This window comes from Chiroxiphia lanceolata, chromosome 1 (genome assembly GCF_009829145.1).
Source record: "Chiroxiphia lanceolata isolate bChiLan1 chromosome 1, bChiLan1.pri, whole genome shotgun sequence".
Lineage (NCBI taxonomy): Eukaryota > Metazoa > Chordata > Aves > Passeriformes > Pipridae > Chiroxiphia > Chiroxiphia lanceolata.
Window position 1 is genome coordinate 35,997,353 of NC_045637.1, and position 63,238 is coordinate 36,060,590.

Below are 63,238 nucleotides of genomic sequence, written 5' to 3' on the forward strand. Positions count from 1 at the left end.
GGTGCAGCTGGTAGGCGAGGCTCATAATGGAAGTGGGGACTGGTCTCTGCTTAGTGGGCATCGCAAATCAAGCATGGCATGCTGCATTAAAACTAAATATGTGCTAACAAACAGACATGTTCATACAGCACAGTGTTCGTGAGAAAGCACCTGGGCCCATGCCCAGGAAGCACCAGCCAGAGCTGTACCCCAGTTTATAGGTGAGGAAGGACCGGTGCAGGCACATCTGGGCAGGAGGCAGGGAGTTCTTGGGCCACAGACTGAGTCACCAACAGGTTCCCGTCTGCCCAGTCTGGCTATTATGGGCTTTGCAGTTTTATAAAGCCAAGTTACAGAGTCAAGAAAGGTTAAATCCCAAGTGAAATACATTCACTCATTTTCAGAAGTACATCAGGCTTCGTGGACAGCACTCCCTCCCAGACTCTTATTTCAGTTTGTTCCCTGCTCCTATCTATATTCAGAAGAAAGTGGAAGCTAGTTCTTTAAAATATTTATAAAGCATTTTGTGCAACTAGTCTAAGTTCTAAATTTAACTTTCCCCCTAAAGCCACAAAACACTTTTGGTAATAAATTCTCTCTTTTTTTCCTATTTGGGAAGGAAAAGAAATTGTTTATTTTTAACAATTCAGTTCAGAGGAAAAATTATAGCATAGTGAATAGCAAGTAAATTAGCAATTCTCTCTATTATCCAAACCAGCAGGTCTTCTATTAACAAGGGCAGTTTGTGGCCTCTGGATTACAAGATCAATCAGGCAGCTCATTTTTCTTTAATTTCAGGGAATTAAGTAATTATAAATCAGTCAAAAGCTGCATGTAGGACTTGTAAGTACCTGTGCTGAGTTGATTTAACTGATTTAATACCACTTTCTTACTCTTTCTGATTTATTTTCTGAAGCTGAGGTTGCTGAATGTATGTAATTTATCCTGGATGAAGGACAATTAATAAAAACCCTCTCCAGCAAATCTGACGCAGACAACACCTTCATTCTTGCTTTAAGAAATGTGCTTAGACAGTTTGACACAGCCAAATATGGAACACAGGCTGGGAAAGTGGAACTATTACATCTACTGTGTTTTGTCTGCAAGTTTAATGGAAGACTTTTGATTTTTTTAATCAGGCATGTACATTGACACAAGGAGCAGCTGGTGGATTAGCTGGTCAAGGCAGCTCAAATGAAAGTTAGTACATAGCAGGGGCTACCATTGTGCACTGGTATTGAGGAGGAAACATCCATCTCCATATTTTGCCTTTCTAAATAAAGATAGATGAGACCTAATTGACTTCTTTACTGGTAGGTTTTTACCGTCTGATGGCCATACGTAGGAAGCAGGAAACCTTGCATTTGATTTCTTCTAAGTCTCTTGGCTGCCCATAAACTTCTTCTGCATGTCAGCCTCCAACTTTATGGTCCAAAGACAGAAACAGCTGCATATATGCATGCATCTCGAGCTCTTGTTCTGAGTTGGTGCTACTAAGTAGAGTCAGATTCAAACTGGTCAAGGCTGGGCAGCCAAGAGCCTGAGCTGGGGAAAAGAGGAGAATGGACAGATGATGCTACAGCCATTGTCTTCACCAGCTCCAGTAGGCCTAGACGGATATGGAGCCCAGCAGAATTCAAGACTGGCCTGAAATATGCCATGGTCTAAACCAATTTCTTGGAGCCAGAGGAGAACTGAAGTAGTGTGAAGACATGCTAGCAAGCTCTAGTGTAATTGAAGGTCTGTTTTATGACATAGATGCAGGAGTAGAAATATTCCTCAAACAGCAGTCAACTGCACTGCTGGATTGTTTCATTCTGCCTTTGAAGATTAAAAGAAATGGGCTGCTGAGATTAAAGTACACTTATGAAGGCATACAATCCACCTACTTAAAGAATTAGATGAGTCATTCAAAAATTCAGTGCATCAATACATTAGTTTTTAAACACAAACAAAATCTGAATTAACAATGGCAGTCAGTTCAAAAAGACTGTGAATGGGGACATACTTGCTGCGAGCCTTTGGTAGAAAACATTTATGGTGAAGAGGATGTCAGTTTAAAAAAATCAAATGGTTTCCAGAAAGGCCGACATTAGAAGAGAGATAGTAGATGTATTTCTCCAGACTGGTCCCTGCTGCTGGTTCTGTACCATCAAGCACAAAAAAGTATGAAGACAGGTATGAAAACGGAGAATGAAGATGGGTTAATGAAGATGGTATGAAAATAGGTATGAAGATTAAAAGCCAGAAAAGCCAGAAAGCATCTTCAGATCATTTAGCCTGAAATCTTTAGTCATCACATGCAGGTGCATGACATGCAAGTTGTTGTCATCTCTAAGTTGAATTCAGCATGTTTGATGAAAGACCTCCCAGAAATACACTGAATCCAGTTCTGAAAACACTTGAGAACTGGAGAGTCTTTCTCTTGACTAGTCAATCTGGGACAATGGATACCCTGTTTCACAATAAAAGCAGTGTGTCTCTGCTCTGACTTGGACTTGTGTGGCCTGTGTTTACCACCAGTGCCCACATCTTCTGGTGTGTTTCCCCACTGGGTTAGAGAACTCAGTGTATCAGAGAGGTAGACACCACTTTTCAGTGGAACAGACATCTTAATTAAAAAGCCAGCCCAAAGGTGATCCAGGAGAGGAGCTTTGCTGGAGCACCAAGGGTTGTGCCATAGGCTAGGACTGCTCAGCTGTTCCCTGGGAGGCTGCGTAACCCTCCACAGCTGTAAAACCAAAATTATGCAGAGGTGATTCAGTTTTTTAGTGTCTGGTATCTCAAAGAGAGCAGTTTCTATCCTGCCCACATTCTTCCATGGGCTACAGACTGCTTTCCACCCTCACTGCCCAGTGACTAGGGCCAGGGTTCAGCCACAACTTAATGGCAACTGTAAAATGAGTGTAGGTTCAGAATGTACAGTCAAACTGTCTCTTTTTAGTAGCATAAAGGTTCTTCAGTGCTGCTGTGGCAATGCAGAGATACCTTACAGTGAGTAACACTTTATTTCGCGTCCACTTAAATGGATATTTCCATTGTCAAAGTAGCAAAAGGATAACTGAAATGCAAGCTGACAATTTTGGAGGATACATCTAAGCTATGAAAAGGAGAAAAATGCAGAAATTCATGGATCAAGTTCCCTGACTATCTAGCACCTACACAACGTACAGGACAGTCCTGTGATACAGTAGTAGCTTGTGTCCTCTGCAGGAGCTAAGAAGTGACACTTCTCACCAAGGTTAGCAGATGTGGGTATAGTGTGTAGCCAGCGTAGACTGCTGTTGACTTCTGAATGAGCTCAGTAAACACCACCACAGTGATCTACATATCCTCAAAGAAGCATTTCAATCAGTATGTTCAAAACCCTGTGCTCAAGCTTTTGGTCTTGTAAATGTTAGTAGTTAGTAGTTTCTGTGATGAGGTATGGGTGGGTTGATTTTAGAGACTTTTATTACCCTGTTCTCTTTAAGAGACTGTATACATGGACTATACTGCTTGGGCCTCATTTGGAAAAGAAGAAATCCAGCTGTACATGTTCCAGTACTCCTTCAGCTCTGCTACCTCATCCTTGAGATGATACACATCGCAGGTGATATAATGTTTTCTTCCAGACCTCAGGAGCAGACTTGTTAGTCACTGGAGAACTCAGCACAGCTCAATTAAACTTCTTCCACTACTTAATTGAAATTTAGTCAGCTGGGAAGCAAACAACACCAGCAGAAAAGAGTCCTTCCCTTCAGCTAAGATGTTATGAAACTTCATAATATTCCAACTGGCCAAATGTGAGGAAGAAGTGAGGAAAATCTAATTAGACATTGCATGGCCTCTCCTTCAAGATTAAATGTAATATATTTGTAGTTACAGCTTCCCTTGAGGATCTTCCTACTCCTGTCAGGCATGTAGAAGTGTTAAAACATCTGTGACAGTGTGGTGCATAACATAATATGTAATCTGTGGTCACAATATTGGGGTTAACTCTTCCAGACAAAGAAGGCAATATGTTTGCTGAAGGCCTGAGACTCTGAGCATCTGTGACAAACTTAATCTCTGAAAGGAAGGTGGACGTGCACAACCACTGCCACAGTAATGGAAGGCATGCCTCAGCTTTGGATGTTGTAGGAAATTGGTCTTGAAAGCAAAGCAGGACAGTGTGCCCATCTTTGGAAACACCTTCTTATGGTTTCCAGCACTAAGCAATATCTAACACCATTCTTTGACCTACTGTGGTTTATTCCTAAAAATCTCTGAAATCATCCAGATTAAGAAAGCATATAGTTGTCAGGATCCTACTGCCTTTTAGCCAAAGTATTGCAACATTGGACCATAAAAATGTATGAAATCTCCCTTTCCTCCAGATCCTGGAGAGGGGGGTCAATGAAGAAGCAATAGATAAAACTTGACTCCAACAGATTTTAATACTGTCTCAGAGGTGTTTGTCTTAATCAGCATAGAGGAACCTGGTATAGTTCAAGTTTCTTTCTGGTAGTTTATGGACTGATCTCTAGTCTTTTGTAATAAATCAGAAGTGAGTTGCAAAATGGATACTAACAACAGTTAAAAAGAAATACGTGCACACTCCTATACATGTTGGTAATGCAATACAAGGAGGGAGGACAAAAGAGCTTTCACCTAGTTTTCACCACACCTAAATCTCATGTGGTATCATTGCACAAGATGGTCCATGGATTTTTTTTTTTTTTTCAAAAGTGTTGACTGGTTCTTTGTGAATAAGGTTGAAGAAGATTGCCGTAGATGAAAATTCAACACAGACAGTGCACATCTGGTTTTGAAAATCTTGTTCAGAGACTAGTTATGACTACCTTTCCAACTGAGGAGATGTATCCAAGGACTTATAACCTGGGCTTGATATTAAATGCTTCATTAGTGGTTTGGTTGATGGAATAGAGAATATACCTGTTAAACCTGCATATGACTCCCATCTGGGAGGGGCAGCATGAACGACAAAGGACTTAAGTGTTTCTTAATGAAAGAAACACCCACTGGGCTAAAAAGCTGCAGCCCAATAAGCAAAATTTTAGTATTAGGAAGCAAAAGGCACAAACCAAAAATAAGAGTCTTCGGTAGACTTAGATCTACCGAAAGAAGTCTAGGAATTACAGCAGATCCCAACCAAACTTTGTGACTTTGTTTGGATAAAAAAGCAGGTATCACACCATGATGTGTGACAAGAACTGTTTTACTTACTCCCAATAAAGCATCACTTTAGTCTTGTGTCCAGTCTTGTGTCCAGTCTCATCTTGTGTCTATGTCCCTGTGACATAGACATAGAGTCTAGAGGAGAATAGTATGGGTGATGCAGTCCTAGGAAACAAAGTGTATGTGGGTAGAGAAAAGCAGATGAGGGGTTGATACAAAGAAGACTGAATGAAACACAGTCATAGTCTGCAAACAATGTTTTGATAGGATGGAAACGCATGGGCTGTGTTGATATTGTGGTTAAGTCTTAGGAAAACTTGATGATGGTAAGGAAAGGTTGATGTAGAGGCTGTGAAGCCTCTGAGATCTTACCTTGATGCAAGACGATGGTCTGGTGTTTCTCAACCAGGACCATCAGACAGATGAAGCTGTCTGGATGCACAGCTGCCAGCAGCTCAGGTGTTCTGTGCACCTTCTTCTCCACCACAGTCAACAAGGAATAATCTGTGGTGTATTTCATATATTCTACCCTCTGCTTTCATCTGATTTGAGCTTCCTATATCCAAAGTGCTGGGTTTTCCATCTCACACTTTCACTGGTTACTTCTATTTTAACTGCTAATAATCTGTTTGAGAACACTTTTCTGTACAAGTTCTTTATGGTTTCCTACCATCTAGGAGTTTTTAACTCAGCTTCTGAGACTGAGTTAGCAGCAGCAGCAAAATAATAATCTATATTTTACCACATGGTTCAGAAACCACAGAAGGAGAAGACCTCTACCATTCAGATATTAGACAGCATAGTAAGGGTTACTGACAAAACTAAAGTGCACAGTGTCTGTAAAGCAGGCAGGGGTTCTGAGTATGTAGGAAACAATAATGGAGCCAAGTTGCACTACACAGAAAGTAGCAGTTAAGAGTAGTCTCCTGAAGCAAGTACATTTGTGGTGTTGTAAGCCAGGTCTGGCTGAGGGGAAAAACAGGCTTCAGGAAACTTGACTCATGTTACACTACCATAAGATCAGCTTCAGCCCTAATGGTCTTAAGCTTCTCACATTGATATTGATTAAACTCTTGTCACATGAAATATTGATTTCAACTGAATTATTTCTGTTCAGACAATGTGAAGGAGGTGATCTGTCCCTATGAGTGTAGAAGGTTTGTGTGTCCTTTGGAAAATATATAGAAATAGCCTACCCTTCCAGCATCGATTATTGTTTCAATACATGCAGGAACAGGAAAGCATTATGCATGTGCATTTCCCAGTGGCTAGTTTCAACACTAAAGGGAGAAGTAACATTTGCATTCCTTAAAGAACTGATTGAGATTCTAAAAACAGATTGGAAACTTAATGGTAAGAAAGGCACAGCTTGAAAGTCTTTACTTTTTGGCATGAAAGTGTGGACCAGATTGACACAATCTGTGACGTAGTTTCTAATGAAGCATTTGTAATGAGACATTTAAAGCAACTCAAGAGGCCTCTCTATCCTGTTAGGAAAAGAACACAAGGAGCACATATTTGAAATTCATTCAGCAGTGAATACATAAGCTGATCTTGACATGAATTTAGAGTAGGATTCAATTGTAGATAGGTGCTTGGGGAAGAAGTTGCTTGTAGGAAAAAAAAAAGAGAGAGAGAGATAAATTAAGAGCTAAAACAGTTGGAGGAAACTCTTGGGAAAATTACCAAGAAGAGAGAGAGAGAGGTTTCTGCTTATTGAACTGTTGAATCATGGAACTGATTTCAGCTGGAAAACTTTGTGCTGAAATTTCATGCAGAGGCAAATTTGGTTTTCTCAGTAGGTAAGTGAGAAAGGTGAGATCTTCTGATCTCTGCTTCTCATTCACATCTTGTTTACCCCAAGCAGGGAGGTGTCTTTGGCGCTCACTAACACAATGTAATGAGACCTTTTTAAACCTCTGCTGTAGCTGGGATGAGTATGATCTACAGATTTTTTTCCTTATTGTTTAAATGTTTATTAATTAGGCAACTCAAAGCATCCCACTAGGTCCGACCTTGACCCACTAACATCTGTTAAAATCATAGTTTACCTTATTTCCCTGCTGAAAAACACCTGTTTCCCTACAGAACGCCACAACAAATGAATGGCTGTGCTCTAATGATCTGACCTTGATACTGTAGTTCTCTTTTCTGATCCTAAAATATTGTTATTGCTTGCTTTCTTTGCTAATTAGTTAGGGATTAATTTCCCACCTAATCTACTTGTCTAGCTTTTTGAATATAAAGTGTTTTTAAGTGCCAAATATTGCTGTTACTGCTGATTAGGTTATTAGGTAATAATCAGCAGCTGAAATAAGACTTCCCAGAATGAGAAGCAATCATGGTACTCTTCCATCCTCTTTCCTGTCTGTGGAATGACTGACCTGCTCTGAAGCACCTGTACAGCATACTTGTAAACACCTTGCTGGAGTGTATATGGCTACATATATAAGGCTATATGACATAGCCAAATTCACAGGTGCATTTTATACCCGACTGCAAAATTTACTTTTGGATGCAACAGCAGCTATGGCTTTCGGTGACATGAGTTGCATGTGCCACTCTGCAGCCGTCCTTCAGGACTGTAATCCAGAGATGTGAAAACCCAAAAAGACTAATGCCTTGTTTCACATGGCCTGACTTTTGACCCAGTTTCTGAGCCTAATATTTCCTCTTGGCTGGTTGTAGACCTTCAGAGGTGATAATTGAAAACACTAGGCAGGAGGAATTAGGTGGAAGTTGGGCTGAGCGAACCTGTGCACAGGCTGTCTCCTGTAGCATGTGAACGTCAGAGAAATGTCTAATTACAAAAGCTGTCATCTTCCTCAGTAGTGATTGGCTGACATCTAGCATGGGCACAAGGGAAGTTCTTGTCCTGGACAAGAACTTTTTGATTGATTTTGCTGTCAGGATGCAAGTCAGGAAGGCATTCCCAACTGTAGCCTTCAAAACTAGGTCTGCAGCATCTTTTAGGTCTGGGCTGATGTTGTGCTGCTGAGCTGTCAGGGAAGAAGCTGGCTTTATGTTGTCAAGTGTAATAAACACAAATGTTAGTATGAATTTGCTAACAAATGAAGGTAATTGGGCTCTTTAGGAGGGAATGAGATGACAGCTTTTACTGTACTTCAAATATCAGTCCCAATTACTGTAAATACGATCACGATGCAAAACATTAATTAGGAAAATCTGAACTGTTTGAAATGTAGAGTCCCATATGAATGATTAACTACATGCAAAATATTGTGCCTGATTAGAGGCATTCTACTGAGACATCCATCTGTGAGCTCAGAAAAACCTGGTAGAAAGAGAGGAGAGATCACAGCACTGAGGGAATAGCACAGTTGAGAAGACCTAGGAGGAGACTGGACCATGCATATCTCACGTAGGGCTTCTGGACAGTGACATCTATGTATCCTGTATTCTTCGCTGTAAGCATCTTCAGAAATAAAATTTCAGGTGTAAGGAAGTCAGGCCCTGAAACAGTACCTGGCTTGCTCACAGTCACCTGGGATGACAGTACCAGAGAAAGGAAATGAATATCAGTCTTCTAGGCCTTACCCCAAAATCTAGTTCTTATTCCTTCCATCACTGCAGCCTTGTGGAAGTGGATGTTCACAAAAAGGTGGGAAATAAAACTTCTCAAAAAAGACAAAGGTGAACATGCAATTATAGAAAGCCCAGGAACTACCAAATTACCTGTAGATCACCCCAAGCGCTCTTTCTGATGCTGGTGGTTCTTGTAATCCTGCATTAGCAAGAATGCTTCAACTGCTAATGAAAGAACCCACCCAGAAATACCAGCTCCAGATATTTCTGATAGGATAAACATATCCACCAGTTGTCTCCACTGAGTCATGGGCAAACCCTAAAGTGAAGGGCATTCTACTGAAATAATATCTGTATAAGGCCTTCAGGATGTAACTTGGTAAAAAAATTGATCTAGGGAAAAAAAAGGAAAGAAGTAATCTTCAATCTTGTGACTTAGTTGTATTCATGTGTTCTTTGGCAGAGAGAGGGACCATGAGAGCTCAAAACATTTTATCTGCTGGTTTGTGTCTTATTTGAAATGCATTGGTCTTCCCAGTTAATTAAAAATACTAAATAACTATGCTATTGCTGTTTTATTATGAAATGTGGGTATATGTTGCCAAATGGGCTATTTTAAGTAAAATATTCAGTTGTAGTCTAAATGTACTATTGTTCCCCATTTGGACATAAGTCCATAGCCAATGAAACATAAAAGCTGACAAAATGGTGGTTTTTGTCAAAACTTTGGTGAAAGAATAAAGCAACAAAGGATAATTGTTTGTACTTTGGACTCCTTTTTCAGTCAGTTGTCAGCATGAAAGTCCCCTCTCTTTTTTTGGTGGTGGTGCCACATTCATTGCTGGTAGAACTGCTCACCACCAGATCACCCACCGATCCAGCTGGAGCATGAATATATGCTCCCATTTCTGTCAAATTACTCGCATCACGTGCTGTGGTATTTATACTGCCTCCATCTTCTGTGCCAGTTTTTGGGGGAACAGATGATACCCAGAGCAGCACAAAATTTGCTGGTACAAAATTAACTTGCTTTTGAAGAATTTTGATCCAGCAGCACTTTGCACCAGGTGGCTGCAGCACTTTTGATCCAATACTAGCAGGCGCCAGGTCAGATTTGCAATACTCAGTACTTGGAGCTGTGTGCCCAGAGCTTGCTCTGATCATGGCATGAGCTTTTCTGCTTTTCTTTCGGAGCAGCTTTAGTCTTCTCAGCCCTCTTTCAGATGGGTAGCATTCCAAAAATAATGTCCCTGCTTGTTATACCGATGTATGGCTTTATTGGTGATGTGCGTGCATTTTGGGGACAGAGAATAGTATCGCCTATTGTCTGATTCCCTAGAGTACTATAATTGATGCTTACATTTATCCCAAAATGGAAGGTGGCCGTTACATTCATTTGTTCCAAAGAAAATTGATCTAGTGCATAACAAGGTAATACAAAATATATAAGAATATAATAAAGATAAATTATGTAATGTCCTAGCATTTGAATTTTTTATCTCAGGCTCTTTTTATGATGAAATAAAACCAGGTTTATTCATGAGCAGCTTAGGAAAATTTCACTTCAACTGTTCTATCAGCTAATTGTTTAGGAGCTCTTCAAGAAATTCCCTAACCATTGTCCATGAAGCTACATTTTGTTAGCTACCTCTTGTTGATTCTGAAGTAACAGCCTTCAGTGGTCTATTTTCACAGATTAAAGTTGATGAAGGAGACATAATTGCCCAGATTTTAGTGGAGACAAATATAGAAAACACTGGGAGCTATAAGAGGAGGGTTCTTTTGGGAGCCTTTTAAAATCAGTTGCTAAAGAGTGGTGCAGGTAACAAGTGATAAGTAGTTAGCTGATAATAAAAATGGTTATTCACTACTCTTGTGGTCTTGATTTGATTTGTCTGTGCACACTGTGCTGCAAAACTGTCACTGAAACCTCACCGTGTGATTGTCTCAGCAGAAATGTACCTGCTCTTCCTAATGTTGCTCAAATTTCCACTGCAGCACAAAAATTTCCTTTTGAGGATGGCTGCATGGAGGGAACAATTCCCTGGGGATTGATTTCTCATTTCAGCCATTCACCAGCAGGGCAAGAAAAGCCTCAGCTATTGCAGGTGCTCCTGTCAGTACTGCTGTAAGTAACTCCAGTGTTGTTTTTGCTGTCTTACTCTGGGTCCTTAACCTGAAATATAGTGCAATTCACTGTCACTAAAAGAGCTTCTGGTAATTCATCCCTAAAGTAGGATATTTGTCACTGATGAAAGGCCTGGTGTTAGTTTTAAGCATTATTTAACTCACACATCTTTGGTAGTGTGTGGCTCTAGTGCTCAGCTTAGGAACAATGAGATGAGATTAACTCATGAATATTTGCATTTGAGGTAGTTGTTCTCATTATACTAATGAGTGCTTTTGTGTGTACAGTTTCAAGAACTCTAGGAAATGAGCAGGAAGAATTGAGCATGATTGCTTTCCAGAACAGCTAGCCCCTAAAACTACAAAACAGGTTATACTCTTCCTAACAGCATAGACAGCTGGGGGAGACTAAACAATATAGCCTGGAAATATTATAAAGCACAGAGAGTCCAGCCATCTTTTATAGTCTTTCCATTTGAAAATCAGATGGAATAGATGTTTGCTGGGTACAAGATAGCTGAGTTCTAGCACCACCTCTTGGCTCCCACCTGTAGCTATGGGACGATTCCAGATAAATAAATGAATAATGGGTAATCAGGAAGCTTAACCTTTTTGGATAAAGGTAATTCCACTCTTCTCTTCTTCTCAGAGAGATATTATTTCCATAGTTAGAAGCACAAAGCAAGTAACCCACCAGCCGTACAAAGGACTGCTGGATTTCTGGTATTTCCACTAGAAATCTGAGCTGTGGGTGATGGTCTATGTTGTTTATATTGTGGAAGAATCAGAGCTTCTACAATCGATCATATAATCAATTACTTCCTTTTTCAGTGTAAGGGCAGTGATGCCAGATGCAAAGATATCTTCCCTAGGAAAAGAAGGATCTTGCCAGTTTTACAGATGGGCTGTATAGCTGCAGTTCTCTTTTTCCTATCACAGTCATGTACATGTTAGGACCTGTTATGGGGCTTGCTTATTTTTAATGCAGATATCATTCGCAGAGCACTCCTCAATCAATCTTTGTTCAGACAGATTCATGAAATAAAATTCTATGCTATCCTATTAAAATTCCATTTGATTAAACACAAAGCCTGTCTCTGGATCACCAAGTCCCTAAGCTGCAGACTGCTCCCCATTAGAGCCCCTAAGCAGAAGATGCATGATAAGGCCCTTGGACGTGGAGTAGGAGGCAGAGAGCAATGTTTGACTGAAGGCTCTGGCAAGAGAATGACAGACCTGTGCTATATTTGTGAAGTATTGTAAGCACTGTAATACTTGCTACTTCCTCAGCACTCAGAAGGATAGTACAGTTGAAGACACACCTAGTTTATGGCTAGTAAACGAAGCATCTGTTAGTTCCTGAGGGAAAATGAGTTGGGAGATACAATCTGAGACGGGCTGGCATAATGCTGATGCTGTGTTTGGCAAATTGGAGAAGGCCAGGTTATTATTGGGGCATATAACCTGTATATGCCCCATCTGAAACTGTGCTATCAAAGTATTTCTTTATTTCTCCAAAACCACTAGGAATTATACAAGCATTCTCTGTCAGAAGTGAGAAGCCACTGGAAGATTTATTTCAGTTTAGATTTTTGAAAACATCTTAGTCTATCTCAAGCTACACCCTAGCCATAACTGAAGGCTGAAGGGTAAGTAGACAAGTTGGTTTTGTTATTGAACAGAGACAGGTTATCGGTAGGTGTCAATGGGTGTGAAGAGATTAACCAGACTGTTGTCTGCAACTCCTCTGCAGTTGGCATCATTCATGTCCAAATCTTACAAAATTGAAATCAAGCTGAACAGGACCTCTGAGATGCTGTGGTGGAAATACATGCAGATGGAAAACTTATTCTTTGTAGCTCCAGTCATAATGACAGATAGTGTGTAAAGATATTTAAGCTATGGCATTCATTTTTTGGAACATGAGGCAGCTCTGCCTCAAGCTCCGTGTGTTATCTCAAGTAGACTCATGCAGAGAGACAGGGTTGCACTTCAGGGTGGTGTTCAAGATTTAAAATCTGGCCTTGATCCTAAACTGGGACTTTGTTTTCATTCTCTACAAAGAAAGGGTCAAATAACACCTTGTTTTCCATCAGCAGATTTGACTCTGTTTGGTGTTGACTGTAGTGGATTTTTTAAGGTATTATCACATAGCTCATTTTTTGAAATGAGGACCTGTTGTGAGGGCCCAAAACTGGGATATTTACCCCTTAGCTAGGTATATAGGCCATGTTTACTGGAGGTTTTGCCTCACATCTCTCTAAGAAGCTGAAGGAGAGAGGATAGTCCTGTGCCTGCGGCAAGAGACGTAGTACCTAGCTACAACAAAAAAACCCCAAACAAGTGGCACAATTGCTTTTATCTCAGAGTGGATAAATACTTCCTTTTCTTCGTCCCTGGAGGATCCACTCAAGTGTTTCCTGGATCTAGATAAAACTATGCTGGAAATGTTGGTTGGTTGTGATATGCACAATATTCCTTCTTGCTCATTTCTTTAATTTGAGATTTATTTGTTAAAAGAAATAGCAAATGCACTCAGAGAAAAATCCTACCTCATATGCACAGCCACTCTAGTGGTGAAATTGGAGGGTGTCTTGAGTCACACGTATGTGCCTACTGCATTGTTCTTGCTGACACGATAAAGACGTGATGAGACAGTTCAATCACCTGTTGCCATTTAGAAGCCAGTTCATTTACCATTGCCCTTATTTTCCAGTTCACCAGTTTCTTGTTATTGGCATCTCCTTCCCATTCCTGTTCCATAGCGCGCAGCCAGCCTCCATCACACAGCTCTGCCAAGAGCTCTGCCAAGACAAATAGGAGGAAAGTGTGTGCTTTTTGCTTTGGGGCCAAAAAAAGTTTAATTACAGTCAGTGTCAAAACCCTAGATTTCAAGATGCACAATTTCATTCCCTCTAAGTCAAAACCAGTACCTTTTCCCCTTCAGGATCATTCATACAGGTAGGACAAGCAAGGGACTGAGATGTACTTCCCACACTATACCCAGCATTCCTCTTCCTTCTCCTACTAGCAAAGAGAGAGACCCTTCTCACTTTCAAGCCTATGAGGAATCCTGACTACATTCTAAGTGCTTTTGTGTCAACCAAAACCATCTTTTACTAGATGTGTTTCCAGGTTCCTTTGAATCTGTCTCTCATGGCAGAGGCATTGTTGAACCCACTTCCTGGGGTGGCATCCCTTGGAGGTTCAGATGAGCTGTCTGGTTGAGCCAAGAATTTTTAAAATCTTCTCTGGGGACATGATACTCATAGAAAACTGATGAGAGACAACCTCAGGGAGCTTATTATTATTCACGCTGCTGTCTTAACAGTAACACTCAAAGGTCAATGGCACTCACTGTTAACACCTTAAATTTGGCTGCTCTAAAATTATTTTTCACACAGCTTTCACTAAGAGAATTGAAAAAGCCTTATAGGGACATTCCCAACCTTTGTATGCCCATATATGTGGCTGACTCAAAAGAGACATTATCAACTCAAGTATTGCCTAAAATTAGACTTTATTTACTGATTACAGTTCTGATGCTATTTTTTAAGTTTAAAAAATTCTTTGGCCCCTCTGCTGACAGATATCTGCTCCCATTTGAAAGCATCCTTGGAGGACCTATGAACTTGTAGCTCCTAATGTCTTTGAGGCCAACCTATGGCTCTCTACTGTAGTAACTAACTCCTAACATTTCATCCTTTCTCTGTCCTTTGGTATGAGCTGGGTTACATTGGAGACGGGTGCTGAAGAGCTGTTGGCACTTACTCTGACAGTTTTAACCCAGTTTCAGTTCAACTGGTGATACCAGGGCACGTACAGCAGCACACAGTGAGAAAGTGCTGAGCCACTGCTATTTCAAAACCATGTGCTCGCTCTTGCAAAGAAAAGTGAGGAGCCACCAGCCTTCAGCAAGACTCCTACATGAGATGCAGTATTGCATTGCCAGAGCAGTGTGGAACAAGCTTGAGTAGTCCAAACATCTCTGCACCCATCACATGAGGTAGACTTGCCTGTAACACTCCCATCCTGCTTGGATGCGGTATTCATACATGTGTCCTGGTGCTAGTTTTAGCCCAGACTATAGGCCTTGATTCTGGGTAGTATTGGACTATCTCAGTACAGAATGCACTTCAGTGCTAAACAAAATTAGTTATATATGGATATTCAGTAACTTCAGGGGTGGTATTTGTGAAGCAATTTGTGATCTGCTTCTTGTCAAGTGGCCTGATGTCAAACCACTGGCATCACTGTATTCTAGTGAAGGAGAAATCATAAGCTTAGTGCTTAGGAATATTCATAGTCCATCTTACTTGATTTTCATATTTGCTAGGCTTTTAAACCGCTAGGTTTTTAATGACATCCTCAGGCCAAAGAGATACCTCCGTCTAAGTTTACTGGAAGGTCCTAGTCATAAAGAAGCAAGTACAATACCTCATTGCTACTCCCCTTCTCTCCTCCAGCATCAGGATTTAAGAATAAAGCCAGTTCTTTCCTTCAGACTAAAATCTTCCTTTGATACTGACAAAATAATATATGGTGATGTGTGTGTGTGGCAGTGCCATTCATAGCCCCTGTCGTGACATCCATAATAATGACAAAGCAGAAGAGAGGTGAGGGAAACCAACCAGTGAGTAAATTCATTAAGTACATGATTTCCAATAACAGTAACCCACAGTGAGATTGGGAACGGCTGAGAAATCTGGATATTTTGCCTGGTGGAGACTAATAATTTCTTTCATTTATTGACTGGCAAAATTTGTGTTTCTATTCTGTACTTTGATTCCTTCACCCAGTCTTTCATCTTGGCTATATCAAAACCTATTCCAGACAATGCAGCCCTGAATTAGAGGAACCAGACAAAAAGTCCTGCCAAAATCTCAAGAGTAAACTGCAGTTTTGTATTAGCATTGTCTTCTCTTCATAAAGTCAAGTCTTTTCAAATAAAACTCCATTGGCCTCTGGCTTAGAGAAATGTTTGTTGATCCTGCACATCAGAGAGGACGATGAAAACCAGCTTCATGTTCCCAGCTAATTTAACACTACCATTTACTATAATGCACTGCTTGAATTGCAGGAGCACTTAGGATTCCTATTCACAGACTAGGGCATTGCTATGCTAGACACCAGATAGGCATGAAACAAGAAAGAAAGTCCCTTCCCTAAAGAATTTTCAGTCTTTGGCATGAGTAAGGTCATTATAAAGATAACAATCTCTTTTTCCGAGAAACGCCTCATCTTGTTGATTATCCCTTGCAATTAGTCTCATGGGGCTCCACTTCCAGCAACATGCACCTGTTAAGTGCAGCCTATTCAGAGCTTTGATTCTTCCATTTTTTAATGAACAACAAACGGTGCATTAGAGATGTGTGCTCCTTCAAATATGCAGACATCTGAATTTCTAATTGTTTAGCATTAGTCATAACTTAAGTAGGACAGAGCAGATTCTATATATAGCTCATTGCCCAGCCATTCAAGACAGATAGAGTGTTTGTATTTCTTCCCATATTTCCTCACTTGAAAGGAGTGAGAAGGCAGTTGCAACATCTCAAGTATTCCAAAATCGTTCTGCCCTCATCTCCTTTTCCCCTAGATATTGAGATCATTTTCAGAATCATAAGATTTTTAAAGAAGATTTAATTCTCAGTTCTTCTGGTGTTTATCTGGGGGTTCTCAGCCTTGATGGTATAGCCTGATGATGCCTTTAAGCTTGAAAGCTAAATTTTCTTTTTTTAATTTTTAACAACAGTTGAAGTTGTAAAAAGATTCCAGGAGCAGGAGTTGCCCTTAGTATACCAAATCTCCTTTAAATTGCACTGGTCATTTCTCCCCTCTACTCAGTTTTAATTTCTCAGTCTTGTTCTCATGTTGTATGTGCTCTTATATGTGAATATATCATGTGTCTTAATTACTGCATCCGGCTCTGGGGTCCTCAGCACAGGAAAGATATGGATATGTTGGAACAAGTCCAGAGGAGGGCCACAGAAATGATCAAAGAGCTGGGACACCTCTCCTGTGAGAAACGGCTGAGAGTGTTGGGGCTGTTCAGCCTGGTAAAGAGAATGCTCTGGGGAGACCTTAGAGAAGCCTTCCAGTACCTAAAGGGGACTTAGGAGAAAGATGGGGACAAAGTTTTTAGCAGGGCAAGTTTCGATACGACAAAGGGTAATGGTTTTAAACTAAAAGAAGGTTGATTTAGGAAGATTTTTTTTATGATGAGGCTGGAACAAGTTGCTCAGAGATGCTGCATCCCGGGGAACATTCAAGGCTGGGTTGGACAGGGCTCTGGCTGAGTTGAAGCTGCCCCTCTTCCTTGCAAAGGGGTTGGACTAGGTGACCTTTAAAGGTCCCTTCCAACCCTAACTATTCTGTGATTCAATGACTATGAAGGAAATCCTGGGTCACAATGAGCATACACGGTGGATGTTTTGCAATCAAGTGAGGGTTGTACTTCCTGCAAATTCAAATTGCAGTGTTAATCCCATTACTTTCTTCTCCAGCCACTCTCAACGGGTTGTCCATTGAAGAAACATAGATTCAGAAGTTTGCTCAAATTTCTTCTGCCTGGGTGCTGGAAAATGCCACACCAGCCCAGTTGTGCCCAAATGTTTCTCTTGGTTTTCCTAGTGGTGCTCAGATCCATTGGCCTGGCAATCTGGTTCCCTCATGCTTGTGACATTGCTGCAGCTTCCAACCTGAATGAACTAACATTACTGCTGACACTAATGGCTGATGGCAGGTCTGATGCTGCACATGATAAGAGCAAGGCAGGGTCCCTGGTGTCAGTGGTGTGTTTGAGGGCTGAAGCCATCCCTGGCCTAGTGGTCTTTCCCAGCTAGACATGCTAGCTGGGCAGACAGGCTCTTGTGTGCTCCTGGCCTTTTGTGGACAGTTCCTCACAGACTCCCTGGAGTAAGCCTGTCAACAGTCATCTGCAATTCAGTTACAGCATTGTGGGATTCCTCTCTGTGCCCCTCTCCCAGTGCCAGGTAAAGGGACGGTGCTGGGATTTAACCTCCCAGGACAGAGATATGTCTGGAGAGAAGCACTGTGGTATTCTCACCTGCCCTTCTCTGAAGGTCCACCCTCGTCTCCCCTTGGCCAGAGGCTTGGCTTGTGTGCCTGGCACTTGCCCTGCCTTGGTTCAGCATCCCCCATTTTACTCACTGGAGCCCAGACTCTGCTTTCCATACTGGCTGTGTGTGTCCTTGTCTCTGCTGCTGTGAACTAGGGTGAACCTGGCTTTTTCAGTGGGTTGTTCCAGATGTGTGCAAGATGCAAACACTAATCCTTGTCCTTGCCCCAGTCTGAGCCAAAGACAGACAAACAGATTGCGCGCTCAGCTAACCATCAACATTTCTTTCATGGCCAAATGTACCCAGATACCAAGACAACAGGAATACCAATTGCTCGGCACTCCCAGGGAGTGCTCGTTTGATGGATTTCCTTGTTGCTACCAATAACTGTGAGATTAGTTCCTGCAACATTATCATTAACAGCATAGAGGGCTCACACACGTGCCTGTGCAGCCTTCTCGAGCCCTTATTCAAGAGTAAGAATAGCAACTGACAAGTCTTGTGAGGTAAATATAAAGGTCAGCTGTTGCCTCCCTGGATGAGGGCTGTCAGGAGGAGAGAGGCGCAGCCCTTGCCGCCAGCATGCTTCTCTCAGCCTCCGTCTGCAACTTCCCTTCCCTGCTCAGAAGAAGAGAGTGATGCTGTGAGGCCTCCCTAAGGGCTTTTTGGTAATGTCCAAGACGGCGTGGGCACAGCTCCACTCCGTGTTACATGTGTTGTTGGGAATATCCCCCTGGGCATGAAGGTCTTTGGGCAAAGGGAAAGCTGTGGCTGGGCCAGCAGATCCATGCCTGAGATTCCTGAGCAGCACACTCTGGCCCCTGCTCAGCTGGAGGTCAGGCTTTGGGAGGAAAACTGTCCCTGCAAATCCACACGTGTGTGAGGCGCTGGGAACGGCTGTGTTCTTCCCAGACATGGTGGAACCACGAGGATATTCCTGAGGAATTTATCCTTCTGCTGGGACCCCCAAGCCCATAAAATTATGTCTTGTGGGCAGCCGTCTGGGATCAAGAGTATGAGTATTGAGTCATGAGTGAAAATAGTCCTCTAGTTGAGCTAATGAACTTGATCTCAGATATTGCAAGATTCACTCCTGCTTCGTGCACAAATCCTGGAGGGATATTGGATAAATCTCTTCACTCTCTCATGCTGTTTTGCCCCACTGCTAAGTTTGGGAAATTAAGATGCTTTCCTCTCTTTCACAAAACTATAGGAAAACTTGTCACAAGTTATAGGTGGAGCTCTGCTGTAAGGGTGAGCATACCACAGAAAGTCCTTGTGACAGGAGCATGTGACTTCCTTCCTGGAGGGAGGTGATTGAAAAATAGAAAGAGAAATTAAAAGTGAATGAGAGAATTTTGAAGACATCTGGGGTCAGAAGAAAGGGCAGATAGCTCAGCTCCTTATCAGTTTCGTTCTTCATCCCGACCTACAACATACTCCCTTGTATTTAATTGATTTATTTTTATTGATTTTTATAACTCACTTTAAGTGAGATTCCCTATGATTATTCTAGCAAACTTAGTCTTCTGAGGAATAATAAGCAAATGACATTACCTTCAGGCATAGTAAGATACCCTGAATATTTCTTTTCTCTTTTCTCTTTTCTTTTCTTTTCTTTTCTTTTATTTCTTTTCTTTTCTTTTCTTTTCTTTTCTTTTCTTTTCTTTTCTTTTCTTTTCTTTTCTTTTCTTTTCTTTTCTTTTCTTTTCTTTTCTTTTCTTTTCTTTTCTTTCTTTTCTTTTCTTTTCTTTTCTTTTCTTTTCTTTTCTTTTCTTTTCTTTTCTTTTCTTTTCTTTTCTTTTCTTTTCTTTTCTTTTCTCTTCTCTTCTCTTCTCTTCTCTTCTCTTCTCTTCTCTTCTCTTCTCTTCTCTTCTCTTCTCTTCTCTTTTCTTTTCTTTTCTTTTCTTTTCTTTTCTTTTCTTTTCTTTTCTTTTCTTTTCTTTTCTTTTCTTTTCTTTTCTTTTCTTTCTTTTCTTTTCTTTTCTTTTCTTTTCTTTTCTTTTCTTTTCTTTTCTTTTCTTTTCTTTTCTTTTCTTTTCTTTTCTTTTCTTTTCTTTTCTTTTCTTTTCTTTTCTTTTCTTTTCTTTTCTTTTCTTTTCTTTTCTTTTCTTTTCTTTTCTTTTCTTTTCTTTTCTTTTCTTTTCTTTTCTTTTCTTTTCTTTTCTTTTCTTTCTTTTCTCTCCTCCCAGTCCTAGAATCCATAATATTTATGACAATCAGATTTAGTTTTCTTTGTATCAGGACTACCAAAAGGTGAAATGGAAATGTGATACATACACTTGTCAGTGTATGATTACTGGCACCTCAGAGTGGGTGAGATGAACTGAGTTTACCTGAAATAATGGCAGATTGTAAGAGTGCATGTTAGAGAGCTGATCACAGGGATGAAGAAGGGTGGTGATCACATGAAGGGGTTCCGTGTGATGATGTGGAAATGTTTGCTGAATGCAACAATAAGAAAAATCCTTACTACCTTCTGACAAAGGCTGGAGGGGTAATGAAACATTGCACTGTGGTAGAAAGCTGATCTACATGGAGTGTATGTCCTTCCATGTTTGTAGTTGAACATCTTCAAAAATACATGGGGTAAGAGCCATGCCCTCAGTTTAACATCATTCCCCCTGTATTACTATATTTAGAACTGTGTGATCTCTCTGCTATGGTCAGTCAGTGAGGAAGGGATTCTTCACACCTCACATTAGCTATCTAAAAATTCAGTGACTAGCTAAGGTAGTTGTCTGCACTCCCTTTATAGGCCAGAGAATGAGGTGAGCTTCTCCAGAAACCTGAAAGTACTATATTGCAATGGGATGTATCATGCTCTGGGCATGCTTTTGCTTTTCCTTAGCTACCTCAGACTAGCTATAATTGCTTTTCAGTAGGTGCTTGAGTTTGAGATCACTAAGGCTAAAGGGCAGATGCACTCAACCCAAGTCGGTGGAGAGGAAATGGGCCTTGTTAGTGCTTTTTATTTCTAGACAATGTTATTTTATGATTCACTGTAAAAATTCTGTTTGTTTCTGATGCTTGTGGAATGAGTCAAATATGAATACTTTTCTTATGAAGGGTATGCTAATCTCAAATTACATCATTAAACATAAAACTCTAATCCAGATGTACCTGATATCCTCCTTGTCTTTCTTTTTCACTTCTCTGGTGAGAACTCATGATTTCTTCTGTTGTAATCTCCTTCAGTAGTGAGATTTCACTTAGAAACTAGTGACTCTGGAGAATGGAATTCTGTACTCCTAGGTAGTCAGTTCTGCATTTGAAGTGCTGAGGGAAGTACTTTTTGGTTTTTGTATCTGTGATATTTTATATTCCTCATTATCAAGGTATCCAAATGTCTCACAGTCTTCCCTGCATTTAAATTGTTGCAAACCCTTTCACACATCACTCAGGATCTATGAGGGAAGTGGAGTAATAAGACCATATAGGATTAGAAACAAGCTTGCACGAGACACTGTAGATGTCAGGGGTCAGTAAAAAGCGGAGAAGAAACTGGCGAGTTGTACAGCTCTTGTGAAAATTTGAGAATCCTAGCCCGCTCCTATGTTGCTTTTGGTATACCTGGATTTCTTTAAGGGATAAAACAGGCCAAAAAAATTTGCCTAAAGGGACCTAAATAATATTGAAATTGATTAAGAATGAAACATAACCTGAGCTAGTTCTCATTGGTATCAATCTTTTGGAGGGATGCAGCTCTGTATTATCCAGATTTTATCCACAACATTAAAAAAATATATTCAGATCAGAATTCTTCCCTCTTTACATCTATGATCACATTATTTTAAGAGGTTTTGTGTTTTAAAGGGTATATTAACCTAAAAATGGAGACACGGTGATAATACCCACCCCAGAGCACATCTGAAGGGTTTGAGTTTAATAAGTACCTCTTACATTTTCCATCAACTGATTGAACTTAGCTCCTGTTTCTTTGAACCTCTTGTTCTCACTGAAAGCCGTGCTGACACGCTTTAAAAGCATACAAATAGCTTCTGCTGTGACTAGCTACACAATGTATTATGTTCTGTAATACGCGTTTCAGTTCATGAATGCCTGAGCTAACAGAGGTAATGAAGAGCTAAATCTCTGGTATTACTACTTGTTTTTCCATTTGTTTCTTCATGATGCACAAGATCTGATTCTTTGGCACTTTACCAAAAACATCTGAGGCTGGAGGTAGGTATGACTAAAATTGAAGTGTATTACATGCCTAAGGAGATGCTCAGAATTGGGCTGCGGCCAACCTCATGCATTAAGTTGTTTGAACTTTGTTATTTTATTAAGGAAATGGATTGCAGATTTATCACTTATTTAGCATTGATAGCGTATGACCACCTGTTCTGTCGCAACACCTCACTATAATGGGAGACAGGCAAGTGCGTGACCCCAGGCATTTACAGGCTAGGCAAGACAAAACCAGTAGGTTTTCTGTAAAATTTTCCAATTTAAAGGGGAGGACATGATTGGTGTTGCAACTGAGGCAGTGAAGAAGCACGGCTGAGATGCATTGGCAAGGATGATGGGATACAAAAATGGAAGAACACACATTACACACAGAAGGGGTGTTGGGCAGAAGTCATTTCTATAGGCAGCACTACTTCCTGAAGAGATCAGAGGGCATGAAATCCAGCTGAAGAGGTTGGTGTAATATGGTCTGGAGCCTAATGGACATGGGAGAGCACTTCAAAGAGAGCTCCACGTGAAATTAGGATACCCCAGAGGGAGGGTGTCTTAGCTGAGGAGGGCAAACAGCGAGGTATATGGCCATGGGGTTGAAGAGGTGGGAAAGATCAGCTAGTGGAGTCGAGGAGTGGGGAAAAGAGCAGTTGTTACCTCCACACAAGAAGTGGGAAGACAATGGAGAGGAGTACGGGCCAGACCGGGGGAGCGCGAGCCGGCAGCGCGGAGCCAGGGCCGGGACGAGCAGGCTGCGGCGCGGGCGGTGGCAGGGGAGGAGGAGCGAGCGGAGCGCGGCCCGGGCTGCGCTCCCTTCCCCGGCAGATGCTGCCGGCTGCTCCGGCGGCGGCGGCCCCGGCCGTCTCCGCCACCCCCGGGGGCTTTCCGCCCCCTCTACCGCTGGCGGGTCCCCGGGCAGCCCCGGTGCCAGCGATGCCGTGGGTCCCTCTCGGCACCGGCGCCGGCACCGGCGTCTGCTCTGCCTCTTCCCTGCGGGCTCGGCTGCGCCTCTGCCCGCTCTGCAGGGCAAGCGCTGCATCGGCCTGCCCGGGGAGAGGAGCAAAGCGGGATTCCCGCAAAACGCGCGCCTCTCGGAGCCTCCTGTGCTGACCCGCCACAGTCGCCCCGTGCGGGGGGGATCGGAGGCGGCGGGGGCCGGGTAGGACCGGGGATAGGGGAGAGAGTCCACCCGGGATAGCAGCCCCGGCCCCGCAGGGCTGGCCCGTGAGTGGAAAGTTTCCCCGGAGTGACCTCTCATAGTACGCGCTCGCTAGGAAATCTCATTCAAGTATTTTTGTCAATGGGGTGGGGGGGGCATCCTGCTCTCCGGCCCCCGGCCCGGCTGACGTCACTGCAGAGGCGATAAATATCTGTTGATATAATTGGACGTGAGATTTGGGGTTGCGATAGCGAAACTCTGCCCATCGCCGCTCCGACGGGCCCCCATGATTTATTCAGCAGTAGATCGGGGCACGCAATCGGGCTGTCAGGAGAGCGTCAGCTTATTAGGCAAGTTCTGCGTGATTTCAGGAGAGGGTCTAAGCTATAAAAATCCCGCGCCCCGGCTCTGATTAGGACCAAATCTGATCCAAAGTTCGCCAGGAGCCGACTCCGAGGGAGAGCGAGAGGAAGGGACGCCGGGCACTGCAAAGTCCCACCACTTGCCCTGCCCTGCCCTGCCGCCGCCACCGCCGCCCCAGGTAGGTGCGGGGCCGCGCCTGGCGCGGAGAGGGATGCGCTGCCCTGCGCTGAGCGGGGCTAAGTGCGGAGTCCCGCAGAACGCGGGTAGCTGCCCCGGCCGGCCATGGTGCGGGGAGACTCGGGGACGCGGACGCTAGCACCCCGCAGCTCTTGGGGAGAGCTGCCCCTCCGCAGACGCTCCACGCTCCCCCTCGCCCGGAGTGGGTGAAGGGGTGCGGGTCCGCGCACACGCGGGGACTCTCTGCAGGGGTTCAGCCCAGCTTAGTCCCCGGGATCTGTCCGGAGCTGCCCCGCGGGGCTGTTCTGCGAGGAGCAGCCGCCTCGACGGCGCGGGCGGACGGACCGGGATGAGCGCGGTCGGGCGGCGGTGTGCGGTGTGCTGTGTGCGGTGTGCGGGGCGCGGAGGGGCGCGGAGCGGCGCGTTTCAGCACCGGGACAGCGGCGGCGGGGGTGTCCCGTCCCCGTCCCCGCGCTGCCCTCCCGCCGCTGCTGCGGCTCGGCTGTGTAACCCAACCCCCGTTCCTCGTCTGCCTCCGCAGATTTGGGCCCCGACCATGAAGATCCCGCTGCTGGTCTCCACGGGAATTCTGCTGGTCGCCCTCCTGCCCTGCCAGGAGTGCAGAGCTCTCAGCAAGAGTCCGGCAGCCGCCCCCGGGGCTCTGCACCAGCCAGATTTCTTCCAGCAACAGCAGCAGCAGCAACAGCAGCAGCAGCAAACTCTGCCTGTCCTGCTCCGCATGGGAGAAGAGTATTTCCTGCGCCTGGGCAACCTCCACAAGAGACCCCTTGGCTCTTTCTCCGCCTCCTCCAGCAGCACCAGCCACCTACAGCCCGAAGCCTCCGCCAGCAACTTTTTCCGGGCGGCGGTGCAACAGCTGCAGCAGCTGCCCAAGCGCTCGCCGGGGAGCCCCGAGAACGGCGAAGCCGAGGGTGAGGCCGTGGAGAGGGAAAAGCGATCCGAGGAGCCCCCTATTTCTCTGGATCTGACTTTCCACCTCCTGCGAGAAGTCTTGGAGATGGCCCGAGCCGAGCAGCTAGCCCAGCAAGCTCACAGCAACAGGAAACTGATGGAGATAATCGGGAAGTGAAACGGCCCCGCCCCACCTTGCCAAAGAGATTCCGCAGTTAGCACAAGAATAATTACACCGTCCGATGTACCATAGTGCTGCTCTGATGTCATCTCTTTATTTTTATATAGCTTTAAACCTAGAAGGGTGTGCTCCGAACAGCCTCTGTCCCTTGACTAGCATGCACAACCGTGTACCAAGTGCAGAAACTCGAGTGTCGTTCGTAACCTCCCCTACCTTTATTTATTTCTCCATTTCCCAGTTATTCTAGTGCCATCGCTACGTAGGGATGTGTGAGCATTGGAAGAAATGGTGCCAAGAAGACAGAAAACTTTTCTGCTAGGGGCAGGGAGGTGGGAGGGGGAATCTCTGTAAGCTACTTTCAATTCACTCTTTTTCCTGTAAACGTTTTCACAATAAAACATCTTTTCAGCGCTCGGTCGATTTGGTTGTGTAAGAGAATGTTTAATATTTATATTTTTAATAAAAGCTGCAAAGTAAAGACGACTTGATAGACTTTCTTGCCTAGACGTCTAAGGGTTGCTCCGCCTCCCTCAGCGCTTACCGGGGCGTAGGGGGGCACTCGCGTCCGCGGGCACCCGGGGAGCCCTATATAGCCCCCGGGGATGTTTTTCCCCTCCCCGCTCCGGGAAGCCCCCGTCCCCGCCGGCTCTCCCGGAGGTGCGCCCCGACGGGGGCTGCTCCACGCCGCCGCCCTCGGCACAGGTTACTCCTGGGAACGGGGTGTCGAGGGCAAATCGATGCCTCTCAGCACTGCCGAATCCCATCTCGGTAGCCCCCCGAGGGGGCTCACTGGTTCCTACCGCTGTGGCTGGGGCCGGGCAGCCTCCTCCCGCCAGAACACAGCGATGGGAAAGTGGTGAGGCTCCCGCATCCCTTTTGCGTTTTCATTCTGGCTCTGCACATCCCCCCCGTACCCTAAAAGGGTAGGTTCCTCCGCGCTTTGGCTTCCCCCGTCCCGGCGGAGGTGCCCAAGAGGGCTCCTTCCCAGGGGCTCTGAGTATGTGTGGAGAAACTGCTAGAGGAGCTAGGGGAAATCTCCCAGGACGACTGGGAGAATATAGGAAATCCCTCACCCCGAACCAAATCCCAGAGAAAAGCTGCTCCAGCAGCCGGAGGCGATGTGGTGGCGGTGCTGGGCGGCGCTCTCTCTGGGCTGTGAGAGTTCCAAATCTTTACGTGGAGCTCGCCTGTGCAGCTCGACAAACTCTCTCAGGAGCGTTCTCCGGGGAAAACAGATACCAGCGAGGGCTGATGTCACTCAGGCCAATAGCAGCAGATGTCCAGGACGGAGGCTAACCCCACACAGCCTGCTAACTGGTCTGCACTGTCAGCTCACCAGTCCTGCTGGGACACAGCGCAGCCCTATGGCCTCACACAGTCACCTGACAAAACTGTATTGAGGGCCTGGCTCAGGGATCTGGGAAAGATCCACATGTAATCCTAGTGCAGAGCTTGACACCTGGTCCCCTATGGCACCAAGCACTCCCGGCAGCCTTCCAATCTCTCTTAAACACTACTGAGTGTTGACACCCTGCTCCCAGTGACAAAAATTGCAGAATGCCACCTTAAATAGAGCTTCTAGAACTTCTTTTAAGACACAAATTTGATTTCATTAGATGGATAAATATCTGCAAGGCACATGGAACAGGACAGTCAGCATCTGCCTTTTCTACAGCACATCATTGGGACTTCAAATTAAACCTTGACTGAGTACCTGTGACCACCTCACTGCATTCTGATTTCGTGTAAGGACATGCCCCCTTTTCTACACACACTGATGACTGAGAAGACATAGACACAGATTATGGCTGGACAGGCTGGGCAGCACTACAGCATTTGCCCCACATATTCAGAGCTGTGTCCTGCATCCATGCCTGGGGTCTTGGCCAGTGCTTTTGGTGCATTCATCTTCCTCATTCCTGCCACTGGGAATCTTCCTTACAAACAAAGTGTTTATGTGAGTGTCATCTGCTGTGGCTTAGCAGGAAGAGCGAGTCCAAAGGCAGAAATGGCAGCTTCCTTCTTTCCTCCCATGTTCCGCAGCTGTGGAGGCACCAGTACTGTCAGACACAACCCTGATTTGGGGCTGCCAAGGATGTGATAGTGTCACTGAAGTCCCCAGCACCAACAAGTGGAGATACAGGAGGATATTGAGAAGAAACATTGGTTTGGCAAAGGGTGCTATTAGTGAATATCAGACCAGCATTTTAGCTAACAACACTGATCCTATGAGGGGATGCGCCAAAAGGTGAGTAACAAAACACACTAGCAGTGCTCAGCATAAAGCTGTAGTGATGCTACTTTCCCCTTGCAAGTAAAAAATTATTGGAAAACACTTTGACTACAATATAGTATAGTAATTTGTCCCCATGCTCCCATCCCTCTCAGATCTATCATCTCCAGGGTATGATGTGGAGGCCAACTGAGTTCCTGGGAATAAAACCTGCTCGGATGCCCCTTTCCAGGCCAGCTTCTTTGCTGACTGCAGCCAGGCTGCCTGTGCTCAGGGTCCCTCCCAGGAGAAGCACACCAGAAGCCAGCCAGAGTGAGTCATCATTCATTCAGTGAGTTCAACCAGGAGAAGGAGAAAACATGACGAGCCGGCTCGTCACCCCTCTCACTGCTCACAGGCGCTTCCTCCACTCGTCCTTGAGCGTATGGTTCAGAACCAGTCTGCAAAGGAAGAAAAGGTTGACAAAGGGAAGAGGAAAATATGAATTGCACTAAAATCCTTAAGATTTCACAACATGCAGGAAAACAGAATGAAGTGGGAAAGAGGGGAAAAGGCAGGGAGCATGGAAATCTGGGGAGGCCAGCCAGACTTCGAACACCAGAGAAGTCAGAGGGACTTTTGCCATGACCACTGGCAGAGGGAGGATTGTGCCAGGTGAGTATGTTACATCTGTGCAAAGGGCTGTCCCGATTAGGACCTCTGGAATATTATTGCACTGAAGGTGGTTAATGCCTGTTCAGAAGAGATTCTGAGCCAGCTTGGCTTGTGTAGCTGGGCCTCCAGATTGATGTGAACCAAAGCCAAAAGTTATTGCCAGTGCATTGCCACTCAAAATGATTCTTGTTCTGCTGTTATGAAATCTGCCTTGGATGTGTTTTCTGGTTTTTTTTTCCTTTAAAGAATTTTAATATTTATTTCACTTCAGTTTCACTCAGATCAAGAACAGAAAATAAATAATACAGAGATAAAAGCTTTTGTTTATTTCCTGTTTTTGTTTGCATAGGTATCCTACACGTACAATAGAAAAATGAATCTGGACTTGATATACTCTAGTTGCTAATTAAAGGAATTTCTAAAATTAGTTGAATATTTAACAGACCAGTGTAATAGGTGGAAATATTTTACTAGTTCCAGTGTTTTCAGATCCCTTTGGCAGAGAATGAAGACATCTTTGTGATAGTATCAGAAATCCTATTAAAAATAAAATACATAAAAATTGGTGATTTGTTAGCTAAGGAATGCCTTATGTCTTCATCATTAAAACCGTAGTCTAACTTGCAATATACAGGATTTTTTCCCTCAAATTCCTAGATATGCACATACATAATTGTACATTCTTAAAATTAAAACAGCTATACTGCCAGCCTTCTTTGTGCAGAGTTTCACCTTACTTTGGGAACTGCAGCACGATCACTATCTCAGGTGAACTATTTGATGTAAACATACTACTCAATAGAGGGAAAATGACAAAATAGTATCCTCTGAATTTTGATATGTCCTGAAATTGTCCTAAAACAGAAAGTTACCAAAACAGTGATGCTAACAGACATATCCAGCAAAAAACATGGAAGCAGGGATGCTTATGAGGAACTGAAGCATGAGATGGATTATTTTCCTAAGCATTTTTGTAAGTACTTACTATTAAAGTTTGCCACAAGAATTAGTAAGAACTAATTTACACTAGTTAAGTGTAAATTGGCTATTGGGCTTCATTCTGGTCACTACCTATTTAACTGTCATGACACCAACAAACAAGACAGTATGAAGACATGAAAAAAGTAGCTCCCTATTTCTTTATTCACATCTAATTAGAGTTCACCGTGCCATTTTTAGACCCAGATCCTAAACTGGAATAGCCCTATTTATGAAACATTATCTGAGAAACTGCTTTAATATTTGAAATGTGGGCTAATCTTTGACAAAGATTCATATTTTCAAAACATGGCACTCATTGCTACTCACTACAATATACAGGACTCAAAGGATATTTTTGGGCAAGGATCTTGCAGAAGAATATAGTTTTTGCTTGCTAACTTTATAACGTACTTTAATGAGAGCACAAGCATGGTGAAAAATGTGGGAGAAATAGCTGCCTGCTTGAGTGTGGAAGTTCATTTTCAGCAATGTCAATAAGAAGGGTTGTTTCCCAGACTTATGCAAAAGTATGGTAAAGAATTTGGCCCAGGGGACTAGATCTTCAGCTGAAAGGCAGGTAGCTAATTGAGTCCCGAATATAGAAGATCTTCATGTCACATCTGCGAAGTGCTGATTGCAAACCTTTTAACCTGGTTATAAAAGTCAGGTTTCAGCAGTAAATACATGGCTAGACTTTCTGAGTTATATGGGATTCAGGGCTCTCTTGATCTTGGTAGATGTAGGAGCGTAGGTGGTTTATGAGTCTTCTGTGATGCTGAAAATTTTGCCTTTATTTTTGGAAGGGCAGTCAGAGTGCCTGCACCAGCCAAGAGTAATTTTGAAACTGGTTGTGCAATTTCGTGCACCGAGCCCTCAGCAATGTGTGTAAGCAGGTATGGGACAGCCCTCCTCACTTCTCACTCTGTAAATGGATAGGACTGGCAAGAAGTTTAAAATAAAATTCCTGCATTTTTATTCCTTTTTTTTTTACTTAAACCCACACTGATACCTTGTCATTTCTCCTCCTGTGCAATACAGGCTTCCTTTAGCACTTCCACTTGCTATTCTAACCAGCTACTATATAGAAATTTACATTAAATCAAGATTAACTTTGAAGCAAAGTGCTACCTATGGGCTTAAAATTATGCAGCTTGTTTCATAGGATTTGGACCTAACATGTTAGAAAAAAAAGGCACAATGTAATGACTTAGACTGGCAAGGTGACTGCATTACCTTGTTAACCAACACTGCTGGTACTGCATTTCAAACAAAACAATCTTTGTCTGCATCACTGCCAAAACTGTATTTCATAATGTGTTAACTCCTTCATATTTTGCTGTGATGACATCTTCCTGTGTCAGCAAAACAATGTTGGAGCTCCAACAGATTCCCACTGGGTTTGGCTGGATGAAGCATTTGCTCCCTGCAGCTCTCTGGACTCAGCAGGCTGTTGGTCTGCAATACCTCCATGTGCCTTTCCAAGAGCTATTGTTTTCCATCACACCCAGCCAGGAGAGAAGCAAGCACAAAACTGATAATATGGACATTCCGTGGCTTTTAGACCTGTGACACTTCAGAGTTTGTGCTCTGAGTCGCCCAGTGACTGAGGTACACTCTCTTCATGTAAGACAAGAAACCACCAAAAGGTGCCAGAAGCAACTCCGTCCATGTTATTAAGTCTGTTTCCCCCTTCCACCAGCAGCCTGCACAATTCAGAGTTATACAGTGTGCTGGGGATTGTCTGAGACAAAGGTTTCAACTGTAGATTTTACAGAAAACAACTTTTTTTGGAACCAGGATGTGATTCTGAAAGGCAGAATGCAGAAGCAGGTCTACTCAGTGTCACTGGGATTCAGGCATCTGACTGCTCTCTAGTTCCTTGGAATCTCATCCCAGACTACCTTACTCTCCCTGTTAGCACAACTCTACTCTGCTGAGAGAGGAAAGCTTTGTGCTGAGCATGGCACAGCCCTTGCCACATGCCTTTAAGACAGTTCAGATTCAACACTTCATCATGTCTGTCCATTGCTATTAAGTAACTTTTGTCAAGCTTCTACCTGAGCTTTATCTTAGCCTTGGAGATCTTATGGGTAGGGCTTGTTTTTCACATTACCTAGATTAACAAGTCCCAACCCTTGATTTGGGTCCCTAACAGTAATAAGGAATAACTAAAGTGTTTACCTCAGATTACATTAATCACATTAGGCCAATGCTGAGAGAGTGCTGAATACTTACACTTTGATTTATATTCTCCCCTGTGGTGTCGAGTGACATCAGATGATGCTTTCAATAAGCACTAGGAATTTTCACCAGGCCAGCTCATGAAGTGGGGAGGGAAGTGCAACATGCATGACTGATGGTTGGTTTTGTTTTTCCCATAAAAGCGAAGTCCAGGCTGGAGTTTACATGCCAGTTCTTTGGAGGTGCTGAGCAACCACAATTCCCACTGAGCAGCCATTCAGCACTCCTCAGCATCTGGCATACTAGAATTTGTATGAATAAACAGTATAAGGATCTCAGAGTTGAGCCTGATGAATAGTTTCAAAGTTGTAGTTATTCAGCATCTGTCAGTATTTGCTTCCTTAAACAGGGGTCTACTTAAATCTGTATAAGGTTCTTGTAAAAGAGTGTGGAAAGGAGGAAAGAGGTGAGTGGGATGGCTTTGTCATAATATTTTCATTTATTAGGTCCCAACAGTTATCCTATTTATGCTGGGGAAAAATATGAAGTCTAGGCCTTCTAGATATTGAAGTCAACACATCGTTTTCTGCTCTACCACCATGAATCTCTGTAGCCTTTAGGTACAGACACTGGGATCCATACTGCCAAACTTGAGTCACCCAGAAACGAGATATCCGTTCAAGCAAACTGGATGCATCCCCTTCAATGGGAGTGATGAGAGAAAGGCACAACCAAAGGATGATTTGTCCCATCCTCAAAGAAGTGGATTGCCCTCTGGAGGTACCTGTTTCTTTCTACTGACTCTGGAGATGCTCTGTGTGCCTAAGTTAGATTAGGTCTGTCTTTTAAGTAAATACACAAGGGAGATCCCAGCCAAGTATTTCAGGATATCAGAAAACTGCTTGATAGGAACTGAGAATTTTGACTGCATTTTTATTTTTACAAGATCACTAACTCTTAAATTTAGGAAGTGGGGAGGAAAGGTGAAGGGTCTTCATAATCACTTTAATGCAGATGGAGAGATGGTTGGTTGCAAACTATATGAATGTTTTCTGAAGCAACAATGCTAACCAAAGCAGGTTCTGCACCTTGGGTCCCCATCCACCTCTTCCTGCATTGTTTCCGTGGTTCACTTCCCCTTTGCACTGCTGCAGCTCTTTGCAGGGATGAGCTAAGAATGGGAATGTCACTGGAATGACATCAATTTTTTTGTTGGTTTTTTTGAGGTGAAGGAAGATATTTTTAAACCTGGACCATTTGAATGATTTGATTCCAGCACAGCTCAACAAACAGCTGCCTCAGCACAATTGCCCTGTGAGTGGTGGCATCTGGGCAGCAATAAGAAGCAGAGCCATTTGGCAAGAAACTCCTAAATCACCTTTGCTGCCAGAGGAAAAAATGAATCTACACTCTTGGAGTCACAGTGCCTTCACTGCCTCCTTTTGACCCAACAGGAGAACAAGAGTGTGAATTTGTTAGAAAGTGTGGGTCTTGGAGAGAGAAGCAGTGAAAATAGAGGTTTCTTGTTTCTAGGGTTTCTGTAGCCTCAGAAAATGAGCAAGAAAACAAATTTAATTCCCATTTTTAGCTGGCTTGTTTAGAAACAACCCCCAGTGTTGACAAGAACAGGCATGATTAAAAAATGCTAGCTGGTTGCAAAGCAATCACAAAATCTGTAGGCTATGTTTGTCTGCCTCAAATGTCAAGTGTTACACTTCTGGCACTTAACACTTCCAGGCAGTGGAAACAAAGGGAGCACAACAGGTTATTTTTAAATAGTTTAAACTTTAGTTCAAGCATTTTGTTTTTATATTTTTATGCAGTCTAGCTCCTTCAGCACAACACCTGGCAGCTGTCACATAAATCACAACAACATTGTTTCAAAGCTAAGAGGCTGCTTATTTTGCAAGGATATTTTCTTTTTTATTAGCAGGAACCAACAGAGTATTCTCTAAAATAATTGCTATGATTACTTGCCACAGAAATATATGAGGTAGCAGACAAAATAATATGCTCCATCAGTCACAGAATTAGACATATCACTCTCTTAATAGTGGTCAGTAATGAATTTTAAAAGTCCATAGGGAGGAAATGCCTTTTTTCAATAGATTTTGATTATATTACAATTAACATCATGTGGATAATGTCTAATGCAGCCTCTTACATCATGACCTTACATCATGACCATGTCCTTGTTTCAGAGGACAACAACCCAGCTAGTTTATTTTGGTATAGGTTCCACACATCTCCCATGGGACATGGAGGTCCAGACGCTTGAACCTGTGGTGGAAACGGTTTTAGAGAATGATGTGGGAGAGCAGCTTTCTTCTAACCATTACTTGGGACAAAAGGAAATACCGTTCCCTTATTTAAGTCACCTACTTTTTCACCACTCAAACAAAATAAAGGTAGAAATAACATACTTGTGTAATATTTCACCCATTGCTGCACCTCATTGCTCCAACTTTTTGTTGAGACTGATTTAACTACAGATTTGTATAAAACCTAGTCCTACAGGAAAACGAAGGAAACCCAAGAGGAGAGTCTTAAAAATACATGAATATTAAGACTGCATGACTAGAAAAATCTGTCCTGCATCTATCTACATCATTCTTCGTTCCTCTTGAAGTTTTTGAGAACCTCCTGATCAATTAGCCTTCTATCTTTTCTGCTCCTTCCAGCCTTGCTGGAGAACTGTCTAGAAAAGGAAGGATGTTATGAGAGGCATGAGAGGCTGTATGAGTAAGTGGTACATGCTAGCCACCAGTGCCAGAGAGTTACTCATGGCTACCAGTTCTCCCCTCTTCCTCCTACTGCTGCCTTGTCAGACAAGTATATATTACTTCAGATCAACAAGTTAAATGTGAAGTGAAGACCTTCCAATAACTTCTCCATGGCAGTAACTGATCTAATCCATGCCATAGAAACTTTGCTGCTAGCTTTCAGGGAGAAGTAACAAACCTAGTAAGGGTTTGACATCCTGTCTGTCTCTGTCAGTAGTCTCTCCTTTGAGTAACATAGACTGCTGTAAATCAAAGCTTTTTCTTTCTCTGCAAATGGCACTTTTGTAAATCCCATGAATTAAACAGGGTGGCAGTTCAGACTGTGACTCACCCTGGAGCTCCGTTCAGATAACACAGGCAGCAAACCTTCCATGTGTGTAGACACGGCATCTCATGATTCAGGGCTGGAGCACTGCTCACATCCTGAGTGACTGACTGACTGACTTGGGCTGTTGTAAGTATGCAGGGGGCAAGGGTGACACATGTGAATTGTGGACACAGCACATCTTCCCTGAGAGACAAAACCACACCAATGGAGATGCAGGAAGAAAAGCTGGAATGTCAGTTAAAGCACCCTGTTCCCCCTCCTCGAAGCCACCACATAACAGAAAAAGAAAGTCTTGGTCACAGTTAAAATATTTTTTCCCTCATTGGCTGTTGCTCCTGCCATTTTTCCCTTGTGTGCTCATTTTTCCATGTCTGCACTTGCCTGACTCTTTACTACAACCGCAGCAGCTGAAGTTGTTAGCCAAGATATGACTCTACTCCAACAATACATTGCTCAGTGAGTAGCACTGTGAGTTCCCAGATAGATGTCTGTCACATCACACATTATAATCTCTGCTTGCCCATTAGCAATGCTGGCTTGCTTGCACAGCACTCAGCCAAGTGATGAGCAAGATATTAAATCAAGTTTTCTTCTGTCCCAGGTGAAGTCCAAGGAAGCTGCGATAAGTGCTGCTCTTAGAGCTTCAGATTCAATCACAGTTATTAACCAGGTTATTACAGGATATAGAGCACAGATCGCAGTCACTGTCACCAGAGACAAGCTTTGGAACTGATCTGCATCTGGGCAGGCACCAGCTCAACTTCTTTAAAAAGAAATTTATTTATTTTATAAAATTAAATTTTGAAATTGTGCATAAATATAAAAATGAGTATATTTTATAAAATAAATCTCATGCCAGATGTTGAAGAGTCTCACCAGCACCGATCGGCAAAATGACAACTACCTTTCCTCAGTATGGCATTTTGTAATATAGCAAGTCATATAGCAAGTGTTTCATCATGAATGAAAGCCAGTTCTGTGTGCAGAAGTGCTGAGCCAGGAGTGCTCTGAGTGACTGATTAGTATTTTGATCATCGCCTTCAGTGGTTGAGATAGACTCAGGCAGATTTTATAGGGTGCTCTCTAAATTGAAAAGAGCAATGAGAAATTCAGATCACTTGTACTTGGGGATTGTGAGATCCTCATCCTCTGCTCAGTGAAAGGCGTGATGTCTCTGTCAGGTGTCTCTAGCATGGTTTGAACATTGCAGCGCCTATTGGCTGGTAGCCAGGGATAACAGGGTTTTTTAATTAGTCATTGGTCTCTTACTTAATGACCTGAAGATTATTGTAAAGGTGTCAGGAATATATACCATCTGAAAACAGATATAAGACTTTGATATGTCCCTCTCCCTTTCTTCTGTTTAATTTTGGCTGCACATGCAGCTCTTCAATCTTTATCTGCATTTCAAACGCCTAGTAGATGGGCACTGCATGCTACAGAGTGCTCTGGTCTAGCCCCTTGCCTGCTCACAACTGCAGAAAGCCTGGAAGTGACATGATACGCTATCCAAACATAGAGACTCAGGCCCAGTTTACTAATTATCACCACTGGGGTTTTCAATCAGATAGGCTGGCATTTAAATATTGATCCATCTCTAATGGTTACAGGACTACAACCACTGCTTTCCATAGGTGAGTGTATGGCTACACTGAAAGCTTGAACTGTCTCAAGGCAGTAGAATAACTAGCCAAATATTCTACAAACAGATGGTTTGTGTTTTTGTTGTGACCTAGATCTATCATGATGTGATATAAACCAGCAACAGTTCATCCAAGATTAAGAAATATTTTTTGTTTACATTCTATTTTCCTTTCCAAACACCTTAACAATGAGCAGAACGAGTGATCCTTGGAGGATGAGGTCAAGTAGAGGTAGAATTCAGTATTTAAAAGAGATAGTCACAAAAAGACAATGTCTAAGTGAGCCTGACTTTGTATTAATTTCATCAGCAGAAATCATTTTATCCAAGCTGTCATTGTGGAAATCCTTTTGCTAGTAATGGACTGAAAAAGATGAAATATACATAAATCAGATTGTATCTATGACTCACCAGACAAATCACAGAACAGTCTATTCAAGGTAAAATTTAAGTGAAGTATTTGCCACTCATATTAATTATGGGAAACTGTTGTCTGAAAGCTGATCTTAACATATTGCCCTCACGACTCATCACTGTTGTCTCTGAATCACCCAGGTAATTCTCAGAAGTAAGGGAGAGTGAGATGTTAAAAGAGGAACAATCAAGACTTTCCTGATTTTCTTGGCATGTATTGCCAAACTGAGGGGAAAAAAATCTGATCTGAACACAAAGTCAAGATACAAAGTGGAAATTTACAAGCAGAATTTGCCACCAACTGAATGTCAGCCTGAGTGGCCTCAGACTCAGCCACTATCACCCTATCACTAAGGCCCAATTCGCTAAGTCAAACTACAGAGAAGCAAAAGGCAGAATTTTTTGACTGCTAACTGAGTTCTTGCATCTAGTATTTGCCCTGTACTTCAGCTACAGCCTGAGTGCTTCTTTTTTCCAAATGAATCTTAAGAGATGTTTAGGAAGAATCTTCAAACAGAGTTTAATTTGGGCTTGTATACCAGTGGATGCATAGGTGTCCTACAAAAGGCTTGGCTTCACAGAGAATAGATGACCCAATTTCATTCAGTCAAACCTTGCAGATTTTTTAATGGTACAGAAATAAACCCACCCAATTTTCTACCTAAGAAAAGGTAAAATACAGGTATATGAAGACCTAGATGGCAAATATCAAGTTGACCTTTGCTCTGTGCATTCTGAGATCCTTCATTAGCACTAAACACAGTTGTTGCAGGGATCAGAGAGCTTTCAGAGCAGCAGCTGGTGTCTTGGGAGAGAGCTGCCTGGACTGTGCCTGCTGCTGATGGTCACAGACAGCTCGTCCTGCTCTGGGGGAAACTGCAGGAAGGCTGTGTTGGATGGGCCAGAGGGAAGGGACACTCTCCCTCAGCATCAATCCTGCAAGATCCAGCCTTGCAAGACTGCCTTCTTTTGAGCAAGAAATCTCCTCTCTTGGAGCATCTCTCTTGAAGTGGGGACCTAGCTTCCTTACCTGAACAGATTGGAAAGACTGAGTTTCCAATTTGGTGAAGAGAAAGGAAATTATTATTTGTGTACTGCTGCCATGCTTGTGCAACCATTCCAGTGCAGTACTGTGCTAAAATGTGGGACCATATCTTTTATATTGTGATGGAAAAGCAGTGGTACATAGGCAAAGAGCACAGTGTGATCTCTTGGCCTTATTTTGGTTTTAAATCATCTTGTCTGTATTGTCTGCATATTGACATGACAACCAATCGGCTAAAACTTAGCTAAATAGTGACCTGTCTGACATGTGATTTAAAGCTGTCTCATGGAAAAAAATTTGAAGGATCACCAGCTGAAATTAAAGTATTCAGCAGCGGCACAAAGAGAACTACAGTACATGAATACTGAGTGGACTGTCCTTATGGTAATTCTGGCAGATGGCATAAGGTTGCATGCAAGTAATAGGAAATTTTAAAACTAATGAAACAAGATTAACATAGGCCACTACATTAGTATTTCTCCTCCCAAACAGTTCAGTCCTGATTATATTTTATATCCTCATGGAATTAAAGCACTGTACTTACTGGCTGAAAAGGGAAATTAGGTCTGACTACTGTTTGTGGATGATTAACTTGTATTTCCTTTCAAACTAAATGTATGCTCTGGAGTCCTTTGGAGCCACATGCAGCCACTTTTCTTATGGGGAGTCTGAGCAACAGAATACAGCATCCAGAACTTCATCTTAGGTGAAATTAACTGGGTAACCATAGACCCAGGTGAACACAAATCTTTCATAAGCTCTCACAAATTTACAAATTTATATGGCATTATTACATGAGAGATGTTGCCTACAAATTATGATTAGGAAAAACTGCAGGACTCCGAGATCTGTTTCTCGCATGTTGGAAAGGGCTGCTTCATATTGTCTATATCACCCTCCACTAATACATTACACCCCGTAAGTGTAATGTGGCAAGGCAGTTTATTGATGCTATTCCTGCTCCCTGTGTTTTAATCATTTGTTCCTGGTTGTCACTTGCAGGGGCTCAGACCCCCCCCAACTTCAGACACTGAGCAGAGGCACCTGATTAGGAACAATGTCACCTCACACTCAGCAGGCAGATTGAAGAGGTGCCAAGTGTGAGCCAGCAGCAGTTGGTGAACTCTTCCTTACTGGAGATGCCTCTCACTCTCTGTCACAGCAGGAGTAGCCCGTGGTGACTACACTTCTGACTTAGGCACTCCCTGAAGCAGGATGTGGCTCTCTAGTGCGGAGTTATCTATTTTATTTATGCTGAATCATCTCCTTCTGTCCCTTCTTAGACAAACAATCTGTACACCTGTGAGCCACAACTCCTGTTGCCTTATCCCTGCTGATATAGCCTCCTGTACCCTGGGGGAAATTTATAGATGCATCAATATAACTTCTTAGAGAAACAGCCGATAAATAAAGTGAATGTTGGGAATTTAATAGGGGGGCTGATCTCTCTTTGCTGCTGAAAAAAAAGGAAATCCCTCCTGTGTATTCTACTAAAATAGGTTGAAAATAAATTATATGCTGGTCTTATGATGACAATCATGCAGATTTATATTATAACTATAAATTATTATTACAGTTATTCAAAGTAATTTTGTTGTTTGACTTTCAGGGGCTTATTACACAAAGGAACAAGGGCTGTGACCTGATCTCTCACATGAAAGATAAAGATACATAAGCTGTCTAAACAGCCACCTCACTATACATGGACAAGAAAATAATTTTTATGTAAATAGAATCTGAGACCAAAATGCCTTTTCCCTTCACCTCCTTTCTATTTCATTGTTAAATAAATCATAAAGATGCCACTGGAGACCACATAGGAAGAGGTCTCAATGGTAGAAATGAGAGCTTTCCGCATTTATCTATTTTTAATTTCAAAAGGTATTTTGAATTAAAAAAAGAAAGAGGAGGAAGAAAGAGCATGATGCTATTCGCATGCCTGATTTCCCAGGAGTACAAACAAGCTCTATGTTCTCTTGTAATATTACAACAAATTTTCAAAACCAAACACAAATAAATGAAAATTAAACTATGATCCATAAATTTAATTGAGATTCACAGTGTCTGATGCTTTTCAAATTCAAATTACTGCCAGACAGTGCATCTTTTTGCGTAACTTATGCAACTAAAGTGTAGGTGATAGCTTCTCCACTCTCCCTTTTTTTTTTTTTTTTACAGAGAGATATATTTTTCAGTCATAGTGCTGGAAATTCTGCACATAAAAGCTGAATAATAATCAATTTTCATAGATAAACCATATCATGTTCAGTGCTTAGAACACAGTGCAGAAAGGGAGCAGGGAACACCAAGCATTTTTGTGTTGAAGAATAGATAATAATTGAATCTGTCTGTCATTAGAGCAAATGCCCACAGGTAACTACTCTTGTTTCTGTCAGAGGTCTTCGGCCTTCAGTAAATAAGATTAAATGCCCCAAAGGTAACACAGAATTCTCTGCACATCATTCATATCACTTTGGAAATGAATGCATTCATATGCCTTACCTAAGAGGGGTGTGAATTTGGACAGACAGCATCTACCAGAAAAAGGGGCTACTCCAGAAGCAATGTTATGGAATAATTAAGGTTTAAATTACATTTAAATGTAATTTAAATTTGCCTTTGGGACAACTTCACTCGGTAGTGAAATTCTTAGTCCTCGATCTTGCAGCTATTTCAGCTCTTTGTGTAATGTAACCTAAGGAAAAAAAAAGCCTTTGTCTAAATGGGTTGGGATCCTTGCAAATATATGGGCCTCCATTTCAGGGCTGTGATTAATACTCCATGCAGAGAGAGCTTTGAAAGCCTTTGCTGAAAAAGGGACCTGAAGGGGATGTGGGGTGTGCTGTGTGAGATGGGGTGTGAGGGGGCACTCTCCACTCTCTCCATGGGGATGTCTGGAGACCAGGGCTTGAGCCGCCCCCTGATGTAGCATCGGTGATTTGCTTGCAGTGGGAATCCTGGCAGCAGGATTATTCAGTGGATTTGTTTTTCCTGACCTTTACCTCTCTGATGACAACCATTAATCTCTAGCTCTTCCTCCCCTATTGGACCGAACAAGGTTGGTGCTCTTCACATCTGTCAACCAACAGTTTCTCCATCCTGCTGATCATCTGAACAGCAACTGAAATATAAGCCCATATATCTGAGGGTGTAAATGTCTCTTTTCTTATTGTGAATCAGGGAGATGCAGTGTTTAACCATGCAGGAGTAAGCTGAAGGGTGGCATTTTAAAGGAGCGAGGAAGAAATGTTTTAGGCAGTTTGTATTGTGAACTAGCACGATGTTTTTTGGATGGTAAGAAAGGGAAAAATCCTTTAAAGCCATGTAAGAACGTCATCAGATACACTATTTGAACTGTTAGTTAATGGTAAAATGAAATATTTCCTACCCATGAAAGTACAAATGTATTGAATCAGATTCCAAAGATGATGTAGTATGATAAGAAATGCCAAAAGTGTTATGCAGAATGCTAACTCCTGTGAGAAAATAAGAAGAGCGCTTCACCAGTGTTGTCATGATACAAACTAGTCATTATCACTAGGTTCAGTGAATAAGCTCTGTTTCCACAGCACTTTTCCATTATATACCCAATTGGAGGAAAGGAGTAAAAACAGTGGAGAACATCATCTGGGAGTTTAAGGAAAATAAAGGAATACAGCATTTCAAGTGGGTTGTGTAAAATCACATGCAGGAAAAATATGAAGTTCACTTACTTAAAAATTATCACTGCTACAAAACAGCAGCCATTTTCTTCATGACATAGACACTTCTCAGTTCAGATCCATAAATCTGACCACACCATCATTTCACAGCATCACCATCACTTGGTCACTCTGGTTTTTCTATTCTCGAGCACACTTTGCACCTTTCTGCTTCCTGAGCTTTCCTATCCTTTCTTTTGTCTCCAGCCCAGGGGTAACCCCATTCTCAGCTCTTTCCCCTGTGTCCTTCCTCCTCACATCACCAGAACCATGCACTACTCTTCTCGACATCCTCCTCCTCCCAAAATGTCAGGGTCATGTATGGTCTGGGAAGATATCAAAACGCAGCACCCCCAAACTCACATGCCAATGGGAACTGATATCTTTCCCATGTGCCTGTTTTCACTCTTGGTACACAACAATGAGGAGAACCAGGTACCAGACTACTGCTGTTTTCCAGACAGCTACCCACACCAAATGCAAGTGTTGTTCCTTTGCTTGCTGTAAGTTAGGACCGAGGGAAGCAGATCACAGTCAAGCAAACTTCCAGGAAATTAATCTAGTACAGATTTCACCTGCCCATGGTGAGGATTGGCTGCCTGGTCATCAGTGGAACTGATAGGAAGGAACAGCAGCAATAAATTTCACTGTAGATTTACCTGCTTTTGCTAGTTCATTTGGAATATACTTAAGAAGATAAGGTTATAGCAGATTTGAGAATTTTAAAGTGGTTTCTTCTTCATACAAATTCCACTCAAATATTCTCAAATCAAACCCTGACTTGAAAAATAGCTACTGAAATTTGGTGGCCAAATGGTGCTTTTGTTAAGAAAGTGAGCGAAGTCAGTGAGAATCCTTCAGCCTCTAAATTCAAGTGTCACTGACTGAAACCTCTAGCTAGAAGATGTCCAGTGATAGCAAGCAAATTAGAGGTATCCAGCCTCTTTTATCACATCTCTGTGAACTCCTCCTAACTTTTTGCCTTGCACATGATTGTTTAATATGGTAGGCCTGCTTATGTATGCTATATAGTCAACTCCAACTTTAAAGGAAACAGCATGAAATACTACTCACTTGTGCTTTCTCGCACACATACATAATCTCTTGTTGCACACATATAGGTAGCTGCTTTGTTAGAACATGCAGCATGAGCCTGTAAATGGGGATGGTTTGATTTAGAGAGTGCTGCTCATGGGCTGGTAACCAGGCACTGGAGCAGGAGCTGGTGTACTGTGCAAATCCGCAAATTCTTGCACAGCTCCCTCAGTTCTGTTGCCTGTATCTTTGGCCCATGTGGAATTTGTATACAGGTGCAGAAGGAGGAATATTCAAATTCAGGTCATACCAACTCTAACATTGTAATTTTAAGGAAAACCTCCTGCTGTACTCCACACATCAGTCTCTGTTATCCCATCCTGCTTCTGGCAGTCTAACATTGAACTTGGATGTATTATCTTCATGATCTCCCTTATTCAGGTCTCAAAAATCCTTGGAGACACACGTCTGAACCCAGGAAATCACACTGCTTATTGAGAGGCAATCAAACACACAAGGAGGTTCTGAGTGTCTGCATAGCTTCGTGTTTACATGGGGAAGCCGTGCACTTCAGGTGCAGCCACAGAGCTACGGAAGGCAAAGCCAGGCCATAGCTGCTCAACCAGCCACTGTAGGATGGCATGTGCACAGGCTTTCAACAGGTGACAGGAGTAATCTCATGCACAGGATTTCTTGGCTACCAACACATGCAAATATCTGATGCACAGAGGTTTCGTCAGCCTCTCCAACAGCTCCTGAGTCACTGTGTGTGAGCAGCTTGGATAACAGCTCCCACGAGTGAGGTGCACTGGCAGTTAAGCACAAGCAACCATCAGCATGCTGCTCTGAAGCTCAAGAGTCAGCCTGTCGCATATTGAAACCATCTACAAATCCAGCAGACTTGCTGGAATGACAGTTTATACTGTTCACGTGTTTTTTAAATTATTCTCATTCTTTAGCATGCAGAGGAAAATGAAGCCACATTTTCCTTAACAATTGCTGTTCCAGCCTTGCTGCGTGTCACAGCCCTCCGAGGTGACATTGGAAGCACTGACCTTGGATGTTGCTGCAGTGGCATTACTTTCCTTACTACTCCCTGGTGCACTCTCCTCTTTTGTTGCTGCTGTTGGGGCTTCTGACTTCTTTGCACTTGTTTCCAGAGAAACAGGACTCCCTACTTTCCCCAGCCCACTCACCGGGGTTGAGTTTGGACTGCTTGGTTGCCGTGACTGAGACTTATACCAGCTAGGGTAAAACAAGGGATCCGTGGTTTCTGCTGTGGCTGGCATTTGAGTATCAGATTCTGGGGTCTGCTGAGAACCACCTGGTGTCACAACCACATCCTTAATCAGGACAGATAAAGAGAAGAACAAGCAGAGTGCACCATGTTACCTTTCCAGCTGCAGTCAAATTGTTCTGTGTGTTGTGTTTGTTACGTATCACTGTAAGGCATAGATTTGTTCTAATATATGGTCTGAAAGCATTGCAATCAAAATGCAAAGCAAAAGCAACTATCACTTGAATAACACAGATAAGGAAAGAAAATAAATTAGAAAAATAGAACAGGAGGGTAGAACTAGCTGGGAGGGGGGTGCTGATTGAGAATAGAGTGAAAAAGAAGTTCCTTAATTAAGATAAATGCCCAATTCAATTCTAAAAACACAGGAAAGTCTGCATAAGAACCTCATAAACCCATACCAGCCATTCATGGCTGGTGTAGGTACTTTCCAATGGCCTGTTGGGTTTTGAGTTAAGAACAACACCTTTACCAATGAGTATGATAGGAGCAGTCAGAATAAGGTGAATACAAAGACACTGGAGAGAAACATTTGCCCACCAGCCTTGCCATCAATGCTATAAGCCGAGCACAGTTGCTCTGCCAGGAAGAGGAACAGCCATCTGAACTGCACCTCTCTACATGCATCAAGTTCTTGGGGTTCCCACACGTGCTACCTGCTGTCCCCACAGCATTTCTGCTTTGCTTTTCTTACACCAGAGGGCAAAAGCTGAAATACAGGTATCTCTCACATCGTAACACCTACATGCCATGTCTGATTCCACACCTGACCATCTCCTAATGGCACTTTACAATTGCTAGAGCAGCATACTGTACCTTTCTCATTTTAGCCTTTAGCATTTAGAAGTGAGAGAATTCATGTTATTGGGCAGAATTTCTTATGTCTGGTTCTTGTTTGCATAAAACCCTACATCAGTTTAGGAACATAGGTTTAGTTAAGACAGTGCAAATCCTGAAAAGACAAATTTTGGTTAAATCAATAAAACCTCATTTAAGAGCGTCTTCACACAACTGGTGAAAACACACACATGTTTTTAGATCAAAGCGAGAATGAATCTATAGTATTTGTTTTCCCATATTTTATGTGGGAGGTTTGCTACAATCAAAGATCCTTTATGTGTTTTCTTGATTTCATGTTGGCCTCCTCGAATATCTTCAGAGCAGCCTTTATCACTCAGCAACTTCACTGGGTGAATTGCATAAGAGGAGAATTTGCAATTAATTGTATGCAAGGCAAGCTAAAGTAATACATTAAGTATATTTATAATGTAGATATTTTAGAATATGTGGCAATTATGCTCTTATTCTAATCACATTCCCTAAGAAAAAGTGCTGGCCTAAAATATTCACACCCTGAGCCTGTTTGCTGCTAGATTGTAAGAGGTGTATGATACTCCTCTTTGGTGTATGATATTCCTGCATCCACCTAGACATATACCTAAGATGTCCAGAGCAGAAGGCAGCAAACACCATTCACAGAAAACAGATTAGAGATTTAGATTTCCACCATCTAAAAATTGATGGTGGAAAGCTCACTAAATCCAGGGGGAATGCCAAATTCTCTTAGTATAAATATTTTAACAATTGTCCCATTTACAACAGTTAGTCTGAGTTAAACCACAGCAGAATGTCCATTGTAACGCACTTAACTCCCAAATGGAATCACTTTTATTTATAACTTATGTATCCCATATATATCTTAATTTATCTAGCAGCTAATTTTTTGCCTATCAAGTGATATATATATATGCAGGTCGAGAGGACAGGGTAAAGCTGCATATATGTGTAAAAGGGCAATAAACAATTTTGCTCTCCAGTGCATTGATTCCCTTAGCCCTGCTCCTGACCTACGGTGCCTACAGGCCACAGGGGAGCATTTTCTTGCTCTACCATGCACACTCAGCATAGCTGGCAGGGAAGCAAAGACACTCACCTGACCAGCTGGGGCAGCAGGTAGTGACACTGGAGTGGGTTCAGCCAGGGGCTCTCCTGCTGCAGTCTGCAGCTTAGGGTCTTGCTGAGGTGTCTGTGATGCTCTCTCAGCCTCTTCCTCCTCCACCTCTTCCTCCTCTCCCTCCTCTCCAGATGACTCTGTGTGGACTTCATCCAAACCTTCACCATCCTCTGTGCCCTCCTCTTCTTCTCTCTCCTCCTCTGATAGGACATGTGTAAAAAGACAGGGTTGAGCACCATGTGAAGGTGGCTGCAGTTTCTGTGTAATTAAAAAGCCACTTGCAATTGCATTGCAAAGCCACTGATAATCTGCTGCCTGGCAGAGAAGGTATTGGTGAGGAGCCTGCTTCCACCTGGACTGGGCACTGCCATAAGGCTGCCAGCAGGTGCTTTGTGGAAGGGAAGAAACTGAACACACCTGTTGGTTAAAACCTAAAGCTGACCCTTTCCATGTGAAGGAGTACAGAAACTTCTGCCAATGCAGTTATCCTCATGAGGGATGTGCAGCATGGCCCTGCACTTTCTGGGGAGAGGATACCCAGGATGTGGCACACTCTGCCAAGAAAAAAGCCCCTCTTCCAATTCTAGGTATATGTTTGTTTTAAACACCATCAAACCTGTCATCATAAACATTTACCAGGCCAGTGCTTTGCAACACATGACTGGAGGTTTGGGATACCAACATCCCTAAAGCCAGACTGTCAAACTTGGTCATACCATTGCCTTTGTGCCAAGATAACATTAATGGTGCCAACAGGTTATGTTTTGGGTTTTTTTTTTAACCGTGATGGATTTTTGCTCCTGATCACAATTGATACAAAATGCTCTGGTTACATTTCAGGATGGAGAGAAATATCCAATTCAAGGTTTTCTACTCTGTATCATTGTATAATCACACACAGCTGCAATTTAAGAAAACAATTTTGGTGAAATAAATGACATACCTCTGTCAAAATCAATTTCTCGTATTATCTTTTCTTCTCTACTGAGGTTCACCGTGAATTGGTTCATAATTTCATACCCATCCTCTATTTTTTCCATTTGAAATCCTTTAGAAGCTTCAGTAATTCTAAAACAGAGAAATTGGTTATTGCCATTTGGATTTGAAGATAAATTTATAATTTGTAATTGATTATAAAGAATAAGAGTCTAAAGTTTAAATACTTACTTTTGTAGCAATGTTTTGGCATTCTGTGAAAACAAAAAGGAAATAACTGACTTCTTAAATGGTTCCATTTTTTCAGAGACTTTATGCATTGAGATCTAATTCTTACACTGGCTGCTTCTAAATGCACTAATACAGATCTCCTTAATGACAGCCATGACATCTATGAACGAAATCAAATTTGGATGGTAGTTACTATACAGCTGAGTAAACCTTTTAGTTAGTTGAAGACTTTTTAATTAAAATCTGAATATCATGGGAAATACGTACAATTGTTAAAAAGAAACAAAATGGAAATACTTTTCCTCTTTTTTTGTTGCGCTTGAGGTGAAAAGCAATTGTTCCATTACCATCTTTAGTCACAGTAACTGTATCTTTGACTAACCATAAGGACATACATCTGGAGAGACAAAATTCTATTTGTCTTGAAGGGTTATTGTACTCTTCAAAGGCAATTCTTTGACAAAAAGAAGCGGAGCTTGGGTTGGTTTGTTTTGGGTTTTTTTTTTTTTTATGTTTGTTTGGAGTTTTTGTTTGTTTTGGTTTGTAGAAGACACCCTTCCAGCTTCTAATATAGAGGAACTGTAAACTTGCAAGACAGAAATTCTACAGCAATTAATTTAGTGGACAGGTTGCTAGCAGTTTCCTACTCATCTCTCCTAAGTTTATAGTAAGAAAACAGAAGAAAAAAGTTAAACGAAGGTATAAAAATGTAACTTAAACCATAAATATTTAGTTCTTGAAACATTAATCACTTCGTCAATATGCAAATGAAACCGATAATTCACAGAAATTCATGTGCAAATGAACATACTGTCCCACCATGATATTGATGGGAAAATAAAGATTTGTTGGAAAATGTTTAAATTCCTGTTTCTTCTTTGGGACCAGAAATTCATTTGCGAGACAGTGTATTTTGGTGCAAATAGCAAATACGCATGTTCTAGATTTGGATACTTTTCACAAGAAGACTAGACGTTTGTCTGAGCTGATTCAAATGTTTACAAAATGAGTTTGTATAAATGTTCACTTAAAGATAACCAAACTCTGAATGGGCCTAAAATTGAGAAATGCTTAAATAGTGTATCAATAAACCTATCATTCTTGTTGTATCTCTATTTGCAGACTTTATACCTGCAAAAACACGGCCATTTCTGGTTCTTCCATGAACTGGATTCCTGATTCAACCAGTTTTGACACAGCTTCCAAATGATCCGCATACTTCTTCATCAGGGAGCGGACGTGTTCCAGTTTCTCCTCTTGGGTTCTAGTGATTATTTGTGTCATCTCATTTTTCCTTTCTTCCAATACAGAGTATAGATAATCAAATTTTTCACACAGCTGTTCTTTTTGTCGTCTGCAGCATTCCTGTGAATCATTTGGTTTATGTTAAACATGTTATGTTCTTAAAAGAGTTTCTATTTTTATAGTTACTTGGAAGCATTTTCATCAAAGAAATTCCTCTTTCTGAACAGTGCAAAGGATTCTGAATGACCCCAGAGACTTTTATAATTTTCAAAGTCCAAGCTATTGGAACAAAAGTTCAAAAACTGTTCTCAGACTCTGAATTTCAAGCCACTGAAAGCCCCCAAACAGGTTATTGTATAACTTGTCAGTCTGCTAAAAAGTGTAAAAGGTATTTGTGATGTCTGCAGTGATACATCAAAGTCTGCAGAAAAAGTAAAAGCCCCCACCATATTAGAAGTGGGTTCCTTTATGTGAACAGAATGGTTTTAAAAGGAGTGGTCATCTCAGATCAGCTCTGGAGAATTTTATTTCTCTTCTGAGTGCCTGGAACAATTGTGGCTGGGCTTGATTCTCACATATGCTCTCTAAGACTCTATTTGGGTAATAGGAGTCCGTTATATTCCATTTACTGTGCACTGAAAGGAGTAGAAGTTCTGTGAAGAAAATGGTGTGTGACAGAAACACAAAGAAAAGAAAGAGGAATCAGGTTCCAACCCTAAGTTCAGGCACCGATTTTCACATCGTTTTTTGAGACATTTTTATTGTCCTTCCAACCAGACAACAGCATATTTCACGAGTAAGGAGGATGGGTTTGATGACTGCTACATTGAGCACTCTCTAAAGGGCACAAACTGCACTTGTAAGGGAGGATTTATAGGGAGGAAATGGGAGACAGGTTATGTATAACGTCTGAAGTCTACCAAACCGAAGTACTTGAGAAACCTCTGTGCCCCAGGGCATAACCTTATTGTGGTTATACCTGGTTGTGAATGGTGGTGATTATTTAAATCTCTTTTCTAGGAACTGAGGCTGAATCAATTCCTCATCTTTGTCCCTTGGGGCATAATGCTGAGATCCTGGCAGCACAGGATTATTAACAGTCCCACAGTCCTTTTGGAAGTGATAAGACTGATTATTCATAGCACTTAGCCAGATAGAATCCCACTTTGTTCTTGCCTTTCAGTCAGAGCTCATTCCTATGAGTGGTGACAATCTGCTCTGTATTGTTCAAAGAAGAAAGACTTTGGAGGATGTACATTTGGCCAAAAATCACTGTCTAGATTTAGGGGCATGGGGAGTGAATAAACATCCTGTTGCATTGAACCAAGTATCCACCTCTGCTTCCCAATGAGAAAGGCTAGGCTAAACAGGCACTCCCAATTTAAAATTCCTTGCAGGGGGTGCAGGCTTTTCCTGCCCTTCTGGAGGTTCTTACCACTTTCCAGAAATTCCTGATTAATGTAATTATAGGGTGGGGTTAAGGAAGTTTTCAAGCCAAGTGAGTCATGGTTCCTAGGTGTCATTCTATTGTTTTGACCTCAAATAATTTTCTTCTCTTCTTTCACTCTCTCCTAGCTTTCTCCTTGTGAAATGTCATTCAGATCACTTGTAAAACAACCTTGATTTCAAGACAGGTGTATGCTATCTTTGTCATTTGACACAGGACAAGGGTTAGAGGAAGAAGAGCAAGCGATAGCAGGGTGCTCTGAGAGATCCTTCCTATCTCTAAGCTCTAATATATAATATTTACTGCCAGCAGATATTATAGAGTTGTGAATCTCCAGAGTGAGAGTGCAAAGCAGATTCTTAACTGCAAATGCTGAAATATTTCTGAAATATTATCTTTCTGCATAAAATGTTCCCATACAAAGTCTCTGCATGACGGAATTACCCTAATCAGATTCTGTGTAATGAAGAAGGTTAACAAATACATGACTTTACATTCTAAAAAGTTCCCAGTCTTTATGCTTTTTTAAAGCACAGCTACAGCAGAAAGAAAGGAGTCCTTGCTACTGAGCATGAGTCTCACTGCTTGTTCCAAAGGATCTCTGCTGACTGGCCTATGCTATTAGCATTTGAAAGAAACACTGTAATTTTTCCTTCTTTATTTTACTCATATCATTTACAGGGCTAAACAGTACTTAATTATTTATTACAGTTTTCCAGCTTTTAGAATTTTATATTCCTTTCTCAATTTTCAGCATAATATATGGATTTGGTCAACCTTTCAATCAGTTAAAAGCTATACAAGCATTGATCAACTTTTTGGTTTGCTTGTTTTTCTGGTTTTTTAGGTTTGGATAAGAGTAATAGCTAAATATAGAACTATAGGCTATTACTTACTCCATCTAAAAAGAAAATGATCATGTATATTCTGCTAAAGAAGATATTTATTGCTCTCTGCCAAGTGTTAAGCAGAGAGAAGAGACAATCCTGGATTGTAAGCATTATTTCTGTGTGTGAACATTTCTCGGTTCCAGCTGTAGCTTTTTATCTTCAAGGACAAACTGATGTCAATTCAGACAAAGCTCTTGTATGGCAGGAAATGTGATTTGCTTGAAATATAACATGGAAGTGCCAAGGTAAACTCTGAGACCTATTTTGTGCAATCTTTGGCTTTGAAGGTGAAAAACCTGCTAAAACATCTGGAGGTAAAATGGCTGCACTTTCTTTAGGGTTTCACTTTAAAGGTTAGACTTTAAACTAGTGGATGACTCTGAGGAAGCTAGTTCCAGACACTGTTGTGTTTCTTAAGGTATTTTTAGCACAATATTTTCTCCATACTTCATACTAGGTGTTTGAAGCTTTGTTTCTGGTTCAGCTAGTTCAGCTTAAATGAGTGCAAGCTTTTGCTTTTGTATCATTCAAATTTCTGCAGTTAACCTACTTGAAAGGCTTGTTTCTGTCTGCAAAGTCCTGATAGCAGCCAGTTTCATCCTTGCAGTGTGAATCCTTCCTGACTACAAAGTTTTGACTGCCACTAACATGCTCTATCATTTACTTGGGCTAATGGTTTTATGTTCTTTAAACCAAACTTGGACAATTTTTGTTCTTCCTTACTCTGAGGAAACAGGAGCCTTGGGTGATTGTGTACATAGGTTGTGTAATCAATTTTTCTTACCAATTAGAATCTATACATTTTGGATTAACTTCTTTTTCTCTACCATTTCCCTTTTCTGCTCCAGCTCTGAAGGGTCAATATAATTCTAATTGGGCTGAGAGGGATGTGGCTCCTTCACTAGATGCTTCATCAAACTGACCACAAAATCAATTCATATGAGCTCCTTTCAGCCTATTGTTCTGTGGTGCTCAAACTGGTCAGTTGATATTTATGTTTGCTTTGCTGATGTAAAGCTCTTGGAGGAAATAAAAGCCACTTCTGCTCTTGAATGACACAAAACTAATTCCAGCTCTTTCAGAATGAGGACTCTATCAGAAAATCCAGTAAGAATCCAAAATGTTCTGTCCCGTGAGCAATAAAACAAGACTCCTTAAAGGACAATGTAAGTATATTAAAACACTACTTCTGTGCAGAAGGCAAAGCAATACAGAACTCAGACATACCTGTGAGCCATGCTGTGCCTACTCTCTGGCATAGAATAAGGCTCTGTTCACAGGACCAGTCAGGCTTCAGACTAATACTGGTCGTTTACGGCTCTAGAACTGTTAAATGAGCTGGGAGTTGATGGCATTTTACTGGATCTGCTTTTAACTTCAGTGATATCCTATTCCACTAAGAATGTTGAGCAAGACGTGCTGATATGATCCAGCCTTACTCTTTATCCTCCACCACATGGCCAATGTCAGAGGTGCTGAGCAGGATGTATCCTTTGGTTGAGGTAGTACATCTTGATAATGTACAAAGCCACAAGTAATGGTTTAGTGACACAATGTGGGAATGTATTTGGGTAAAGTGAGGTCTGTTAGAGCATGGTCATTACCAGAAGTTTAAAAGGTGGGACTTCACACCGAAATAGCTGCATTTAAAGAGGTGGTACCTACCTCAACTGTCTTGCAGGTCTCCTCCAGCTGTGTGACTATTCCTTGCACTCTGTCATTGCTCCCCACCAGGACTGCAATGCCATCACTCAGTTCAGACTAGGCAGTAAGGGGAGAGCAAGCAGAAGGGTGTTAGATACTGCCCCACTTAATGGTGGCACATGTAACATTGGGGAGCAGGAGACAAATAAGCCATACCAGGGTATTAGCTTGTCTTTCCGCCAAAACTGAGGAAAATTGGAGCTTTATGTGCTCACAAGATACCTGCTCGTACTTTGAAATTTGTTTCCTCTCCCAACACACTATGAAAAAATTAACATTTTTAAACTTTTAATTGAGAAGAAACTGTGGGGTTTGGAACTTTTATTTCAGAAGAAATTGAAGAGGAGGAAGCACTTTGTTTTAAGAAAATCTTCTAGATACTTTTGTCTGAAGCCTTGTTTTAACAGACCCAAAATATTTCATTGGGTTTGTAGAGAGAAAAGACTTTGTCTCTCAAGGAGTTGTTTTTTTCAGTGTCTGGGTCTAGTCACACCACAGTGGTATTTCCACGAGGATTGTAGCACTTGGCCTTGGAGAGGAGAAGACCTAGTCCATGGACCTGGAGGGACCAGGCTGTTACTGAGTCGTTGGCATGTGAGCAATGGAGTCAGGGCTGTGGTGAGAGGGGAAGGAGAAAAGGAGGAGAAGAAGGTGGAGGCTGAGCCACTGGTGCAAGGGAAATGAGTGGAGGAAGGAAATGACATGAGTGGGGGTATGAAGAAGACTGTGAGGTATCCTTAGGAGAGACAGAGATACTAGTCCCTAGGGAACTTGGGGAAAGTGCTGGAGAGGACAAAGGGCCCTTGGCACACCACTGTAGTAACAGAGACAACTGTGTACGTGGCCTCCACAGCTTTGTAAAGGATCCTTTGAAGCACACATCCTGCAGCCTCCAGGTTACCCCTCCCGTCTTGGGCATGACAGCCTCTTCTCACAGGCACTCTGGTATCGAAACTACAGCTTGCAAATCTCCATGCAAAAGGAGTGACTGGGGGCATGGATTCAGTCCAAGAAACTTCTCCTCCTTCTCCTACCTATTTTGATTGAAAAGGATGTTTGTAACTACTTTCCTGAAGTGACTTCTCATTTGTAGTTTCTACACACACGCATCTGTGTGACAAAGTTGGAGGCTGGGATTGCAAACTTGGCCTGTCTGATTGCTTGCCCCATTGGGGCCCTCCAGAAAAATGAGCTGTTTATCTCAGGAGGATAACCCAGTGAGTCAGGTTTTAAATTAATACTGTATTAAAAATAAACAAGTCTTCTACTGGTGACAGCAAGGGCAGAGGATGTTAGGTACATCCTGTGCTGCCAACTATTGAATATTCCTGCATTCACTTGCAGGAAGAGGTTTTTCACTTAACTTTTCTTAAAAATGGAATGCTTAAATGTAAAAGTACCTGATAACTACTTGATTTGAAATGGTCTGTTCTCTTTCCAGTTCATGTGTTGGAAATACCATTCACTTGTCTGATCTAAAAGCACTGAAAAAAAGTGTTAGGAACATCAAAAGAGAGATCCTCAGCTTCACATCAAATTGCTCTCTAAAATATTTAGTCACTATAATAAAAAAATTGGGACAATCTGATATCTTTCTGTGTGATCTCTCCTAAATTTATTTTTCTGTGTTTCCAAACAGTTCCTGCAGATTTACAAGAGCCTTTCACTCACATACAGGAGTGGCTAAGGCACCTCCAAACCCTTTTGTAAACTCGCAGGAAGCCCATGGGAATGATCTCCTGTCGATGGTTGCTGGGAGGACTATGAGATACTTGAAGATATTTACCTTCTGCTGCTGGTAAACATTTGTGAGAGGAGCAACTTGACAGTCTTTGTGGGCACCAAAGACTTTGCACAAGGAGCAGGTGGGCATTTCACAGTTCAAACAATAGATATTAATTCTCTCATCTTCGTGCTCTTCACACATTGGCTGGTCACATTTCCTTTCAGGTCTGCAAAAGAAAACAAGTTTAAAACAAACTTTGTGCTCATGGGTTTCTGATGACAACACTTATGGTATTAGTATGAAATACAGTACATTTGAATAGCAGCATCCAAAGTTGACTTGAATACACAGCATAGACTTAAACCTGCTCTATGGTACGACTAAATAGACAGTGGTACAGCTTAAGTCCTGACCTAGTAGGATGTGACGACAATATAGCAACATGACTTCATATGGGGATTCCCATATGAATGAGGAATGAGACTCAGAGTGTGACAAAACTCTTGCTCATATTTAATAATTTAAACAACCTCACTAAGCCTCATTTCAGACTACTCATGTATTTTAATTAGCATGTTATCTAACAACTGTCTGAAATATGAAATGTACCTAATTTCTTTCTGGTTCATCATGCAAAAAGGCACTTGGCCTTAATGCAGCAAAGCTCTTACAAAGGGGACTTGTTTGAAGCAAGAGTTGTAGATACTGATGAACCTTTAGGCCCTCAACTCTGCATCTCTGCTGATGAACTTTGTGAGACACTGGTCAGGACTGTCAATACCAGACAGGACTAGGTCCTTAAGCCTTTAATATAGGCCAGCAACCAAAAAAAGGTGTCACACGAATTAATTTTGTGGCCCATGTTTAGCTTATACAGTGTCAAACCATTTAATAGTAGGATAGTCAATTGTACCCATCACAAAGAGCTTGGGTTACACATGAATGCTAAGCCAGGAATATTATAGCTCCGTCCTGATCTTCCCTTCCCCAAAACGATTTAGCTGTATACACACAAGTCTACACAACCTGCTATTTTGGGAACTAATTTAGTTGCAGGTTCCTTCAAATGAACCACTTGGCTGATGTTCCCAGTGCAAGTGAGACCTCTGGTTTGGTGCATGTGGGCAGGGTGGTGCTTTTCTGAGCCATGCTTCAGGCTTAACACCCTGAGCACATCTGTGTCAAGCACATGAGTGTATGACGATGTGGCACCAGAAGACAGAGTCAGTAGATTGATAGAGTGTGTTTAAGCTTCCAAAAGCGGACACTTCTACTGTGGCAATGTTAAATATTTCCAGCATAAACCATTATCCTCTTCTGCTACTGTTTAGAAGGGGAACTATGATTAGATGTAGCAAGTGGAACAATAAATATAACAATATAACAATGGAACAATAAACATATAAATATATCTTTCCATCGTTAGATAGAAAATATTTTCCTAAACTACAGAATTCAGTGGAATTACATGGGAACATTTTTTAAAGCCATTCTATAGAGCTGTGTAGCAAGGAGGCAACCAGTACTCTATTAAAGCTTAAAAATGCATGGAAAAAGCATTATTTTATACTATATTACAGTAGAGTTTTTCCATACAGCTTGGTAGAGTCAATATGGCATTTATTTTTTAATGATAAAGTACAGATTTTTCTCTTCTGAAGGGAATGGAATGTGATCAGTTAGATGCATTTAAAAAAAAAAAGCAAAAAGAAAACGTCTCACACATTCTTTTTTTTTTTTTGTAATTCAAGAGGGCTCTGGGATTTGAAGGGATCATAAGGAATATCTGTAATCTGAAATATAACACCATATACCAGAATAAAACAAGTCGAACACTTCTGAAGGACCCCTATATTATTTGGGTCAGATTTCCACTAACATAAGGCACTTTGTCAAATCCAGTATCATTTCAATGCTAGTCAAAAGAGGTGTGTCTTCTCCATAAAAAATGCTTTACATTGTTTGCAGATGACTGCAAACAGCCCCTAATATATTCACATTATAGTGCACAGTGGGAGTGCCCATGTGTGAGGGCAATGTAATGAATTCCAAAGTGATTAATTAAGCCTGAAATAGTGTCTCTCCCTGCAAATATTTACAAGACCAGAGCCAGAAGCTACTAGAATTTTATTGGACACTGGAGTGGTGCCAGTTGCATGAAAGACACATTGCACAGAGCAAAAAGGTGACAGTGTCAGGCAAGTTCAGCCAGAAGCAGACAACCTTCAAAGGTACCGCAGAGAGCTGGAAGAAACCTGGCAGAACTCCCTGAACTAGTGGAGCCCTGAAGACAGTGTCAGAAGACTAGAAATAAACAGATTTAGTCTCCTTTAGGCTGTGCAAAAGGAGAGATTTTTAGCACAACATTCTTCAGTGATTTCAGAGGGGATCCTCTAGGTCTATGCTGTAGCAAAGGCCAAAACACAATCTCTAAGTTTAAAATGGAGATTGCTTCTGAAAGAGGAGATTAAAGAGTAGCTGATAGGAAAATTACAGTATGGCTTTAGTAAGATAAAAGCTTCACCACAGCTGTGATTGTGACCAAAGAAATGGTAGGTTTCTGAAATGTCCTGATAGCTTTATGGTCTCATTCTCAGACTCCGCTCTTTGAGATGCAAAGCCTGTGTTTGACTGCTACAGGCTTATTCTTTTCCATTAAAACTTGATTTGGACATTAATGTGCAGAGTGTTGTGTGTGTTTTATGGAGAGGAGGATTCTCAGGTAAGTAATGACTGGTAAGGCCACACCTGGAGTACTGGCTGCATCCAGTTCTGGACTCCCCAGTATATGAGAGATATTGACATACTGGAGAGAGTCCAGCAAAGGGCCCTGAAGATGACCAGGGGTCTACAGCAGCATTCCTGTGAGGAAAGGCTGAGAGAGCTGAAACTTTCAGCCTGGATAAGAGAAGGTTAAGAGGAATCTTAACAACGACCTTGGTCTTACCAACACATTTGAGTGTCTAAATACCTGAACAGAGGGTAAGGAGGATGGAATCAGGCTCTTTCTGATGGTGCCCAGTGCCAGAACCAGAGGCAATGGACACAAACTAAAACACAGACTGAAACTGTTCCTTCTGTACATCAGGAAACACTTTTTTACTGTGAGAGTGACTGAGCACTGAGACAGGTTTCTCAGAGAGATTGTGGAGTTTCCATCCTTGGAGATACTCGTAAGCCATCTGGATATGGTCCTGGGCAACCGGCGCTGGGTGGTCCGGCTTGAGCAGGGGTTGTTTGGACCAGATGACCTCCAGAGAGAGGTCCCTTCCAATCCCAGTTATTCTGTGACTCTGTGATTTGGTGAGGAAATGCACAATTGCTGAGCACGTAAAGAAGCACACTTTAATTAAGAACATAACTACTGTTTAGTTAGAAGGCGTGCTTTCTTTAGGATCCAAAAAGGTCCCTGCTGTAGTCCTGAATCCAACTTTGATAGTGTTTTCACTGAGGATCCTAAGATAGCTGTAACCCTTCCTGTACCAAGACATCACACTATGGGGCTGCAGGGACAGCCTGTACCTTGGGTTCTCCCTGGTAGGTGCAAGGCAGAAGGAATGCTTGACCCTCCCCGATCAGGATTCAACTGGTAACAAAGCCCACAGCACCTTTTGATGTGGAACAGCCAGCCAAGCTCATTAGAGGCTGCCAGGTTTTACAAAAAGCCACAGCCTCCTGTTGCTACTCTTTTCTGGTAGCAGCAGGCATCCTGATGTTCCTCAGATAGTTCAGGTGACCAATGGCCTACAGACATTCAAAGATTGGTTTAATTTTTAGCCAACCCAATTTCCACTGGGTTCAGTCCTTTGCCATCCTTTAAAGCTTTGTAGGAGCCACCACCTGCTTGAAGATTTCTTCCCTTGTGTTGCTAATACATTCTAAATTGGGCGACAGGCTATGCTGCCATCAGCTGGAATCTGATGAGCAATGGGATAAAGGACCATATGATGTGATACTCAGTAGATCTGCATGTGATGGCTCAGGCAGACCCTCCCAACCCCATAGCCCAGTGCCTGCCCTAGTTTTATTTAGAAAAAAACAAATTCCCTAATTCAAATATAAATTCCAATTCCAAACAAACCCACAAAAAACTCCAAACACCAAAAAACTTTTGAAATAAGCTATTTTTGTCTAAGCAGGAGAAAAGGCTTGTTACCTCAATGAATTCCCCTCAGTCTCCTAAGCTGATGCAGCTGGGAGCTGGCATTATTCTGGCACATGTAGCTGTAGTGAATTATACCCACAGGAGGACTCAAGAGGAAGGGGTTCTTGTCTGAAAATCATGGGTGCTACCATTAAGGAGGAAGGGTTGTCTTGGGAATAAACAAGGAGGCAAAGATCCCATCTCATCCTTCTTCCTATGTACCTCTGCCAGACCCCAATCATCAGTATGGAAGAGACAGGTACAAAAGGGGGAAGTGGAGAAGACTTGATTTCCCTGGACTTTTTGGTTTCAGTGGGACAGCACAGGGTAAAGCCATCTTATCACACTCTCAGGGGAGCCCTAGGAATGTTAGGCAGAGGGAGATAAGCAGCTGAGGCCTGTGAAGGGCCAAATACTTTAGATAATGCTGCTATGCATTGCTGCTGCTACATAATCCTAACAGTAACTTTCATTCTAAGGACATACATGAAGGTTAAATAAGCACCTTAATGGATAAAGTAAATGAACCATTTGGACAAATATATAAGAAAATATGTGTTTATATTTTTTTTCTATTCTCCCTTTTTATTCATTACACGTTTTATTTCTGTGGAATTTTAAACAAATCTACTAAATCTATTCCTACATTTCTGTTTGAATTTTGTTCCAATTGCTCATTAACTACATGGGGAAAAGGAGCTGTATTTCTTTATTTTTTTAAAGTTAAATACAACTGTGAGGTGAAAAATGAAGCAAAACCAAGGAAGACATGAGGCCACACATGTCCAGCTTATTTGGTCAAAGGCCAAGTCCATCATCGTAGCTTTTCTGATTAATTTCCTCTGAGATTTTCCTGACTAAGATAATATTTGGGTATCAATGACACACACAGGGGTAGATGACCTTCACTTGGCACTGAGCGCAAAGGGCAGCAGAAAGAACAGTTTTAAGCCAGCTTCGTGCTCTCTAACGCTTTGAAGGTTCAACCCATGCCCAGCTACAACAGTCCTTGGAGGGATTCAAACAGCTGAGAATAGCCAAAGCCACCGACAGACTCCAAAACATTCTCTCTACTGGTGACTGTCCTCCTCTGCCCCCTTTAGGTATTGGAAGGCTGCTCTAAAGTCTTCCCAGAGCCTTCTCTTTTCCAGGTTGTACAACCTCAACTCTCTCAACCTATCTTCAGAGGAGAGGTGCTCTAGCCCTCTAATTGTCTTTGGGTCCCTCATCTGGACTCACTCCAGCAGGTCCATGCCTTTCTTGTGCTGAGGATCGCAGTCCTGGATGCACTACTCCAGGTGGGGTCTCGTAAGAGCAGAGTAGAGAGACAGAATCATCTCCCTCCTACCTTCCCCCCTACTAAGTTCTCCACAGTGGTATCATGCATCCAACCCCTCTGAGGGAAAGAGAGATGAGAAAATATTTTTCTGTTGCTGGATTCATTACACATCAAATGCAGGAAATTACCACTCAGGAGTAACCTTACTTTTTAGGATTAACCCATTCCTCTGCCCTGAGGTCTTGATCCTTGTGCATAGCCACGCAGCTCTGATACGTATTATTTTTGGTTATTCCTTTTCTTTTGTGGACTCCTAAACAAGACTTGATTTCATGAGTTCACATCCCAAGCTGACAGGAATGGAGACTTTCTATTACTGAGTTTTGATTTGACATTATGATGCAGCCAACCTTCTGTGTGAATTTCAGTTTTCTCCTTGTTTGCACTGTCTGTCCCTCAGGATTTTCTAACGAGATCTGAAATTCTTTCCCTTTTTTAGTATGAGAATGCACAGGTTAAAGACAAATAAGAATTGTCTGAACTGTTTTTGCAATAAATAATATAAGCTACTTTTCCCTTATTTGTGTGAGTAGCTGTGCTGACCTCAAGGACTTTGCTTGCACTGGCAAGTGTTGCTTGTGTGAATAAGCCCGATGTTCTGCTGCAAGGGAAGCTCAGGGAAGCTCAGCACCTATTTGGGTAAGTTTTCTGTGCTCAGTGAGAGCTGACTTCATTGCACAGCAAACAGACAGGCAGGCATGGCAGTATGATCCTTTTCCACACTTCCAAGAGAGAACTAGATCAACCTCATGCATGCCAAATGGAAAGACCAAAGGGTCAGCCCCCTAAGCCATGTCTACTTTTGTGTCAAACCCCCTCTGAAGGACACACGTTCCCTCGTTACCTTGTGGACTCCTGCTTGTAGATGTCGATGATGTTCTCCACCAGCAGGTTCCTCTGCAGCCCATAGACACCATGTCGGTCCAGGACCACCTCGTGCCTGCAGGAGGGACAGCGGAAACGGCCTCCCGACGCCACAGTTGTACCTCCCCTGGTCGGCAGGTAGGGGTTGGAGGCCTGTTCTTGCCAAGTAGCACAAGGAGAGGAGGGTAAGGCCATGAAAAATCATGAAAATCTCTTCCAAAAGCACCAAATGGTAGGAAACCATTTGTCACTATGCCCAATAAGGGGGTAGCTCCAACACACCACCCCTGGAAAAGCATCTGGTGACTACTGGTGAGAGGCCAGTCCCTCAGCTCACACTTGGCCATGTCCCCGCAGCGAACAGGTGACACTTTCACCTGCTGTTAGCTCATCCCTGGTCCCCGGGGACATCAACTTTGGCTTTAAATCACTCCCCCCCTCTCATCTCACCAACTATTAAAATCAGTCAACCAAAACATGTAAAAAACCTGCTTTCCCATTCATTCCAGCCTGTGCTGCTTGGGAAGCAGAGGTCTCTGTGGGAAGAAACCTACCTGGAAGATGTCACTGGCGCATTTCCGACAGAGGTTGTGCTGGCAGGGCAGGATGACTACGGGCTTGGTGAACATCTCCAAGCAGATGGGGCAGATCAGCTGTTTCTCCAGGTTGTCCATAGTTTGTTGCTCTTTGGAGAAGGACTTATAGCTCAGGGAGGTGCTCATCCCTAGCTTTTCCAGGGGCATATGCTCGGGACCACGGCCTTGTGGAGAGGTTTCCAGGTTAATTTCCCTTGAAATAAGTCCAAGGCTGTGCTGGGATCAGAGGCTCTCTGGGTTGCTCTGGCTGGAGGACATTGTTCAAGCGAGGGCTGGAGGGAGCTGGGGCTGTTTTTAGCAGCACTGCGTCACAAGATGCTGTCCTGCCGTGTCCATATATGCGCGTGAGAGGAGGATAGGCTGGGACAGGTGACGGCTGCCGGGGGGAAGGGGGGGAGGCCAGAGGGGCCCTGGCTCTCCTCACTCACACATGGCAGCCTTCACCCCTTGAGGAGGAGGGGGAGCGATGAGCAAAGGCCATCCACTCCCTTCCCTTATCTTTGCAGGGCAACGGAGAGTGAAGGGCTGCCCCAGCCACATGCTGAAGCCTAACAAATTCTCTACTTTGAGCAAGCACCCATGGCCATGAGATGCAGGATGTAATTTTGCCCTTGTGTTTTGGTGGGCTGCAGGATCCTACCTTTCCAGGGTGTGAAGCACATATGGTTACTGGAGAAGACAATAAGAGCAGTGGTTGCTCTGGAGCTTGGACACTTCAGGGGGTAAACATGTCACCACCTTGAAAACTATATAAAAAAAATTGCCTGCCTATAACCGTGCCTGTTTCTTCTGGTAAGGTTTTCATTTTAGGAACTGTAACATAAGAATCTAAGATGACTATTCATGCCATTAACTCCACGGCAGCTTAAATATGCATGGAAAACATTATTTGAATTTCCTGATGAGAAAGAAACAAAAGAAATACAGTGTGAAAAGCTTTAATTTGTGCTGCTAGAGAGTAGGCACTAGTTGCACCTATGCTCTCTCTGCATAGTTTAATTCAAATATATTTTAGTTTTGGGCACTGCTGTGTTTATATCTGTTTATTAGACACTGATATCCCTCTCAGCTTGGCACCTATTCCAGAGTTATTTTTAAAATGACAATTTCCCAGATAATTTGTGACATGTGATGCCTGATCTTAAGGGAAAGCCATCTGTGCTTCTACTTGCCAATAATTTATCACACAACTGTACAAGCAATAAATATCCTCAAATTTAAGCCAAAGTCCCTGCATTACTGTATAAAATCACTTTGCCACTGTACTGTACATGTAATCAGAATATGGTCTTCTATTTTAATCAATAACTACAATACTTTCTCTGTTAAGTGTCTTGTAGAAACCTCTAAAGTTTATTCCGCCTCATGCCTGGACAGGGCTTGCATCTGAAATATGCAGTAGAGCAGCTGAGCGAGTCCCCTATGAATCCAGGGGCAGACCCTAATTCCAAAGGAAGGACCTTTGTCTGAATGCAATACCAGTCTGGAAACTATGCACTTCAGGAATATATAAAAGTGAAGGTTTTAATGGATTTCTACATGAAAATTAACACTGTTCTCTGCATGCAATGGTAATGAATCATATTAAATTAAATGTATTATTGATTATTTTATTTTCAATACCTTGCATGCTTCTTAAGTGTTTGGGTGAACTCCTGTTCTCATTTGCAGCTCCCTGAGCTGGAAATTCCGCTTTGTAAACTTACATGTATGTCTGTCAGCAGTCCCGTAAAAACAAATAGATTTCTCTGAAGTCTTGCATTCGTGGGAAATTAGTGATAGCTTAGTTAAACCCATTTGAAATCACACTTTTGCTTTGACTGCCTGGTGCAGACAAGAGCCCGGAGTTGAGTGGGAGAAGCTGCTCTGGCAGCTGAGCCACGGACAGCTGGGGCTTTGGCAGGGCTGGCAGGGAGCCTCCCCTGGCAGTAGCAAGTAGATATTTCTCTTCCTCCCCTCCATGGCTGGGTCAGAGGTGACTTCTGCATCTGGAGGAATTTCAACGCCTCATTCTTGTCCTCCTAACTCTGAGTCAGCTGCCCCTTGCGCATCAAAACCAGCTTCAGAGGCTTTGAATTAGATGAGGAAAGCAGTCCTCACCTGGCAGGGCAGGCAATTCCACCTCGCTGCACAGGCAGAAGCAGAGAAATTCTGGGAGGAAAAGCTGAAGGCTAGAAATGTCAGCACACAGAAACACTGGCATATGGTGATGTAGGGAATGGGGTGTTCACAGCATGGAAAGAAGCAGGGGGATCATGCCACTGTGTTGGCCCTTTGGACAATGAACCAAAGCACCCCTCAGGGTGTAATGTGCCTCTGGGATATGATTCTGGTGAATTTATATTTATTCATGGTAACCCACAGAAACCTTCTGTTATCAAGCTGAGCAGGATGCTTGATGCAGAGGACATCTGATGGAAAAGAGGTGAGAGACAGTCTGGTCTGCTGCTGGTTTTCCCCTTTCTGTGTGTGTGGTGGTTTGGAAAATATTGTCAAAAAGCTAATTTTAAAAGTTTTTCTATAATTTGTTCTAATGTGTGTAGAGAAGTTTTCAAACACTCACAACTCAGTATGGGGGAAGGGAATTATATTACAATTTATTATTGCACAATAAATACTATAATACATATAAATACATATATATAACAATTTTAACTATCTCTTCTATGGTGAAACAATACATATACATAGATTGTCTCTCCTTTCCTTCAAAAAAAGTCCAGAAAGAAAGAAGAAGTCTTCTTTTCACTTTCAGGCCACAGCTCTTCCAAATTAATTTCTGCAGCACTTAGAAGTGTCTCTTATCCTTAAGGCAGTAGTTTTGATTTGTCGTAGCTGGAATTCTTCTTTCTTCTAAGGGGCTTGGGGGGTCTGTCCCCACTTCTTGCTCCTCGACCACCTCGTCCGAGGGTATTACCGTGGGTTTCGGAGGAACACCCGTGTCACCACGTCTGCAGCACAATGTGCAAGGGGTTAAAGTTTAAAGTCTTTATCCCCTGC

The 63,238-nt window shown here is 42.4% G+C and overlaps 2 protein-coding genes across 3 annotated transcripts; one reads left to right on the forward strand and one right to left on the reverse strand.

Moving 5' to 3' along the window:
* Window positions 1-23,466: 23,466 nt before the first annotated feature.
* Window positions 23,467-25,346, forward strand: CRH (corticotropin releasing hormone). The gene is made up of 2 exons (XM_032696713.1): window positions 23,467-23,776; window positions 24,317-25,346. The coding sequence occupies exon 2, from the start codon at window positions 24,332-24,334 to the stop codon at window positions 24,863-24,865; it is 534 nt and encodes a 177-aa protein (XP_032552604.1). The 5' UTR covers window positions 23,467-23,776; window positions 24,317-24,331; the 3' UTR covers window positions 24,866-25,346.
* Window positions 25,347-27,409: 2,063 nt separating this feature from the next.
* Window positions 27,410-60,491, reverse strand: TRIM55 (tripartite motif containing 55). Of its 2 annotated transcripts, XM_032696690.1 has the most exons (10): window positions 60,197-60,491; window positions 59,623-59,795; window positions 53,356-53,521; window positions 51,531-51,626; window positions 47,415-47,648; window positions 46,284-46,306; window positions 46,060-46,184; window positions 45,096-45,316; window positions 42,921-43,208; window positions 27,410-27,541 (listed from the first exon to the last, which is right to left on the reverse strand). In XM_032696690.1, the coding sequence occupies exons 1-10, from the start codon at window positions 60,383-60,385 to the stop codon at window positions 27,422-27,424; spliced, it is 1,635 nt and encodes a 544-aa protein (XP_032552581.1). In that variant the 5' UTR covers window positions 60,386-60,491; the 3' UTR covers window positions 27,410-27,421. The 2 variants fall into 2 exon arrangements, with proteins under 2 accessions (XP_032552581.1, XP_032552590.1); XM_032696699.1 differs by lacking the exon at window positions 42,921-43,208.
* Window positions 60,492-63,238: the final 2,747 nt, after the last annotated feature.

Coding starts and splice junctions, on each gene's coding strand:
- CRH (XM_032696713.1), top strand. CDS start 24,332: ATGAAGATCCCGCTGCTGGTCTCCACGGGAATTCTGCTGGTCGCCCTC.
- TRIM55 (XM_032696690.1), bottom strand. CDS start 60,385: ATGCCCCTGGAAAAGCTAGGGATGAGCACCTCCCTGAGCTATAAGTCC. Junction 45,317..46,059: donor AGAAATTGATTTTGACAGAG/GTATGTCATTTA, acceptor ATGTCCTATCAG/AGGAGGAGAGAGAAGAAGAG. Junction 27,542..42,920: donor CCACTGCAGCAACATCCAAG/GTCAGTGCTTCC, acceptor CTTCCTTTGCAG/ACTGGTTCTGAACCATACGC.